The sequence below is a fragment of the Neltuma alba genome, unplaced genomic scaffold (genome assembly GCF_004799145.2).
Source record: "Neltuma alba isolate B1F8T4 unplaced genomic scaffold, ASM479914v2 tig00003263_pilon, whole genome shotgun sequence".
NCBI lineage: Eukaryota > Viridiplantae > Streptophyta > Magnoliopsida > Fabales > Fabaceae > Neltuma > Neltuma alba.
Window position 1 is genome coordinate 1 of NW_021633212.1, and position 58,346 is coordinate 58,346.

The 58,346-nt window shown below is 32.9% G+C and overlaps 4 protein-coding genes and 2 pseudogenes across 4 annotated transcripts; 4 read left to right on the forward strand and 2 right to left on the reverse strand.

The window, feature by feature from the left end:
* Nucleotides 1-11: 11 nt before the first annotated feature.
* LOC114741074 (flavonoid 3'-monooxygenase-like) lies at nucleotides 12-1,578 on the reverse strand (annotated as a pseudogene).
* A 19,757-nt stretch (nucleotides 1,579-21,335) lies between these two features.
* LOC114741075 (RING-box protein 1a-like) lies at nucleotides 21,336-23,728 on the forward strand. The gene is made up of 5 exons (XM_028929336.1): nucleotides 21,336-21,602; nucleotides 21,738-21,788; nucleotides 21,867-21,926; nucleotides 23,091-23,162; nucleotides 23,260-23,728. The coding sequence occupies exons 1-5, from the start codon at nucleotides 21,482-21,484 to the stop codon at nucleotides 23,295-23,297; spliced, it is 342 nt and encodes a 113-aa protein (XP_028785169.1). The 5' UTR covers nucleotides 21,336-21,481; the 3' UTR covers nucleotides 23,298-23,728.
* A 3,384-nt stretch (nucleotides 23,729-27,112) lies between these two features.
* On the forward strand, nucleotides 27,113-29,185 carry LOC114741077 (RING-box protein 1a-like). The gene is made up of 5 exons (XM_028929339.1): nucleotides 27,113-27,240; nucleotides 27,382-27,432; nucleotides 27,511-27,570; nucleotides 28,782-28,853; nucleotides 28,950-29,185. Exons 1-5 carry the CDS (start codon nucleotides 27,120-27,122, stop codon nucleotides 28,985-28,987), a joined length of 342 nt encoding a protein of 113 aa, XP_028785172.1. The 5' UTR covers nucleotides 27,113-27,119; the 3' UTR covers nucleotides 28,988-29,185.
* A 5,672-nt stretch (nucleotides 29,186-34,857) lies between these two features.
* Nucleotides 34,858-37,333, forward strand: LOC114741076 (RING-box protein 1a-like). The gene is made up of 5 exons (XM_028929337.1): nucleotides 34,858-35,038; nucleotides 35,182-35,232; nucleotides 35,311-35,370; nucleotides 36,991-37,062; nucleotides 37,152-37,333. The coding sequence occupies exons 1-5, from the start codon at nucleotides 34,918-34,920 to the stop codon at nucleotides 37,187-37,189; spliced, it is 342 nt and encodes a 113-aa protein (XP_028785170.1). The 5' UTR covers nucleotides 34,858-34,917; the 3' UTR covers nucleotides 37,190-37,333.
* A 1,804-nt stretch (nucleotides 37,334-39,137) lies between these two features.
* Nucleotides 39,138-41,226, forward strand: LOC114741078 (40S ribosomal protein S3a-like; annotated as a pseudogene).
* Nucleotides 41,227-42,256: 1,030 nt separating this feature from the next.
* Nucleotides 42,257-50,468, reverse strand: LOC114741073 (protein NETWORKED 1A). The gene is made up of 6 exons (XM_028929334.1): nucleotides 50,215-50,468; nucleotides 50,044-50,094; nucleotides 49,151-49,229; nucleotides 48,807-49,034; nucleotides 43,705-47,879; nucleotides 42,257-43,580 (listed from the first exon to the last, which is right to left on the reverse strand). Exons 4-6 carry the CDS (start codon nucleotides 48,907-48,909, stop codon nucleotides 42,402-42,404), a joined length of 5,457 nt encoding a protein of 1,818 aa, XP_028785167.1. The 5' UTR covers nucleotides 48,910-49,034; nucleotides 49,151-49,229; nucleotides 50,044-50,094; nucleotides 50,215-50,468; the 3' UTR covers nucleotides 42,257-42,401.
* Nucleotides 50,469-58,346: the final 7,878 nt, after the last annotated feature.

Sequence of the window (58,346 nt, forward strand, 5' to 3'; positions counted from 1 at the left end):
AAGCTTATAACCCGGACACATCCTTCTCCGGATCCAAAGGGCAGGAACTCAAAGTTCTGTCCCTTGAAATCAATCTCCTTCTTCTCCCCTAAGAATCTCTCTGGACAGAACTCTGCTGGACACTCCCATATTGAAGGGTCTCTGCTAATACTCCAAGCATTCACATACATACATTGTTCCTTTCTTGATGTCATAGCCTTCAACCTTGCAGTCCTCAAGAGCCATGTGTGTGCAAGAAGCACAGCCACAGGATGAAGCCTCAGTGTTTCTTTAATGATTGCGTTTAAGTATGGAAGGTTTGGGATATCACTCTCTCTCAACCCATCTTCCCCTTCCCACCACTCTGTCAATTTCTTCGTTTGCCTTCTTTAATATATTGGGATTCTTCATTAACTCTGACATTGCCCATTCCACTGTCGTTGCTGCTGTATCTGTCCCTCCAGCCATCTGGTCCTGATCATTATTATCAGTAAATCAAGCACACAAAACTATTATTTTCAAGCCAAATTATATGAACGCAGAAGATCATATTTAGGAGTAAGAGAAAAGAACACTAATACCAGAGCGAAGGCTTTGACACCGTTAAGAGTGAAATCAACTTCAAGAGAAGGATCCTTAACCAAACCCAGTAAGAAATCCAAGAAATCATTGGGCACAAAGCCGATCTGGGTTCTTCTAGCCATATGATCATCAATAACATGCTTATAAAATCTATCAAATCTCTTCCTCAGATCCTTCATTCTCTTGACATAGCCTTGCAAATCCAAGAATCCCAACCAAGGAATCCAGTCCCCAATATTGAACACCCCATTAAGCAAAAACAACTCCTCCAACATCTCTTGAAACCCCTCACGTGACACCACAAACTCCTCATCATCCTCCACCTTCGACTCACTAAAATACTTTTTCCCCATCACTATCCTACTAATTACACTCAGAGTAAAATGGAAGAGATGGTCTTTCAGAACAACGGGCTTCCCCGAAACAGCAAACAATCGAGACATAAACGCGTGTCTCTCTTGTGCGCGTATCTCATGATAAGACTCAAGTCCCTTTGAACTGAACAACTTTGTGAGATAAATCTTACGACCTAGACGCCACTGTGGCCCGTAAGGAGCCCAAGTGACGTTGGAATGGTCGTAACAAGTGTGTTTGCCCGAAGCAGTTTGGGGTCTGGTGGCAAAGACGTGATCGTGGGTTTTCAGAAACTGCTCCGCCATTTCACTGGAAGAAGCAACAACAACATGAAAGGATCCAAACTTGAGGCGCATGATGGGACCATATTTTTTGGACAAGTTGTGAAGGGACTGGTGAGGAAGCTCGCTGATTAGGTTTAGGTTTCCGATAATCGGCCAAGGTTTTGGACCTGGAGGAAGGTTAGGGTTTGGTCTCCGGAAGTGAAGTTTTGTGATGATGGCTAAGGAAATAAGAACAAGACATGACACTGCTATGGAAAACCAAGAAGAAAACTCCATGAAAATACTGAGCGTTTTATTAGGCAAGAGCTAGTCAGCCATGTTTATCGGCCTGGTCTTTCGAAATCTGCCCTTATATAATTGTGAGCTCATCATTAGTTGTTGACCTCTCTCTGTCTTCTCCAGTAGAGAACGGTAATGAGAAGCCGAAGGGCCGGGTCGGAGGAAAGTGTTCTGTGCTGCTCGTCATCTTCTCTTTTTCTCTTTTCTTTTCATTGTGACTTTTAAGGCTTCACTTTAATTATCATTATTGTCTGATCTTCATCAATTATTAGTGCCATGTGCTGCTTTTTGAAGTGGGGGCCCTAACAATATATTGATATCTTTTCACCAAATCTTATCTTGTCCGTAGCGGTTATCTTTTTGTGGCTTCTAGGCAGTAAAAGGGGATGTATTTCTATTACTAGCTCAAGAAAACTCGTATGGAGCCAATGAATATCGTAGCCAAGCGAAAAACCATCAATAGCGCTAAAAATGAAATGAAGAACAAATGAAACTAAACTAAACCCAGAAAATCAAAAACAAAACTCTGAATCGGGAAAAAAAAAAAAAATCTTTCTAGCCTTTAGTCACATCGACCGCCAGGATCTTAATAGAGAAGAGACTGTGACCTGCACCGGTTTGGATTCTCTCCTCACCTGGTTTCTTTTTTTCTTTCTCCTCATCCCATCCCTGACATTATTGAATTATATCGTACCAAATGAATAGTTGAGTTTTAAAAATTTATAAAGTTGTAATATTACATAAAAATAAATAAATTTAATTTGAACCTGAAAATAAAAGTATAATTGTTTTATGAAATATTGAATCTTAACCAGTCGTTTTTTGGGTGTTTATTTTGGGTTCGACCCCGCCTTTGATTGGTTTAGCCATTTTAATTAAGATATCCACCTAATTAACATATAAAATTTAAATTAGAATTTAATTTATTGTTGGATAAAGCATTTATTGCTAGATTGTTAATTTATAGGAAAGAAAATAATACTCTTCTAGTCCTTTTCCAACATATTTTATCCATGTTGAGAAAAGTTTAAAACTTAACTTTTTTAATTTAAAATATAATAATTTTTTAACTTTACTCTTATTTAATATATATATTTTTTAAAAATAACTATTTATACTGAAGAATAAATAATACATTTATACTAAAAATTTAATGATATGACTTATAAATAAGATTAAAAAAGCCTTTTCTCTCTAACTTATAAATAAAATCAGTTAAGTATTTCTTGACATTTAGGGAGTGTTTAGCAAGATGAAAAAGTGCTTTTCAAAAACACTTTTTTCACGAAACGAGACAGAGTTCTTCACATATTTACTTCGTATACTGTAAAAATACTTTTAAAACTATAGTTTAGCTTCCATTCAAACACGCTCTTAAAATATGCCAATGAAAAGCTTCCTAAAAGCCAGAATATGGGAGTAAATTATTACACCTTCCTAATACTATTTCATTATTTCTCTCTCTTTCTCTTTATAGGTGCATCTGCTTGTCTGAACATCAGTTATTCGACTTGTAGAGGTCGGAGGCTTTAACTAATATCCGAGCATGATCCAGACGGGGTGCGCTTTCCTTCTCTTCCTGATTTATTTTCTGGTATTTGGAATCCACTCAAAACGACACCAGGCAAGATCGAGCTTGCGAAGATGGTAGAATTAATACGTGTTTTCTTCTTTCTTGAAAGATAAGAAATGTAATAGAGAGGCTGATAATATAATCAATGAAGGCGCACTGTTCAAGGCCCTTTGTTATTCTATATATAGACAGGGTAAAAACCCTAGATTACAGGAGGAGCTTACACGTGTATTGTACAATGGGTCAGTAATATATTAAATCAAACAACTATAAGTTGGGCTTTATACATCTGGGCTTATATACTGGATCCAAAGCATTCTTAACATTCCCCGTCAAGCTGGGCCTTGGTGAATCTATAAGGCCCAGTTTGTCTCTAAATGCTCGAAACTTGGAATGGGATAGGGCCTTGGTGAAGACGTCGGCTAATTGCTCGGAAGAGGGAATGTACTGAACTGTGAGCTTCCGGTCTAACACTCTGTCCCTCAGATAATGAACATCAAGCTCAATGTGTTTCGATCGAGCGTGATAAACTGGGTTAGATGCTAAGGCAGCTGCACTCAAGTTGTCGCACCAGGCAATGGGAGGATGTTTTAGGTAGACCCCAAGCTCGCCGAACAGAGATTGAAACCATGCGAGTTCTGTAGCTAGATTTGCGAGAGCACGGTATTCTGACTCGGCTGAGGATCGTGCTACCACTTGCTGCTTTTTGGCTGACCAAGAAATTAACGAATCTCCCAGAAAAAACAGTAGCCGCCAATCGAACGCCGGTCATCAGGGCACACAGCCCAGTCGGCGTCGGAGAAGCCCTGCAAGCTGAGGTGAGTACTCGGTTTAATATGTAGAGCCAGATTTGTGGTCCCCTTTAGATATCTGAGAATCCGCTTGAGTGCTTGCCAATGTTGATCAGTTGGTGAGGAAAGAAATTGACTTAACTTATTGACGGCAAAAGTAATGTCAGGCCGAGTATTAATCAAATATTGTAGAGCTCCAATTGCTTGTCTGAATTCAGTTGGATTATTGAGAGGTGACCCTTCATTTTTGGCGTAGTGTCTATTTGTTACCATGGGTGTAGGTACTGATGAGCAATTTGTCATATTGAACCTGTCAAGAATAGCTGAAATATATTTGCTCTGCTTTAAATATAAGCCTGTATCATCTCTAAAGGCCTCAATGCCCAGAAAGTGATGAAGTCTACCTAGATCCTTTAAGGCAAACCGTGAATTGAGTTGTTTGATAAACAACTCAAGTACTTCAGATGAATTTCCTGTAATAACAATATCATCCACATATACTAGAACAAACAGGACAAACTCCTTGTGTTTGAGAAAGAACAAAGAAGTATCGCATTTAGAATGACAGAATCCCCAGTTCAACAAGGTAGACCTTAATTTTTCAAACCAGGCTCTAGGTGCTTGTCTTAAGCCATAGAGTGCTTTCTTTAGTAAACAGACATGATTAGGAAACTTAGATGATACGAAGCCTTCAGGTTGCTTCATTAAGACTTGCTCTTGCAGGTCACCATTTAAGAAAGCATTGTTGATATCAAGTTGTCTAATTTTCCACCCAAAAGTAACTGCCAGTGATAGTACAAACCTCAAGGTAGAAGTTTTCAGCACAGGACTAAAGGTTTCATCAAAATCTTCTCCAAACCTTTGTTGAAAGCCTTTGGCAACTAGTCTTGCTTTAGGTTTGTAACCAGATCCATCAGGTAGTTGTTTGGCCTTGAAAACCCATTTGCAATCGACAAGTTTCTTCTGTCCAGTATAAGGAATCAGATCCCATGTATGATTCTTCATAAGAGCTTTGTATTCATTTATCATTGCTTGCTGCCACTGTGAAGAATTGAGTGCTTCTCGTACAGTTGTAGGCTCCTTTAGAATAATTGTCTCTGCTGTTACAGTTCCAATGTAGGGAAACTTGGGTTTGTAAATCCCTGCTTTACTTCGAGTCACCATTTGATGTCTGATTGGGGAATTATGTTGTGAGGATGATTCTATTGCCTGAATGTTCTCTTCGGCCTGTGTGCAGGAATTTTCTGGTGATCCATCGCCAGTTGATCCTGAAAGTTGATTAGTAGAGGCTTGCTCATATTCTACTTCATGTCCTGTTTGTGCAGAGTCACGTTCCATCATTGGGAGATAAGGGGTATGATCTGAAGGATCTGGAGGATCATTGAGACTGCTACATTGAGTGTTGTTATCAACACCATCAGCTGGACAGTATCTCGGCAGAGAGCATAGAGCAGATTGGAAGAAGGATTTCGGATGCACTTCTTCAACAGGTACCTCTTTCTTGTTCAGAAAACCTGTAGAAAAAGGAAAATCATGTTCATTAAAAGCTACATGGCGAGAAATGTAGATTCTTCCAGTAGGACTCAGGCACTTATATCCTTTATGATTGTTGCTGTAACCAATGAAGACACACTTAGTTGTTCTGAACTGTAGTTTGTGATCATTATAGGGTCTAAGGCATGGATAGCATGCTGTTCCAAATATTTTGAGATGTTCATAATCTGGAAGCTTGCCAGTAAGTCTGAAGAAAGGTGATATCCCTCCTAGAATCAGTGATGGTAATCGATTGATTAGTTCAGTTGCTGTATGAAAAGCTTCCCACCAATAGAATAAGGGCATCTTGGCTTGAGCTAGGAGAGTCAAACCCATTTCTACTATGTGCCTATGTTTCCTTTCTGCTCTCCCATTTTGTGGAGATGTGTGAGGGCAGGAATGCCTAAAATGTATGCCTGATTCTTGTAAAACCTTGGTAAACTTTCTATATTCACCTCCCCAGTCACTTTGAACAATTTTGATCTTACTTTCAAACTGTTTTTCAGCAAAATTCTTAAACTGGACAAACATGTGAAGAGCCTCATCCTTGGTTTTTAAAGGAAAAATCCAAGAATATCTGCTGTAATCATCAACAAAGAGAATATAATATCTGAAACCATTCATAGATTGAAGTGGTGAGGGTCCCCAAAGATCAGTGTGTATTAACTCAAGTGGTTTAGAAGCATGTGAGGTCGATACTTTGAAAGGTAAAGAATGCATTTTCCCATACTTGCAAGATTCACAAAAACTAGGCTCACTTTCATTAGACAATATTTTCAGATTACATTCTGCTATAATTCTGTTTAGAATCTTGTCACTAGGGTGACCAAGTCTACAATGCCAAAAAGTTTTACTAAATGCTTTAAAACTAGATGCTGTGTTAACAGCTTCTTCAGCAACTAAAACCAGATCTTCTTGTCTTCCTTTCCTCTTCAAGTCTAGAACTCGAAACATGCCTCCACTATTTGGCTTGCCCTGTAGTATTAACTGCCCTGTTACCTGATCCTTCACAGAAACACCATTTGTGTTAAAAATCACATTAGCCTTATTGTCATGAGCCACCTGATACACACTGAGTAAATTCCTTTTGATTTCAGGAGTATAAAGTATTCTGTTCAGCTTAACTTCTCTGTTATTGACATTTTTAATAGTTGAGGAACCCACTTTTTCAACACCAAGTCTAAAACCATCTCCTACTACAATATTCATCTTACCATTGGTTTCAGCAGCATTGTCAATTTTGTTGATATCGTTGGTCACATGACTTGTTGCTCCACTGTCCAGGTACCAAGCATCATCATTCACCACCTCTGGAGTTGCCCAATAAGCACTATCCAGATTGGTGTAGGTAGTTCTCTGTTGCTTCCGACCACCAGGAGGAACAAAGGATCGATCAAAGCGATAGAAGCAATTCTCAACCACATGACCGACCCTGCTGCAGAGCTGGCATTTTGGCGGACCATCATCATAGTTGTTGTTTCTTCCAGAACTTCCACGTTCATTTCGACCCCTGCCACGTCTTCCTCTATTTCCACGGCCACCACGCCAGTTGTTTCTAAAAGAAGAGTTGCTGTTTGACCGTGGAACAAAGGAGTCATCAAGCCGAACAGTGTTTGCAAAATGAGTTGAAGTTTCAGAAATAAGTTGAAGCTGCTCCAGTCTACTCTCAAAAGTGAAGAGCTGAGACTGCATCTCAATCCAACTTAACTCATCATCACGGTTGGAGAGTTGAACCACAATAGGGTTGTAGTTGCCGTCCAGTCCAGCTAAAGCCTGAATGATGAGATCTGGCAATGGTATTGGGCTACCAGCGAGTGAGAGCTGTTCTGCCAGATTCTTCATTTTTGCCAGGTATTCAGACATCTTCATGGAGCCTTTTCTTGTCCTCTGAAGTTCAGAACGGAGAAGAAGGAGACGTGATTTTGTTTGAGCACCAGCAATCTCCTTTGCAGCACGCCAGAGACCAGCAGAGGTGGAGACGGAGGTCATTTCAGCAGAGATTTCTATGGTCATGGTATTAAGAAGCCATCCAAAAAGGAGCTGGTCGGTTGCTACCCAGTCTTCAAAGGCTGGGTTGATCTTCGTTTCAGTTCCTTCTGTGATGAACTGAGTTGGGCACCGCTTCGTTCCATTGATAAATCCTTCTAGCTTATGGCCTTTAATGACAGGCAAAACATGTGTGAGCCACAATGAGTAATTAAGTCTGTCCAGCTTGACAGAACAGGATTGAGACAATGGGCTGTTTTTTTCTGTTAGTTTGGCTAAAAGGGAAGCAGTGACAATGGAGCTGTCATTCATACTGGACGTTTCAGATGATGTCCTAGGGTTGTTTTGGGAGTCGAGTGATTCATTGGGATTCGACATTGGTGACTAACCAGCTGGCTCTGGATACCAAGATAAGAAATGTAATAGAGAGGCTGATAATATAATCAATGAAGGCGCACTGTTCAAGGCCCTTTGTTATTCTATATATAGACAGGGTAAAAACCCTAGATTACAGGAGGAGCTTACACGTGTATTGTACAATGGGTCAGTAATATATTAAATCAAACAACTATAAGTTGGGCTTTATACATCTGGGCTTATATACTGGATCCAAAGCATTCTTAACATTGAAAGTTGAGTTTTCTTTTCAATATGCTTTATTAAGTATCCACGTACCATATTCTTTGTCAGTATATAACAGTGTGAAGAAATCTTAGATTAAGGGTCTATTTGGATTTTAAATAGGATGTCACCCAAACAGTATCAATTTTAGAGAAATAATTTGTAATCATGGTTTGGGTTTTGAAATCCAAAACCATAGTTTCAGGAGAAGTAAATCCATTCTACTTCTGGCTCAAATTGGAGAGTATGATTGTGCCTGTCAGAGTAGATCTCAAAAATAATATGAATTTAACATCCCTCAATTATTTTTTTTATAAACATATTTAACCTTATATCTTATAAATATATATACATACATATTAATTATTTATTAATTATATTATCTTATGCATTATTAATTATGTTGGTTAAAAAATATATTATTAACAATTTTATTCTTTCAAATTAAAATATATCATAAAATCTATCTTTTATATAATTATCATATTAACTTATGATTTTTTAATAATTTGTATATATAAAAAGTGCTTCTGATAACAATTATTCAAACACTCTCACTTCTCAAAATCACCTTTTCACAAAATCTATTCGCTTCAAAATCTATTCTCTAGAAACTATTCTCCAAATCATGGTTTGGTTTTATCTAAACACCCTCTAAAATAAATCGACTCAACCGATCAAGTAGTGAAATAAAAAGAATTTGATGTTGTTTGAAAAAAAGAACAAGATTGTGAGTTCAAAACTTGGTGAAAATAAAAAATTAACAAGCTATATGAGTTGTTTGATACACACTTCGCAATGAAAAATCATATTTGTTAGCATTCAACGTATAAGTTCGCATAGCGAAAACGTAACAATAATTAAGCCAATAAAATGCAGATCAATCTAGAGAATTATTATTTTGAATAACAATTGATGCAACGAACATGATGGACTAAAAGTTTTTTTTATAAAAAAGAACAAAAACATTACACGACGGTGTAAGTCTCAAAACCTATCGGACAAGAAAAGGTGTTCCCCCATGAATAGTATTTTGTTCGCTTGTATATAATGATGATTTGTGCGCAAAACAAGAAAAGGTCCACATCAACGAGCAAGAAGTCTGTCGATGCGCGCGAATCAAAGATATTTTTTAAATTACTAATATAAATAATTTTCTAATTTCTTCTTTACTCCTCTAATCTTATTTATAATGTATTTTGAACATATTTCATGCAGATTAAAAAAATTATAAACGGCTTTTTTAAAATATATATTTTTATTTTATTTATAAATCACTTTCAAATATTTCATAGATCAAGAAAAATCGTAAATTTTATTAACTTTTATTTAAAATTTAACTTTTCAACTTTATCTCTATTCAATATACATTATACTCTGTTAGAACAAAGTCAACATAATATTAAATAAAAAATAAAATTGTACATTTATATGAAAATTTTTTCTCTCTACTCTATAAATATGACTAAAAAATTGCTTTTCTCTCTATCATATAAATAAGACTAGAGGAGTACTATCCTACTCTTATTTATATGGTAGAAAGAAAAAATATTTTTTGGCCATATTTATAGGGCACTGAAAGAAATTTTTCATATGGATGTTCAATTTTACCTAATTTATTATTGTATTTATTTTGTTTACACGAAGTATAATACATATTAAATAGAGATAAAATTAAAAAGTTATTGAATTTTAAATTAGAATTAATGAAATTTAGGGTTTGTTTGTGTGAAACATGTCAAAAGAAACTTACAAATGAGATTAGAGGAGTAACAACTTTCTAACTTTACTCCTATTTCATATATAAACCTTTTAAAAAAATAACAATATATACTATAATAAATGAATGACAAAATGATATATTCATGCTAAAATTTTAACGAGATACTTCCTCCAATACTATTTATAGCTTCAAATCTAGAAAAAGATGTAATCCATTTTATAAGTTTCAATTTGACGTTTCTCTTAACATTTAATGATTTTTTTTTCAACTTTTGTCCTTAATTATTTATTCTCTTTTCTTTACCATAAGGTTTCTTATCCCATTTCCCCACATAATTTTTTTATCCTTTTTCTTATTCATTACAAGTGCATATTTAAACAAAAACATATTTCTACTTTATTTATTACGTTTAACTAATTATTTATTATATATAAATTAATTATTTAAAGTTTATAATAAAAGTATAAAAGAGCATTTTATAAATAGGAAAAAAAAAAGACCATCTATTTTCACTTTATAAATGCGATCAAAGGAGTATAATAACACACAAGAGTTAAAATACTTTATCAAAAACTAAAGGATGGCCCTGAGCACAAGCATGACAGCAGCAGGTCTCCTCGGCGGCCCTTTTCTCAGTGACTCTCAGTATCTTTAAATCATGTCCGTTCAATTAATCTGAGCATTCAGAATGAGACGCATCATGCAGCTTTAAAAGTGCATCTCCACCCTCCCTTTTGTTATAATCTCGACCGTTCATTTAATACCCCATTTATGCGCCATTGCTGGCGAATTGAGAACGCTCGATGATGAAATGCTGAGCGCTGACCATTATCACAGTCGGACACTGTTGACTGTTGTAGAGGGACGCCATTAGACCAGCAAATGGTGGTGAAGCGCCACCTTCTACCAGTAGGGTCGCTGTATTTTTCAAATCTGAATTTTGCCAGTCATTCAAATTCAATCTAATTTTTAATATTGGAAAAAATTGTTGTCCTGCAATCTTCTGGCTATAAGGAAATTAGAGAAGGTGTTTATATAGAGGGATATAATAGGCAGGTGATTTGACGAAAAATTTGATTTGGTTCCAACTATGACTATTAGAGAGTGTTTAGATAAGATTAAAATTATAATTTCAGGAGTACTTTTACAGTATACGAAGTAAATATATAAAGAAGTTTTTCTCGATTTGCGAAAAAAGTATTTGAAGTGATTTTGAGACTAGGGTGAGTTCGTTGAACGCAAATGCTGGTATTTTTTGCTTCCATTTGATGTTTTCCAGGGAAGCCCATTGCATAAGGTTGATTGTATAATCTGATTCTTAAATTTTTGTTTGAGTATGAATCTCATTCTTGTTTTGAATTTACAGGCACACAAGAGCCTACTGTGGAATTGTATAATAAACATGGCCACTGGAATTATATAATAAACACAGCCTCTCTTCCCCCTCCCTGCCTCATATACTTTCATTTTTCCTTAATAGCCTTCATTCTAAGCTCTCGCTCTCGCTCCCTCTTCCTCTTTCCTCGCAGTCTGAGAATCAATGGCTTCCAACACATTGATGAGCTATGGCATTGACATCGCCTCCTCATTCCCTTCCCTGCTTGCTTCTTCTAAGTCCAAATTCGCCGCCGCAAGCCCACTCCCCAGCGGAGCCTCCCTCCTCTTCCCTCCTCTTCTTGCTTCCTGTTAAGGGATATGGTAACTGTGTGGTCTATGAAGAACACATCCAAGGGAAGATAAAAAACAGAGGAGTAGAGAGAGAATTTCCCGACCAAACCAAACCGAAGCTTCATTCTCCTATGGATAAGGATTTGCGAGAATGAGGGGATGAACGAACGGTTATGATTATAACAAAATGGATGATGGAGATATAATTTTAAAAGCTATGTGTTGTGTCTCTTTTTGAGCCCTCAGATAGGCTGGGCGGGCAGGATTCAACGCTTCCGAGAGATTGAGGAAAAAGATGCCAAGAGAAACCAAACTACCAAGTGATGACATGTACGCATAAATCGAGAAAGGACTAACAACTTCACACAGATTCACAACATCGACGTAAGATACAAAGTATATTAGAGTCTTATATTTAGAATCAAAATAAAATCAAATAAGATCTTATATTAAGGACCAAAAGTATTATTAATGTGAAGGGTTGTAGACGAGTATGAAAACTCCTAATAAATTGGAGATCACGAATGTAATGACATGAAAAAATTAATTTTTTAGTGATTGCCTTTTTAATTCAACTGTAACTCAATCCTTAAATTTGACCTGTTATAACTCAATTTCTATAATTTTTAGTTTCATATAACTCAATCCTTAAAATATCTAAAAGCGGGCGCGTGCTTGAAAACTCAGCCGTATGGCAAAAAAGAAAGCTGACTAATAAGAGAAGCTGAGATGACATGTTCACAATCTACACATCAAATTCTTAACTGACAAGGGAGGGGAGAGAGAGAGAGCATGGGGAAGGAAGAGGGAGAGGCGCTTTGAAGAGGAGGCCGTCTTCTTCCTCTCCAACCAAGTTGCGACACCGTGAGGAGGGGAGGCCACGCATACCTCACAATTCAAATCTTGCTAGTTGCTACAATGTAAGAATCGTATTACTGATTTGTTTTTTAAGTATTCTTCGGCCGTACGACTTGCTCTAATTTTGATGAGTCCATGTAAAACCCAATTCGTCTAACGGGTTTTTTTAAAACAAAAACGATATATTGATTTTGAACCCAAAAAAAAAACATTTTATGCTGAATGCACATACGGGTTTCGGATATCTCTCTAACCTTGGAATATTCGAACTCAGGAAGCCCAATATATGGGCCTGTTTCCTGTTGGTTATTAAAAGGCCCAAGTTTGTAGCTGGGTAGCCCAGTTTGTCCTTATATCCCACGCAAAAGTACGTTATCTCCGGATATTGAATATACTGTATACACACTTTTTATTTCGCATGAATACTACACACGCGCACACGTACGTTATCCCCAAGGTTTCAGCACCTTGTTAACCCTATTGATTTTAATATTCTATTTCTCCTTTTCTTCTAACGTCAGAGTCCTTATTCTTTTCTCCAATTTTAATTAGGTTTTTATACTTTTTATTCATTTTATCAGGTCTTTGTTGCTTCAAACTGCAAAGCTAAACTCTTTGGGTCAACCCACAGATTGCAGGTTGACTAGTGACGAGTTAGGGTTAGATAGTAAGAGTTAAAAATACCTTTATGTAATGGTAAGTTAGTTTTTAACCAATCTTAATTTGTTATGGTGGGTTAATAGGTTGGCTTATCAACTTTTTTTTTTTGTAATTTTTAAAATATTTTTTCTTATACAATATAAACAAAAATTTCTTTCCTTTGAATTCTTAATTGAAAATACCAAATAAATTATATGGATATTTTTGCTAATTTTTTAGATAGGATATAAAAGATAATAATATAATTATAATATCTAAAATTAAAAAATAAATGCGAACTGGTTTGCCGATTGTCAGGCTAACTTGCAACCAGTTGTGGGTTTTAACGGTGTAAGTTAAAAACTTTTGTTTGCTAGCAACCAGCTATTTTTGGTGGGCTGGTAAGTTGAATCAGCAGGTCGAACCCATATTATCAGCTCCATCCTTAGCCACAATGACCTCTCTCATGAGCTCCCGATAAAAAAAGTAAGGATAACATAGGTCTCTCTTATAAGTATTTTGGGACTTCGGTGAAAATTTTGGATGACTTAAAAGGGTTCACTGTGTATTTGTTGTGACTAATGATGCTTCATTGTCTATTCTTTAACCTGTCAACAGATGTTCATGCATGATACCTTCATGGAGTAAATTTTGAGCTGAATAATGGTCTTGCAGTTGTCAACAAGGCAATATATGGTCATAAATAATGGAAACAATTGAATATTGCTCTGTTTACCTCTGATTCAAACCCAAAAAAAAAAAACTACAGGCTAACAGAATAACGTGGTAGTTACTTGATACGTGTGTTTACATAGTATATCAGCAATAACCCTCACAATTCTACAAAACGGCTCACCTAAATATTTTTCCTTTTAAAAAAAAAATCTCTTATTCGTGGTAAGAGAATGTTATACTATTTACATAAAATCATGCAGACAAAACAAACAAAACTAATATTTTTTAAGTACAGTGTATGGCCTAAACCAATAGCCATATAACCACCAAAAAATGTAATTATATATTATATCATATCTAACTTGTGATGTGAAATCTGAATTTTTCAAGTCCAACTCAACCAATTGACGCGTTGGCCCAAAGTTGAAGTTGCACGCAAGAATTCAAAGCATGGCTTAACGTCTGATTGCTGTCATTCTATTTCGCGACTTAATTTATGTTGATTCAAAATGATTATCACTAATTCAAAGGCTAGGATTAATGTCCTCCTAATATACATATATTTCCAATCTTATTTATAAGCCACTTCTAATATGCTTAATTTATACATATTAAAAAAAATCTTAAATTTTATTAACTCAACTTTCCAGTTCTATCTCTATTTAGGTGGTGTGTTTGGTTTCCTTTAAAAGCACTTTTAAAAAAGTTACTTTTATGCAAATCTAGATAAAATTTTTCTAACATATTTATTTCGTATATAATAAAATCACTTTTAAAATTATAGTTTGGTTTTCACCTAAACACTCTATTAATATACATTACTCTGTTGTAAATAAAGTGAAAAATTATATATTCATGTGAAAAATTTCTTTTCCTGTTGTATAAATAAGATCAGAAGAGTATCTTATCACAAAGACACAAATCTTAAACCATAATTATTGATCACTTTCTTCGGAACACACCTCACAAACTCTAATGAAGCGCTAATTCTTCTTCTTCTTCTTGGTTTTTTCCCAAACCGTGAAGTTTTGACCATGCAAATAAATGTAAAGAATAATGCATTAATAATACTCGCAACTCCAGCTAAATTCTTACTCTTTTTTTTTTTTTTGGCCGAAAACCTAAATTCTTACTTATAACGGGACGGACCTATTATTATAGAAGGTTAGCCGGGGGCAATAATTAGGTAAATTCCAACAAAATACTTTTAAAATTTTAAAATCCCAAATCAAAAATAACTACAAAAATGTATTATCAGCTACTTTTCAAATATTGTTAATTATTTTTAAAATATAGTCATTAAAACTGATTTGTAATTTTGAAATTCAAAGGTATTTTTTTAAAATTCTCTTGCAATAGTTTTACCTTTTCATTTTTGTATATTGTTTCCCATGTGTGTTAGCTGATCTTAATATTTGATGATATTAATTCAAATCTCACTCAATTTTTTATTTTCTTCTGTATTTCTACATATTATTTATAGATATATATTTCAAATCCTAACTTAGTTAATGAACATCTCATTTTCTCTGATCTATATAACATCGCCCTTCATCTAATCAAATAAGAAAATTTTCATTCATTTACTTTTATTTTCTTTATTTGTTATACTTAGAAGTTAGTCCTAACACATATAACAAGAAATTAAATAACTTTCTAACTTTATTCCTATTTAATTTCCCATTTAAGAAAAAGTAAAATTGTAGATTAATATGAAAAACTTCTTTCTACCGTATTTTTTTTCTGTCTTACATAAATAACATCAGAGAAGCACAATATCTGATATTTACTTACCCCACAATTTAAAGCGTTTGAACTGGCTGCTGCTCCATCAATCCGAGATCCACATCAGGTCGAAGACCAGTCGGTGGTCCAAGTCTAAAAGCAAAATTGGACTTAATTATTTGCTCGCCTAATTTAAAAATAAACGTAGAACATGTATATTAAGACAAAAATTTGTAAAAGAGTGTAAGTGTAAAAATGTTAAGCACAGTTGTATTACCCTTTCGATTGAAAATATAAAAGCTAATTGATAAATTTATTTTCATTCCCTATGTTTATTATTTTTTTAAACAACCATCATTAATTACACACATTATTCTGTACGATTTTTAATGGAGTAAATGATTAAAAGAGAGGGTATCTTAAGAAAATTAAATACACGTTTTCTGCATGAATAACTAAACTAATTAATTTTCTAAATTTATACGAATTAATTACAAATTTGTAAAATTAGAGGGAGTATTTTTTTTCCTATATAGTTAATATCGGGTCAAATTCGATTCCAACAATGTCAAATTTGATTAATTAATGGTAGTTTTTTAACATGATCTTTTATGCATAAAATTTGAACCTTTTAATTTAACTTGGATTTGCTGGTAAAAAAAAAAAAACTTGGCTTAAAGAGAATCACACTTGACATTGACGTTGCTAAGGCAGGCATAAAACATAGTATTGAATCAGCATATACCATCCTTTTTCCCCCAGAAAAAAAATGTGAAGGCAGGGCTTGATGACTTGGCAGTTCGAAAGTCTTTTGTTTTCTTGTTAGAAGCTGAATTTTGTTTCCTGGAACTTGCCTCTGCAATTACCAGGTAAAAACCTGTATTCGCTGCATTTATATAAAAATTTCACAAGGCCTCTTCCCTTCCCAATATGCTCGTACACTATCCCGATCCCTCTTCTTCTTCTTCTACATCAAAGTCTAACCCTAGCTACGCCATTTCCTCTTTTATCTTCGTCTGATATTATTTCTCTCTTTCCTTTTCTGGGGGGAAGAAAGTGAGTAATAATGAGCCGTGACAAATCGATAGATAAACTAAGGATTGAGAAACCCCGCCGGCCCCGTCCTCGCAGAAACAGTGCCAATTATCATGGAGGCGGCGGCGGCGGTCAGTTTCTGCTGATCCGCTTCTGTTGGTTCCTTCTGGGGGTCATCCTTTTAGCTTTATTCTTGTTCTTCTTCTTCTACGTCGTTCTGGGTATTTGAGAAACAGAAAAATCAATCATGTTCATTCACTCTGGTGGATCAATTTCCATGCACCTATCAGTTTCGAAACACTCGGGAAAGAGGCAAACTAGGGTTTTCAGCAACAAGGGAAGCGGAGATGATCAGATGATGGTGGATGGACATTGATCCATCGGATCTGTCTATAAATATATATATATATATATATATATTTATATATATAGCTGTAAGTCATAATAAGTTTGGATTTCCCAAGGGTGGTGATTTATATACTTTACTGAATTGAACTATACAAGGTTCTTTGGGTTTAAGAGTTAAATCTGATTAAAAAATCACCATCAGTTTAAAATTATTACCGCTTCATTTGTTTTTTTTCTTTTTGGTTGATGTTGAGGTGAATTTTTTTTTATTCCATTAGATCGGGGGCCTTCTGTTCATGACAGAAATAGTTTCTTGTAAGTTTATTTCTTAATATAATAGAATTCAGTTTATAGGGTAGTTTTCACGCCATTAAAATTAAGTTTTATTGTTTATGTTATACAAACAAGCTGATACAATATTTTGTTAATTAAGATGATAAAATTCGAACAAGACAAATAAATAAAGCCAAAGTCAACGACGACTTACTCTCACAACGTTATTCCGAAAAGGAAAAAAAAAAAACAATGTTTCGAGAAGGAAATTAGCTGATGAAGAAGAGGTGACAGAAGAAATCAAGGATCACGATGAGGATCCATTCACCATGAAATATGAAATGCTTGCTTCCATTCAAAATACTCCTCCGGTCCTTAATATAAGATTTAATTATTAAGTTAGTTTTGGTTCTAGATATAAGACCCATGTCTTATATTTATTAATTTTTTCTAAATTATCCTTATAGATACTCCCTTAACTATAATCAAGTAGAAGAGAAAGATGGGGTATTAAGAAATATGATTATGATATTTTAGAAAAAACATGTCACATTTCTTATAATTAACCAACTCACCTAACTTCCTTAATCTAATCAAATTAGTTAAACGGATCTCATATTAATGATCAGAGGAGTATAAGATAAATTTTATTGAAAAGATTTGGTTTTTTTCATAAGATAATATTTATTTTTGTCTAAATATTTAATAAGCTCTTTTCAATTTTACTACCCCTAACGTATATTTTCTTTTCTTTTTTATTGATTTATTACATCTCTTACTTATTCTCTTTTTTAACAAAGACATATTTGATGAAAAAAATACACGCTTTACATATTTATCATTTTAAAATAATTTTAATTAATTTCTTAATAAATGTTTATTTTATATTTTGAACAGAAGGAGTACAGTAACTATCATCACTTTCTTGAGAACCCTTTAATAATTTGGGGATAAGAGATGTGGGGTCATTGAAAGGTATGCCTTCTATAATAAGACACAATTCAGAAATAAAAATAACCCTTAGAATTGGACACCATTATTAACGAGAGTGAAAGATAGATACTCCTTTCATCCTATTTATAAATTAGAAAGAGAAGTAATTTTTTGATGCTATTTATAAGATAAAGAGAGAAAATTTTTATGTGAATGTACAATTTTACTTTTTATTTAATATTGTATTAACTTTATGCTAATAAAATATTACCTCTAGTCCTTAATATAAAAGTAATTTACTAATTTAAGTAAATAAATAAAATTAGTTATGTTAGTTATTTGTAATAAATAGATGTTATTTTTCTAAAAATATATTTGCTAATCGAGTGTATTGGTTAGGACTATCATTATTACAAGAACTATCTCAGGAAAAAAATAGATAAATATGAAAGACAAAGTGAATTGAGGTGTTATATTTAAGACCAAAGTAAAAGTCAAACGAGGTTTTATATTTAGGACCAAATAAAAGTCAAACGAGCTTTTATATTAAGAATCGGAGGTAGTATAATGTATATTAAATATAAATAAAGTTAAAAACTTATTAAAATTTAAATGAGAGTTAATAAATTTTAAAATTTTTCTTAGTATGTGTGAAACATGTTAGAAGTGACTTATGAACAGGATTAAATTAGTATTTAATATTAATATATAAAAGGAATACTAAAAATATAAACATAAAAACCAAAAAAAAAGGAAAAAGAAAAAGGAGAGAGACAGTATGGTAGGTATTTCTTCCACGTGGAAATTATATATATATATATATATATATATAACTTTTGACATTTTTTTTTTGGCAAAAAGGGGAAAAAGAAGGAAAGAGCTTGCTAATTACATCAAAGGTACGGTGACCACTACTATCTTATCTTACAATTTTTTTATTCAAAAAAGGCGCGATTAGAGTAAGTTTTTCTATGCATGTTCTAGAAAGTAATCCTATGTTTATTTAACAAATGTTTAAAAGTCAAGCGGTCTTGATTAGTTGTAATTTTAATTTTAAAACTATTTAACAAAGAAGAATAAATAGAATGACTATTTAAACCCGAATCATTATTGGCACTTAGTTTCTGGTCAAAAAGAAAAATCATTAGCACTAAGTTTGAGACGTACAATTCTCATCTCACCGAAAAATTCTCATCTCACCTTTTTAAAATTAAAAGAAAATATAGGATAAGAAAATGGTAGAGGTCATGATTTGATGTAATTAATTGGTTCTTTTTTTTTTTTTCAAGCGGCATACAATACATTTAACAAATTAAAAGAAGGGAATCTGATTTCTAGGTTTTAAATCCTTTTTTCCTTTGCGGTTCTTAAACTTATAAGTCAACCTCAACGCTTATTATTAAATGTTAGTGATTTTTTTTTTTTTTTTAGATTAATGAATCAGTTACACAAATTTGGCACTTAGTACATAAATTTGTTGGGCTGACAATATGCTCCTGTTATCATTAGGCAACAAAATTTAGTCATTAGATCAAGGGTGTGTTTGGATGAAACCAAACCATGGTTTGAAGAATAGCTTTTGGAGAATAGATTCTGAAAAGAATAGATTTTGTAAAAAGGTGATTCTGAGAAGTGAGAGTGTTTGGATAGTTGTTATCAGAAGTACTTTTTATATATACAAATTACTAAAAAAACATAAGTTAATATGATAATTATAAAAAAGATAAATTTTATAATATATTTTAATTTGAAAGAATAAAATTGTTAATAATATATTTTTTACCAACATAATTAATAATACATAAGATAATGTAATTAATAAATAATTAATATGTGTATATATGTTTATAAGATATAATGTTAAATATGTTTATAAAAAAATAATTGAGAAATGTTAAAGTCATATTATTGTTGAGATCTACTCTGACAGGCACAATCATCTCTTCAATTTGAGCCAAAAGTAGAATGAATTCACTTCTCCTTAAACCATGGTTTCAGATTATTGGCCCAAAATTGATGCTGTTTGGGTGACATCTTACCAAAACCATGGTTTTGCCTCCCAAACCATGGTTTTGAGGGTCACCTAAACAGGCCCTAAGCTGGGCTCACAAAATCTATTAAATAAAACGCATTATGATCTTATAATGAATATTGATAAATTTTATATTCATTGTTAAATTAGATTTTTATAGAAATACTGTTAATTATAGTTCATCCTTCTTCTGGTTCTTTTTCGGCATATTATAGTTCATTCTTCAAATTCTATATATGATAAAGTTTTTAGTTTATTGGCCGGGGCCAAGAAATTTATTTTTGTGCCTATACAGGTAATAGGTTGGACACACTAATAAAAGAAACCCTCCTCACTAATGGGAGTTGGGTCTAGTAGAAGGAAATAGTCATTCGCAACATGGCGAATTAATGTTCGAATATTTATTAGGAGAGGTGTCCATATTTAATGTCTGACAGTGTCTTGAATAGAATTGCTTCCAATAAGAAGATATCTATGCTTTAACAAAAAATAAAAAATAAAAAATCCCCTCCTCCTCAAAATAATAATAATAATGATAATGATAATAATATACTTTCCGGTATGCTTGGCTTGGGCAACCTTGTGGAACATAAACCCTGTTGGGCTAGCGGTCTGTCAATCTATATTGTAATTTTTGAGATAAAATAAAAAAATAATTTTAAAATTTTAAAATCTCAAATCAAGTATTGCTACAAAAATGTTGTTACTTACTTTTTAACATAGTCAATTACTATTAAGGTGTAGTAAATAAAAATGATTTGAAATTTTAAAATGTAAGAGATTTTTTTTTGGAGATTTTCCCGATGAAGTATTTTAGTTAAAAAATGCATGTCACTCTTGAGACATCTGCCTTTTTATTTTTAATTTTAATAGAACTATATATACACATATTTAAAATGTAAAATTGTGTTATAATATTTAATAATATATCAAAACCATTCTCGTTGGCGAAAAATTTATCATATATGATATGTTCGTGTTGAAATCTCGTATAAATCACACTATTACTGTAGGGGACAACCTCTAAAAATAGCCTTTTAAGTTATCCAAACTGTATTTCTAGATCGATGCCTAAAGTTGTGTGTTTTTTGCCCCCAACGACTAAAGTTATGTCAACAGTACTTGTACTGGGTTTTATATGTTTTTCACTGCGTATTTATCCTTTTTAATTTTCAATTTTTATTATAAATCTTTCAGATAAAATTCTGTTTAAGTTAATATATCCTTTAATTTTAAAAATTTCTGTAAGAGAATCATTTTAAATCAATCAACTAATTGATTAATTGATATGTGATCAATGAATTGAATTTAAAACCATTAATATTTCTGTTTAAATTAATACAGTCTTGAAAATGATATCATTATCATTATTAATATTAATTTATCGTTCCCCATCGCCTATGTATACGATCCGCTGGGAAATTCAAATTACTTGCCCTCCTTCCGAAGTTTCTGGGATGGATGGGGAGTAGAGTTAGGGCCTTTTTTGTGTTTTGCGTGGGATTTTTGTAATCTTTACCTGTTGTCCTCTTTTTCATTAAAAAAAAAAAAATCAAATTACCAAACCCGAAACTGGAATCGGTGAATCCTATGGGTAATCTTGATTCCGACGTTCCTATGGTGCCCGCCGGCGACGCTGCCGGTTCTTCTTCCAAAAAGCCTAAGCGATTCGAGATTAAGAAGTGGAACGCCGTCGCTCTCTGGGCTTGGGGTACTATTGTTTTGCCCTAACTTTTCCCCCCTCCTAATTCTCTTCTCCGATTTTCTTGTTTTGTGTCTTAGATTATTGTGCTTGGTATCGTGTGTTTGTTTGTGATTTGGTGCTCATCGAACTGTGATTGCGCAGATATTGTTGTTGATAATTGTGCTATCTGCCGGAACCACATCATGGATCTCTGTAAGTATATCTGGTTTGAAGTTTCAATTGATGGATGCTTCATGCGCCTGAACTAATTCTTTTCTATGACTGCTTCAGGCATTGAATGCCAGGCCAACCAGGCTAGTGCCACCAGTGAGGAATGTACCGTAGCCTGGGGTATGTTCTAAAACCCTGTAACACATTTCTTTAGTTTCTTATTAATGGGACTTTGTCGTGATCATGTCTTTGACATATTGATTGGAGTCAGAATAATTGCATGGTGGTTCTCTTTGATGAGTCAGTCACTTCACGTTCACTGACTTTATGATTTATATTTCTCTTCTTGAGTGAGTTTTGTGATGAAACTAAGGGTATCCTACGTCGTTATCCTACTTCCAAGTCCTTTTTAGTCTGGGAAGCATGGAATCTATCATGGGCATGTTGATACAAGGCATGATTTGGTGCATATATATATTTACAAAGTCTTGGAATGATTAATAATTAATAATAATGATGTCACTTTTCAAGACCACAGGAAGAATTTACCTTAAGGTTTGGAGTTACAGCGCATAGAAATAAATATCACTCTGAACTCCTAAATTTTTAAGTGCCCCCCTTTGCTGTGCCCCCCTCATTATCTTGGCACCACACTAAGCACCTTGCAGTATTTTTTTCTATAAAGATTACTTGATAAAAAGTTTGTTATACCATGCGATTGAAACTATACATGAAGGAATTTTGATGATTGCATCTAAATGGGATTTCCACACTCTTACTCCAGCATTATGTTGGTCTTCGTTCCCTCACACTCTTCTTTTATAACAACCTCGTTCTCTCACACTTCTCGTTCATAACAACCTCGTCTAAATTTTGATGTATGTGACACCGGACGAGTTCCGTTAGTTTGGGGTGATAGTGTTGTTTCCTAAACTCCTTCCTTGTGATATTTTTTTTTATGCTTCATGGTTCAAGATACACTCATGTATCACTTTGTTTGTGACATTTAACTGTGCTGGAGAGGGATGAAACCAGAATAAAATTTAAAAAGGGGGTGGAATGATGGAAATTTATAGCTAAAATAAGCGTTAAAGGATGCGAGTAAGCAATTTTAAGGGGGCAGATTTAGCAATTTCCTCAAAAATAATATAAATTCATTCACAATGCATATGAGACTCTCCCTCTGGGCCAGGGGGATTGCCCCTATAATGCTAAATGTAGGTCTGTTATTGGTGCTGGTGTAGTTGCATCTCTGCGTTGTTCTAACTTTAGCGGTGCTACTTTAGCAAATGCAGGATGACTTTAAACTATTGCTTTGGCTTATTTATTTATTGTTCCATTCAGGGGTATGCAATCATGCTTTCCACTTCCATTGCATCAGCCGATGGCTCAAGACCCGTCAAGTTTGTCCTTTAGGTATGCAATCATGCTTTTGTCTCCTATATTCACTGATATGTATTTATGGTTTTCCCCCCAACTTATTTGGTGTTTCTCTGTTGCTGACTTGCTGCAGATAACAGCGAATGGGAGTTTCAGAAGTACGGTCACTAGAGCTTTTATCAGGCTTCTTGAACCCTTGGAGCAGCTGCCTTACTTTTACTATAGTTGTCTGGGAATGATTTTCGTTTTGCAGCTCTAAATTTTTCACTCTTTTACTACTGTAAGGGAAGCTTTTGTCTACGTATTTGACAATTTACAAATCTATGTAGATAACAGAGTACACTAAAATTTTGATTTAGGTGGTGTTTGGGAATTTGAAAGAAGTGCCTTTTCACCCCCAAACTATGGTTTGGGCCAGATAATTTTTTAAGAAATCATGGTTTGATCCAAAACTATGGATTGCGAGGGGTAAACTATGGTTTGAGGAAAAGCCAAAAAAGTTTTCTTTTTGAAGGAACCGTGTGTCAGGTGAAATTGTTGTGTCAGATGAATATTGGTTATTATATACATGGACAAGGCTAGCAATCATGCCCTCTTATTTCCCTTTTTTCCCGTACAAGTAATATGCTGTTAAAAAAAATTAGTTGCACAAATGCTACACATACATCGATACAACCTCATAATTGTTATGCCACTTGATTATTAAAAAAAAAATGTGATCTATTTTATAAGTTTTAATTTGGTTTATCTTAATATTTAATATATTTTTTCTAATTTTATTTTAATTATTTATTCTTTTTTTTTGTCATATCTTTTTTGATTGCATTTTCTTACACATTTTCTTTCATTCTTTTTTTTTTCATTTATTATAAGAATATATTTGTAAACAAGATTATATTTCTCACCCATTTATTACTTTTAATTAATTTTAACTAATTATTTATTATTTATAAATTGGTTATTCAAAGTTTATATATAAGACTAGGGTAATTTCTTTTGTTGCAAAAAAATAATCATTTTTCAAAAACATATAAAATCTTATATTTTATAAATATATATATATACACATATTAATTATTAATCAATTGTATTTTTATATATTATTATTATGTTGTAAAAATATATATTATTAACAAATTTATTACTTCAAATAAAATATAAATTAAAATCTATTTTTTTACGTGATTATCATATTAAGAAAGTGTTTGTGATAATAACTACCTAAAAATCTTACTTTATTAAAAAATTTTTTTACAAAATTTATTTTTTAAAATCTATTCTCAAAATAACTTTTTTCTCAAAAGTCATCCTTTAAATCATGGTTTGTTTTTATCCAAATAGCTTTTTAGTTGGCAAAGAATGGCTTCAATTTGATTCTATGCCGAGCATTGATATTCCAAGTTCAGGGATGGATGTAGAATTCAACCATTTTTCCACTAAAGAACATGTTTTTAAAATTCTTAAGTTATATTACTTCCGATCCTTAATATAAGATTTCGTTTGATTTTTATTTTGATTCTAAATATAAGATTCTAATCCATTTTATTTCTCAATTTGTATATTTTTTTTCTTAAGGTAGTCCTTCTTATAATAGTAGTTTTGGCCAATACACTTGATTAGCAAGAATATTTTAGAAAAGGTAATACCTATTTATTATAAATAACTAACTTAACTTATTTTCTTAATTTTTTTAAATTAGTCAACTAGCTCTTATATTTAGCACAGGAGATAGTAATACATAAATGGAACGAAATAATTTTTTTTAATACTTTCATTTTATAATTTATGCAATTAAAAATATTAATAATCAAATTGTAATTTAATAATGTTAAGTGGAGTATCAAAAAAGGGTACAGAAGTTGTCGTGTGGTTTAATATTAATTTGTAATTAAATAATAATATTTTAAAAATATGATACATAATCATCTGTAATTAGAAAATTAAACATAATAAATATAAATAACTTGACGTAAACATTATCGTTTAATATTAAGAGATGTGGAATCATTGAAAGGTATGTGCTCTGCTCTCTACAAGAACGCAAGTCAGAAATAGAAACCTTTTTTTTTTTGTGTGTGACAGAAATAGAAACCATATTAATGAAAGTAAAAGATAGATATTTAATAGTAATGCACAGAAGGAATAATAAAGATAAACATCAAAATAAAAATTAAAAAAAAAAAAAACAGAGAAAGGCATATGGATTAGTATTAAAACATTATATGCAATTAATATTCGTATTACACAATACAACCACATGTATATATTTAGCACAAGTGTTAAATACTCTAGACCAAAAAAAAAGAAAAAGCATCGAGAGACTATAAAGACCTTGAAAATTTCAAAAGTTGAAGAGCCTCTACTGGAAAACATCTCAAGAGAAAAAATAAGTTGACCCAGATGGTCAGATGTCTGAAGCGGCTTCCACTGAGCTTCCAATTATCACACCACCGCTTGGAAAAAGAAAGAACTAATCGATCACGTCAAATGGTGACCTCCACTATTTTCTTATCCTACATTTTTTTTTAATTTTAAAAAGGAGGGATGAGAATTTTTTTATGTGCATGTTTAAAAAAGAAATACAACACTATGTTTAAGGCAAAAAAAAAATGTGTAAAGTCAAGCCATCTCAAATTCTCGATTAGTTATAGAGAATATTTAGATCGAAAACAAATTATAATTTTAAAAGTGATTTTATAATATAAAAAAACACTTTAAAAAAACACTTTTAAAATGAAAACACCCTTCTTAAACGACTTCCTGGGCCCAACAGAGTTTGTCTTCCACAAGGTAGCCCAAACCAAAATTACAAGAGGCTTTTTTAATGGGGCAGTCTGTCACGGTGCGCCCAGGAAATCTATATTGTTATTTTTGAGATAAAATAGCTAATATTACAACAATTTTTCAACATACATATTCAACAAAGTATTTTAATTAAATACTACCTCCAGTTTTTAATATAAAACCTTATTTACTTTTTTTTATCCTAAATATAAGACTTTAATTTACTTTGTTTCTCATATTTATATATTTTTTTTTCAAAGTAATTCTTTTAACAATAGTAGTTTTAGTCAATACACTTGATTAATAAGGATATTTTAGGAAAAACAACACATATTTGTTATAAATAATTAACTTAAATTTTTTTCTTAATCTCTTTAAATTAGTCAACTAGTTTTTATAATTAGAATCGGGGATAGTAATTAATATCATTCTAAATAAGTTTTTATTTTTTTAATTTTAATGAAATCAGATATATTTAAAAATATAAAATTGTGTTATAATTTTTAATAATATATCAAAATTATGATCATATATAGCTTGTTATGTTGAAAACTCATATAAATCATATTATTATTACTAAAGTACTCTTTAGTAATTTATTAGCTACAAGCAATATGCTGGAAGAATTACGGGAGAACCTCCAGAAAACCCAAAAAAACACTTCTTGTATTGTTTTTTTGGACCTTGGTTATCCAAAGTATATTTCTAGATGGATGACCAAAGTGATGTGAATAGTTTTTTTTTTTTGGCCAGAAGATGGGAATAGTTAATATTACAGCTTGTACCGGGTTTTATAATTTTTTGTATGGTTTATTGATTCCTTTTAATTTTCGATTTTGATACCTTTTTATAATATAAAATCAAGTTTAAATCTTTCAGATAAAATTCTTTTTGAATTAATATATCCTTTAATTTTAAAATTTCTGTAAGAGAATCAGTTTTTTGGCCAACGTAAGAGAATCAATTTAAATCATAATTGATTTAAAATTCTGTTTCATTTAATTTAAATCATCATTGAATTGAATCAATTAGCAAAACAATTAATTGAATTTAAAACAATTAATATTTCTGTTTAAATTAATACATCCTTGAACTTATTTCTGATATTATTAATTTTTTATTATTATTCCCTGTTGCCTATATAAACTCGCCACCGGGTAATTCTAACTGTCAAACTAGAATACTCGCCATTGCAAATTGGTAAATCCAATGGCCACTCTTGATTCCGACGTGCTGATGGAGCCCGCCGGCGACGCTGCCGGTCCTTCTTCCAAGAAGCCTAAGCGATTCGAGATTAAAAAGTGGAATGCCGTCGCTCTCTGGGCTTGGGGTACTCTTCTCTTGAACCTTAACCCTAACCACCCCCCCCCCAACTGGCTCCTCTGATTTTCTTGTTTTGTGTTTTAGATTATCGTGCTTGGTGCCGTGTGTTTGTTTGTGATTTGGTGCTCATCGAATTGTGATTGCGCAGATATTGTTGTTGACAATTGTGCTATCTGCAGGAACCACATCATGGATCTGTGTAAGTATATCTCGTTTGAGTTTTCAATCGATCGATGCTTCATTCGCCTGAACTAATTCTTTTTTATGACTGCTTCAGGCATTGAATGCCAGGCCAACCAGGCTAGTGCCACCAGTGAGGAATGTACCGTAGCCTGGGGTATGTTCTAAAACCCTGTAACACTTTTCTTTGGTCTTAAATTAAAGATGGAACTTTGTTCTCTTAGGATTTTGATATTAATGGGACTTTGTTGTGATCATGCCTTTGACATATTGATTGGAGTCAGAATAATTGCATGGTGGTTCTCTTTGATGTGAAATTTAAGAAAACGTGCACAGAATATGTTGTTGTTAGATCAGTCACTTCACATTCACTGACTTTATATTTCTCTTCTTGAGTGACTTTTGTGATGGAATTAAGGGTAATCTTCTTCTAAGTCCTTTTTAGTTATGAAGCATGGAATCTGTCATGGCCATGTTGACATTTTAAATTTAAGATGATGCAAGACATGACTTGGTGCATATATTTGCAAAGTCTTGGAATGATTAATATTTGATGATAATGATATCATTTTTCAAGACCACCGAAAGAATTTACCTTAAGGTTTGGGTTTACAGCGCATAGGAATAAATATCACTCTGAACTCCTAAAATTCTAAGCTCCCCATTTGCTGTGCATAGGACCTTGCAGTATTTTTTTCCCCCTACAAAGATTACTTGATAAAAAGGCTATTATACAATACGATTGAAACTCTACGTGAAGGAATTTTGATTATTGCATCTAAATGGGACTTCTACACACTTGTTCTGGCATTATGTTGGTCCTCGTTCCCCCACACTCCTCTTTTATAACAACCTCGTGTAAATTTTGATGCATGTGACACCGGACGAGTTCCATTTGTTCGGGGTGATAGTGTTGTTTCCTAAACACCTTCCTTGTGATTTTTTTTTTTTTTTTATGCTTCATGGTTCAAGATACACTCATGCATTATTTTGGTTGTGACATTTAAATGTGCCGGAGAGGGATGAAACCGGAATAAAATTTAAAAAGGGGGTGGAGTAATGGAAATTTGTAGCAAAGATAAGCAGTAAAGGATGCGAGTAAGCAATTTCAAGGGGCGGATTTAGCAATTTTCTAAAAAATATAAATACATACACAATACATAGAAGACTCTCCCTCCGCCTCCCTCCTTCCCTCCCTCTGGGGCAGGGGGATTGCCCCTATAGTGCAAAATGTAGATCTATCTCTGGTGCTGGTGTAGTTGCATCTCCTGCGTTTTTCTAACTTTAGCAGTGGTGCTTTAGCAACTGCAGGATGACTTTAAACTGTTGCTTTGGCTTATTTATTTATTTATTTATTTTTCCATTCAGGGGTATGCAATCATGCTTTTCACTTCCATTGCATTAGCCGATGGCTTAAGACCCGTCAAGTTTGCCCTTTAGGTATGCAATCATGCTTTTCTCCCCTGTATTCACTAACATGTATTTATGGTTTCCCCCCCACTTATTTGGTGTTTCTCCGTTGCTGACTTGCTGCAGATAACAGCGAATGGGAGTTTCAGAAATATGGTCACTAGAACTTTATCAGGCTCCTTGGACCCCTGGATCAGCTGCCTTACTTTTACTATAGTTGTTTAGGAAAGATTTTCGTTTTGTAGCTCTCAATTGTTTTCTCTTTGCTTTACTTTTGTCTACGTATATTACAATTTACAAATCTGTGTGGATAAAAGAGTTCACTAAAATTTTGATTTAGTTGACAAAGAATGGCTTCAATTTGATTCCGCGCCAAGCATTGATATTCCGAGTTCAGGGATGGATGTAGAATTGAACCATTTTTCCACTACAGATTATACCAAATATATTTTTAAATGAATTAATCAATCCATAAATCACATGGAATATACAAAACGTCTTTCTATTATTCTAGTGAAATTACAACACGGTTTTCAAATTCTCAAGTTATAATACACAAATGGAACGAAATATAATAAAAAAAGAATGTTACTCAGATTTTCTTATAATGTTTTACAAATAAGATAGAATCGTAGTAACAAAAATATGGCAATAACAAAAATGCATAATAAAAATAAAAAATATAACTAATACTTTCTTTTTATAATTTATAAAGTAGACTATAATTCATTTTTCTGATATTAAAACTGTTGTTTGACGTATAGAAAACATATTTAAGAGAGAGAAAAACTATTTCTGTAGTTTTCGTAATAAGAATAAAGTCATTTTCAATTAAGCTTTAATAAAAAATTTTAATCAGCAAATTGCAATTTAATAATGTTGATTGGAGTATAAAAAAAGTTACGAAGAGTGGTTAGAAATAGAGTTGGTTGTAGCGTGGTTCAACATAAATTTATTATTAAGTGATAATATTTTAAAATACAAGACATGTTCATGTGTTATTAGAAAACTTAATCTAATGAATATGAGAAACTTGATGCAAACATTACTTTTTAATGATTTAGGGTTAAGAGACATGGAATCATTAAAAGATATGCGCTCTGTATAAGACACAAGACAGAAATAGAAATAATTCCAGGAGTTGGACACTATTATTAGTGAAAGTGAAAGATAGATATTTAACAGTAATATACAAAAGGAATACTAGAAACCCAAACATAAAAAAAGAAAGAAAGAAAGACACGTAGATTATTATAAAAATTTAAAATATGGACAATATTTATATCAAGTTTCTTATATCCATTATGTTAAGTTTTCCAATTAAACATGGTTATATGTCCCATTTTTAAAATATTAACATTTAATAGTATTTAATTATAAATTATATGAAACCAAAAAGAATATATAATCATGTTTGATTAGATAGCTTGGCATAATGAATATAAAAACTTCAACATAACTTTTTTTAAAAAAATATTATATGTAATTAGTATTCATATTACACAATATATTTAACTCAAAGTCTCAAACTCTTGACAAAAACGAAAAAAACAAACCCGTTTGAGAGGCTATAAAGGCCTCGAAATTTTCAAAAGATGAAGAGCCAGTTACTGAGAAAGATCTCGAGTAAATAAGCTGACGCAGAGGTCTGAAGGCGTTGGCATTAAGCTTCCAGTTACAACTGCGCCACTTGGAAAAAGAAAGAACCAGTTAATCACATCAAATGGTGACCGATACTATTTTCTTATCCTACAATTTTTTTTAAAAAAATGACAAAAAAAAGTTGAAAATTTATAAATGTCATAAAAAATTTATTGTCATTTACAAATTCAGTATTTTTAATACCAAATAAAATGTTATTATCAAACTTGATTTAAAATTTAGTATTTCCACCTTTTTTTTTGTCATTCTCCCTTTTTTTTTTTTAACAAATGTGATATGAGAATAATTTTTTTATATGAATGTTTGAAAAGATAACACTATATGATGTCCTAATTAATAAGATAATACTGTATGTCCAATTATTTATTTTTGATAAGTAAAAGTTAATTGCTTATAATTCATCAGTTAAAATAGGGAGATGTTAAGTGTATTATAAATTTAAAAATTCTAAAATATCATATTTTAAAATAAAGATAAAATTTTATATACCCTTATAATTACAGTTTAATATTCACAAGCACAGTTGACAAATTACAAGAAGCAATCCACGAATCTGATTTCTAAGTTTTGAATATACGCATATATATATATATATATATTCCATCGATAATTAAATATTTTTAAGCAGACGAAATGAAATTTCTTCTTGATTTTAAACTTTAATATTATGAATATTGCATGAGTGGATGTCCATAACCCCTAACTTTTAGAATTCTCATAGGATTCCTTACCTTTAAGTGTCATAAACTACATAACCTCCCTAATGCATGACTTGGGAAGAATTTTTTATTGTTAATTCCATTATGATATTCTTTATTTCTTTGTAACCTTAGTATAAGACTCCAGTGCTTAGAGGTCTATAAATAGAGGACATGCATATAAGGCATCTATATCAAGAAACAAAGTGAATGAAAAAAAGGCCATCTTATCTATTTCTTGCTTTCTTTTCTACCTCTAGTTTATTTATTTCTTATAGCTTTACAATACGTTATCAGCACGACCTTGTTTTAAAAATTTGAGATATACACCCCTTGTAAAATGATGTATTCCAATCATCATCATATATATAATTTATACTGTTCTATGTTGTTTTATCCATGTTATACTAACTCTCATATACATATATAAATATATATAATTTATATTGTTTATATTTTCTTTTCTCTCATTATATTTGTTTGTATTTATTTATGTTGTTTATATAATTTATTTATAATAATGCATAATAATATTATATGTGATTATATAATGTGATTTATATAATTATAGCTTTATCTATTATTTATAAATTTATATTTATTTTGTTTATTTTATTGTAGCATTATCTTTGTTTTTAATTTAAATTGTTATTTTATATTAGTTAGTCTATTGTAATATTTATATATTTATTTACACCATTGCTTTCCCCCCCTCTATATATACTTGTATATATTGTCTCTATATTATATATTGTAACTAATTATTTGTGTTGTTTATCTTTTTCATTCTCATATATGTTTATTTGTTATTATTTATTTATTCATTTATTTTTGTTTATAATTTTAAAGGAATAAATTATTTATGGGTGATTTTTGAATCCTAATATTTTATTTATTATGATTCAGTGTGCATCAATTTTATTACAATTCTAATTTTTGTTATTATCATTTTAGTTTGATTCATGGACAATTTTACCAAACTTGAATTTATGGCTCTTGACATCACCGGAAAAAAATTATTTGTCTTGGGTTTTAGATGCTGATATCCATCTAGATGCTAAAGGTCTAAGAAATACTATTTTACCTAAAAATGAAGCGACTAGCCAAGATAAGGCTAATACCGCGATTTTCCTATGCCACCATTTGCATGAAATGTTGAAAGCTGAATACCTAACTGTGAAAGACCAGTTAGAATTGTGGAATAATTTAAAAGAAAAGTATGATCATCAAAAAATGGTAATTTTGCCTAAAGCTCGTTATGAATAAATGCATTTGAGGCTCTAAGATATTAACAAGTGAATATGTTGTTCATGACAAGTGATTTTATGACTTCATATCAGTGATGATTAACTTTTAATAACTATTCTCTATCACGTTATAAAAAATGGATTAGTTTTGAGGAATTAGTGATATTGTATGACGCTGTATAACATTATGTAACAAAAATCATATTTTTTTAAAATTTATATCAGCAAATTAATTGACAACTGATGGCGCAGTAAGTGACAAGGGACGAAGCATATATTGACAATGAATGGTGCGGATAATGACAACTAACTATGCATCAGAATGTAATACACAACTAATTTTCATTTATAACTTCATATACATATAACTACTGATTTTATAACCCATTAAAAAAACATATAGTTGTATGTATCCAGTATCAAACTAATTATTTGTGTGTATTGTGACATCTACAAAAAAAATTTATGTCACTTCTATTTACGAAAAAATTCTGTTGCCATCATTTGTCTAGAATCAAAGTGGCCTTTTTTTTTCTCATTTTTTTTCTTTTTGCCTCATGTAATTACTCACCCTTCTTTGTTGCCTCTTCTTCCTCTTTTTGTGACCTCCACTAACGTGTCAAGAGTACAAAAGGTAATAGCTTTTGTGTAAAAAATTTAAAAAATCAGTTAATATAAATCTGTGCAATGTTGTTACTATTGACAAGTCAAGGAGCTATATTGACAACTGTCGCGGCCCATATTGACAACATATTTTCCTATCTCATAGTAAGGGTTTCTAACTACACCAACCTTCATCTTTCTCATCAATTCCCCCTGAACCATGCCCAAACAGAGCAAGCCCACTTTCAACCCACCTATAATATACCCAGAAACAGAACACCCATAATCACCCTACCCACCTATAATAAAACCCCACCTTGAATGACCAAACACACACCAAACCAAAAATACAAGCAATTTTTTGCCAATGATTGACATTAATCGAGTGGATGAGATTTTCAGATGGGAATGGGGGAAAAAACAGAATGAAATTTGGGGTTTTTTCCCTCTTGCTTATTGTATATGGGGTGTTGATTTTCAGACTGAAAAATAGGGCAGCTTTTAGTTAGTGTGGGTGCATCTCACCAGGGACAGATGTGTCTTTTTACAATTTACCAAATTACACTCAAGTCCCTTTAGAACTTTAGAATCATTATCAAATTTCTTGGGACTCTTTTATAGTATTTTGTGTTGTACGGGGACTTCAATATTATTTTTCTAAAGAATAATCACATCAATGTTAATGCCAACGTATCAACATAAAGTATAAAATTTATATTCACATCATTTACAAATCATGAATATTATTGTCCATTCTTCAAATTCTATATATGACACAGCTATTTCAGTTTACCGTCCTGGGGAACAGCACACCAATGAAAGAATCTCACCGGTCATCGGCTCTCTGATTAAACAAAAAGGAAAAAAAAATCTCACCTCCTCCTTAAAAAAAGAAAATCACCTTTCTGTAATTTGGTCTGGGCTACAAACTCTGCGGGCCGAGCAGTCTCTCACGGTGGGCCCAGGAAATTTATATTACTTTCAAAATATAAAATCTATTTGGCAGTATAAATTATATTAAAAAATAAGTTTTTTATTTATGACCGAAGAAGTATTATTTTTGAGATAAAATAGCTAATATTACAGCATTTTCTAAAGAATTTTTTGTTTTTATTTTTATTTTTAATGAAGCTATATATATTTAAAATATAAAGTTGTGTTATAATTTTTAAGAATATATCATAACTGTTGTCATACATAATATGTCTATGTTGAAGTCTCATATGAATGATACTATTATTGCTAAAGTACTCTAGTAATTTATTAGCTACAAGCAATATAGTGGGAAATTTAGGGGAGCACCTCCAAAAAACAGGAATGAAACTTTTTTTTCCCCCTCGGCTATCCAAAATACTTCTCCGGTTCTAAATATAATACCTTTATACACACTGTATAAGGGTCTTATATTTAAAACCGAAGAAGTATATTTCTAGATGTATGAGCAATAGTACGGCTTGTACTGGGTTATATATATATATATATATATATATGTTTCATGGTGTATTTCAATTTTGGATTCCTTTTTATAATATAAAATTAGCTTTAAATCATTCAGATAAAATTCTGTTTAAATTAATATATCCTTTAATTTTAAATTTTCTGTACGAGACTCAATTTAAATCATAATTGATTTAAAATTCTGTTTCAATTAATTTAAACCATAATTGAATTAAATCAATTAATTTAATTCAATATTTCTATTTAAATTAATACATCCTTGAACTTATTTTTGTTATGCTATTTTTATCGTATTATCATTATTATTAATTTATTATTCCTATTGCCTATATATACTTTCCACTGGGTGACTGCAGACCTCGAACGTTCAAACCGCGAAGTCCCAAACTAGAATACTCTACTTGCCATCGTAAATCGGTAAATCCAATGGCCACTCTTGACTCCGACGTTCCGATGGTGCCTGCCGGCGACGCAGCCGGTCCTTCTTGCAAAAAGCCTAAGCGATTCGAGATTAAGAAGTGGAACGCAGTCGCTCTCTGGGCTTGGGGTACGCTTGTCTTGAATCTTAACCCTAACTTTTTTCCCCTCCCTATTGTCTTATCCGATTCTCTTGTTTTATGTTTTAGATTATTGTGTTTGGTATCATGTGTTTGTTTGTGATTTGGTGCTCATCGAATTGTGATTGCGCAGATATTGTTGTTGATAATTGTGCTATCTGCCGGAACCACATCATGGATCTCTGTAAGTATATCTCGTTTAAATTTTCAGTCGGTGGATGCTTCATTCGCTTGAGCTAATTCTGTTCTATGACTGCTTCAGGTATTGAATGCCAGGCCAACCAGGCTAGTGCCACCAGTGAGGAATGTACCGTGGCCTGGGGTGTGTTCTAAAAACCTGTAACACCTTTCTTTATTCTTCAATTAAAAATTGAACTTTGTTCTCTTAGGATTCTGATATTAATAGAACTTTTATTGTGCTCGTCCGTTTTACATATTGATTGGAGTCAGAATAATTGCATTGTGGTTCTCTTTGATGTGAAATTTAAGAAAACATGCACAGAATTTGTTGTTGTTAGATCAGTCACTTCACATTCACTGACTTTATATTTCTCTTCTTGTGTGACTTTTGTGATGAAACTAAGGGCGTCCTACTTCTTAGTTATATCTTGACATAGTTTTTCTCTATGACTAGCTGTACGTATTTGCTAGTGGGATGGCCTATCCTGTACTTCCGGAAGTCTTGTGCTGTGTTGAGAATTTGTGTGTAATGAAGGATAAGATATGCTGAAGGGCCATCATCTTTTAAATGAAGTGTACTGCATAATTGTAAAGAAAAGCGGTAATTGTTTCTGTTTTATGTTTTAGGGGGTGCTTGGGTGATAACCCAAACCATGGTTTGGGAAAAAATCATCCAAACACCCTTAAAAAAACCAAAACCATGGTTTTGAGTCAAAACCATGGATTTGGAAAAAATAAAATTTTTTTGCTTTTGGAAAAAAAAGGAGAGTGTGAGAACCTATAGGATATGTATCTTTTTTTTTTTTTTATAAACATATTTTTTTATAAATATATTTAATCTTATATCTTATAAATATATATACATATTAATTATATTATCTTATGTATTATTAATTATGTTAATAAAAAATATATTATTAACAATTTTATTCCTTCAAATTAAAATATATCATAAAATATTTTTTTTTTGTAATTATCATATTAACTTATGTCTTTTTTAGTAATTTTTACATGTAAAAAGTGCTTCTGGTAACAACTATCCAAACACTCTAACTTCTCATAATCACTTTTTGACAAAATCTATTCTTCAAAAAATCTATTCTCTCTAGAATCTATTCTCCAGAAGCTATTCTCCAAACCACCCGTTAATGTATTTGTATTTAGCTTTTCAATGGACTATGGTTTATTTTTTGTTTTCATTTAGGTCAGCAATATTATGCCTTGCATATTTGAGGATTATACTAGTATCTATATTACGGAATATTTTAATTGGTACGAGATGACTGCTTTCAATGTATCATCTTTTGGCATAACGTGATCAACTGTTTGTGCAAGTGATTAGGGACTTATTGCCTTTAACCAGGGATCTGTGGTTGAGAGCTTGCTGTCAACTATCAAGGACGCTTTCAATTTTGTCAAACGTCATTTTACACTATATTTCAGTTTTGATAATTCATAATTTTAAGCAAGACTTTTCCCCCCCCCCCTGGTTTGCGGGTAGAGCTATTTAATTAATTACACTAAAGCCCCCTAATTTGTTCTCTTAGCTTGTCATTTAAGGGGGGAGATATATCACTTTGCGCAAAAATAATTTAAGATACATACATAATACGGATAAGACTCTCCCTCCCTATAATGCGAAATGCCGACATGTATGTCTGTCTCTTGCGTTGCATTTCACTCTAGCAGTGTTGCTTTAGCAAATGCAGGATGACTTTAAAGTGTTGCTTTGGCTTACTTATGTAATTTTTCTTCCATTCAGGGGTATGCAATCATGCTTTTCACTTCCATTGCATCAGCAGATGGCTTAAGACCCGTCAAGTTTGTCCTTTAGGTGTGTGCCCGGTACTTCTCTTCTGTATTGACTAATATTAATTTATGGGTGGTTGTTTTGACTTATTTGGTGTTTCTTTGTTGCTGCAGATAACAGCGAGTGGGAGTTTCAGAAATACGGTCACTAGAACATACATTTTCCATGTTGATGCAAAGTTTGCTTTGTCATAAGAAATTATTGTACTTTCTGATTTTTCTTGAAAGTTGAAATTGTCTTTTAACTCTGTGATTTAGTCATCAGTTTATCAATATTATCATGTACTCCTTCTATTTTAAATATAGATATTAACTAACTAATTCATATAGCTTTAAAAAATTTAGATAAGTTAATTATTTTTAAAAAAATGTGTGGTGGTTTTTTTCCCTCTAAAATAATTTTCTTTTTAATAATTTACATTAGAGTTATACATTTTGGGAAATTTTAACTATAGGGATGGTTTTGCAAAACAATAAATCTAAGGCAAAAGAGAATGAAATTTTACATTTACAATCAAATAATAACACGCCAATATTTAATTTTATAGTATCATGGTAAGTTGTATTTACCAGGAACTACCGTGTGGCTGGAAAATTTGGGTGCGTTACTTATGGAGGTTCTTGGTTAACTTGCCATAAAATAGGTTTCTTTTTTTTTTCCTTTTCAAGTAAGGTAAACATTTGTTTATCAAAGAGTACGCTAAATATGTCACGATAAAATTTTTGAATTAGTTAACAAAAATTGGCTTCAATTGATTCAGTGCCAGACATTAATATTTCCCAGTTGAACCATTTTTCCACCAAGGTTGTACTAAATATATTTCTAAATCTGTAGCAAAAAATTTTTTTTTAAATGAATCAAGCCATAAATTACTCGGAAAAGTTTACCCGCCCAACATTCAGAATGCAGGATACCTTTTTTTTTCTTTTTCTTTTGCCAACAAAATACTTATTTCCGGTTAAATTAAAACATGTTTTCAAGTTCTTAAGTTATACAGTAATACCCAGATGGAATGCAATATAATAAAAAATAATGTTAACAATATTTTTTTTTATTTTTTTAAAAATAGAAAAGAATCGGAGTTGAGTAATGATACAATACCCAAAAATATTACTCTTCCGGTTCTTAATGTAAGATCTCATTAACTAATTTGAATAAATTAAGAATGTTAATTAAATTAGTTAATATGATATGTTTTTTTAAAAATATTCTAAGCATCTTTTTTAATTTCCTTACTTGCTCTTCTATTTGATTATTATTGAAAAAATATCAATGAGGTTAATTTTTAAAAAAATTGATAAACATGTGAAATATATCTTATATATTGGACTAATATTAACGCCTCAATTAGGTTCTATGTTAAGCATATGAAGAGTACAAATAACAAAAAAAAAAACCATAACTAATACTTTCATTTTATATTTTATGAAGAATGGAGGGTTTTTTTTCTGGTAAAAGAAGTAAATAACTTATTTTCTGATATTAAAACTCTGTTGTTTGACACATAGAAAACGGATTTAGTGGGAAAAAGAAAAAGGAAAACAAATTTAAAGGGAGAGAAACTATTTCTATAATGTTCGTAACAAAAATTAAGCCACTTTTGATTAAGGCTTAACTAAGAAATACTAACTTGAATCTTTACTATAAAATCAGTTGACTAATTTAAAAAGATATAGAAAATCAGTTAAATTAATCACAAATAAATATTTTTTTCCTAAAATAATCATATAGATTAGAATAGAAAACTTTTAACTACTCTAAAAATAAATAAATAAATAAATGAGATAAAATTAATTAAAATTTTATATTTAGAACTAAATTAAATTTTTAATTAGCTCTCATATTTAGAATTGGAGGAGGTAGTATTAATTCTGGCAGTAAAAAAATATTAATAATCAAATTGTAATTTTTTTTTGGGTAAACAATCAAATTGTAATTTAATAATGTGAAATGGAGTGTAGTTCGCCAAACATGCCTCCACGATTTTTTTTCGTTTTTTAAAATACGTGACACAGCGCGGTCACTGCATAAACAAGGTTCATTGTTGTGTGGTTTAGTAGCGTAGCCGTTAGCTGCAGAGGAGTTCGTTTGTGTGTGTAACTTCCGTCATGGCAGTAGGGAAAAACAAGCGAATTTCGAAGGGGAAGACAGGAGGCAAGAAGAAGGCGTGAGCACCTTTTCAAATTTTTTTTTATTTTCTGTCTTCTTTATCTTTGATTCAACCTATCTCTGCTTCCTTGGCTTTCAGAGCCGATCCCTTCGCCAAGAAGGATTGGTTTGATATTAAGGCCCCTTCTGTGTTCCAAGTCAAAAATGTCGGCAAGACTCTCGTCACTCGCACTCAGGGGGCCAAGGTAATTTGTTTCTTGCTTTTTTTAAATTTGAATTTAGAACTCAGGTTTCATTAGCTGATTTACAAGCTGATGAGGGTCATGCGTACAGGAAGATTCGGTTGAGAGCAGAGGATGTTCAAGGGAAGAACGTTCTTACTAATTTCTGGGTATGATGGATTGCTGGAATTTATCTTGCTCGTTCGAGGATTGAATTCCTCTGTAGAACTAAATGAACTACTCTTCCGGTCCTAATTATAAGACCCAATTGACTTATTTGAGGAGATTAAGGAAGTAAGTTAAGTTGGTTATTTATAATAAATAAGTGTTGTTATTCCTAAAATATCCTTGCTAATTAAGTATATTGGCTAAAACTATCATTATTAGAAGGATTATCTTGGAAAAAAATGCATAAATATAAAAGAAAAAATGGATTGGGTCTTATAATTAGGACCAAATAAAAAGTCAAATTGGGTCTTATAATAAGGACCGGAGGAGTATTATATCTAATCAAATATTGTCATCATTAGGGAATGGATTTTACTACAGACAAGTTGAGGTCATTGGTTCGGAAGTGGCAAATTTGATAGAAGCTCATGTGGATGTGAAGACCACTGATAATTACACATTGAGAATGTTCTGCATTGGATTTACCAAGAGACGTGCAAACCAGGTGAAGAGAACTTGCTATGCAAAGTCAAGCCAGATCTGACAGGTAAAATTACTGAATTGTTTGTAAGATGCAACACCTTCAACTTTCATGAAAACATCAGAGCATCATATTACTGGCATTTTGCTTTAAAGTATTTAACAAGTAATTATTGAAATTTAATGGGTGTGGATCATTTGCGTTCCTTGTGACTTTGCTTCTGAATTTGACTATTTGAAGATTGCATATCTAGAAAGATTACTTGACTATTCAAGTAATTATTTGAAGACAGCATCATATTGCTTGCATCATTATATTTTTTATATTTTCAGATCCGCAGGAAGATGAGGGAAATCATGACAAATCAGGCTACCTCCTGTGATTTGAAAGAGTTGGTCCGCAAGTTCATTCCAGAAATGATTGGCAAAGAGATTGAGAAGGCAACATCCAGCATTTCCCCTCTACAAAACGTATTCATCAGAAAAATCAAGATTTTGAAAGCTACCAAGTTTGATCTTGGAAAACTGATGGAGGTATCTCTACTTGGTTAAATTTCCTTTTGATGTGTTTAATTAAGGGTCCAATAAACTTAAATAGAAACCAGCTAACCTGAATAGTTACAGTTACCCCTTCCTTCTTCACATTTGATTCCAATACTTGGCATGGTCCTCTATTTCGTGATTTCTTAATCAATCTTTCTCAATTTTATATCCCGTTGTAATAGAAGCTGTAATTCTTCAATAAAAATGTCCAAGGGGTGAAAATTCTCTATCATGTGATCATTAGTAAATGGATGGAAACATTTTGGTCAAATAGAAAAGGATGGAAACTTGAACCGTGGCCTGATCTCTTCTGATGCCTTTGCTGTCTTCTACCTGTAGGTTCATGGTGATTACTCCGAAGACGTTGGTGTGAAGGTAGATATACCTTCAGATGAAACAATGGCCGAGGCAACAACCGAAGTTGTTGGAGCTTGATTGACAATGCTTGCTTAGTTTTAGTTTAGAAGTTGTACTACATTAGCTTCACTGAAGTTTAGTTTTACAAAGTCCACCCTTTGTTATTTACTCTGGTGGAGCAGTTTCGTAGTGAGATTGAATAAAATACAGTTGGGAACATTCAATATATGTGTACAAACAATTTGAACATTCAATATATGTTTACAAACAATTTGTTTTTTAACAAATAATTTGTTCTTTCTGTTACCAAGCTTGGGTAGAGATTTCTTTAATTTAATTATGCCCTTGAAAATGGTTTTCCTGGATATTGTTGATTTTAAGTTCTTACAAAAATTTGACAAATGAATATTTTTAGCAACTTAATTATAAAGTAAGAAAACAATTCACTGTGGTTTTATTGGGATCCATACTTGACTATATGAGAAGAATTTTGTCTTGATATGCGTGAAAATGCTTTTTTAATTGCTTTTGAGGGTTTTCGAACACCCCTTAATGGGGCTTGGTATGTTGGGTTAATGGGGCTTGGCATGTTGGGCAAATAATTAATATCCTCTTTTAATTTTTTGTTTGTTTGAAAGAAAACAATAAATGGAAGATAATTTAATAATTATAATACCTTTAGTCTATTAAAATATTTGTTGTTAATCTTAGTAATAACGGAAAAGATTTACGTATCTTAAATAAAAAATCTTAAATTTATATTCATATCATTCTTTTTGTTAAATTATTTTTCAATTACCAATAGTGAATTTACAATTTTATTTATTTAAGAACCTTGATTCAATAAAATTACATTGGCTCATCATACACACAAGTGAAGGACATTTCAGTCAATTGATAAATATTCCCAGCATTTAAACCAATTTTCAGTTTATATTGGATGGAATCATGATTTATTCAAATTTAATGATGGCAACAAAAAGGAATAACTGAAAAAAAGAAAAGAAAGGAAAAACAAACCAATAAGTGTCAGTGTAATCTTATTTCCCTTCCATTATCTACTGGCGGGACACTTTGACTGTTACCAGGGCCTCGTCTAAAGCTTGAACTCTGAACTGTCTCTACGCAGTCCCTACTTCAAGGCCCTGTCCAGATTCCTCGGATAACAAACCTGATCTCTTGGACTCTTACAATATGTTATGGTCCAAGATCAGTTCGATAATTCAAAAATTGTTTCGCTGTCAGTACAGCCATAATAGTGCAATTCCATCACTTTATTATGTCACACAGTATAACTTTTTTCACAAGTTAAAATATTATCAGAATAAAGAAGTTAGGCATTAGCAGAACAAACTTCATCCCTTATTGTTTGTGATAAAGCTTCATTTCACTGGCTAAAATAAGAATTCATATGCTAGTTTTACTATCAGAAACATTCCAAGATCAAGAAAATAGTTACAACAATCTGCCTCTAGTTTGTCTACCTTAGTCCTCTTTAGTTGAAGTCCTGGAACATCCACAAAAACGCCATTTGAGGCGCCTTTTGCCACTTTTCTTGCGAAGGTGAATAAAGTCCCCCAGCAGAACATCTGTTCGTCCAGAAAACCTGCCTTTCTCTTTGCTTGTCTTTTCATCAGCCAATTTCAGCAAAACATATTGGATGTTCTGCACCTCAAACTGCAATCTCCCTATCTGTTCAGAACCTCTTCGTGCCTGCTCGGTTATTCTTTTTCTGTTTGTGTGTGCACCATTTTCCAACTCCACTGAAGTCTCCCTGACTAAAGATGACGAACTCGCTTGGATATCTCTACTCAACCGATCATTGAGGTCCACTAATTGTGCCACAGCTTCGTCTACTTCTTCTACTTGTCTTTTGACTGTCTCAGATTTAACATCATTGCCCTTCTTGCTTCTCTTTCCTGTTTCCACCTTCTTTTTTAAGTCTTGCACAGTTAGCTTCAGCATGTTTAATTTCTGAGCATCAGAGGCAAGTCTGGCCAAGATCTTTCTGCCCTTGAAATCTTGACCTCTCTCTCTTGTAGTTTTTGATAACTCGAGTTTGTCAACACCCAATTCCTTCTCAACCTCCAGTTCTGAAGATGAATTTTGGTATCTACCTGAACCGTTTGACTCATGGCATGTGATTACATCGTCCACTGGAGCAACATCCTGTCTCTTTGCTTCACTGCGCTGCTCAGCGGCTTCCCATAACTCAAGCATCTGGTCATCAGTCCCTCGACTCCTACTACCATTTCCTCTCTTGCACTTCTTAGAGATCGGACTATCTGAGACTTGATCAAGCGGAATGTCTTTCATCAAAGAACCATTTTCATATTTCGGCTTCTGTGACTTGAGATCATCTACAGAGTCATCCTTAAGTTCCATCTCAACTTTTCTGATGTCATTTTCTGGATATGGGGCAGCTTTTGACTCTGAGTCTCTGGTCATTTGCGTTGGAGCTTCTGCTTCAACATTGGACACGGTAGTCAGGCTTTTCTCAAATTGTCTTTCAAATTCTTCCCCCATTACCTTTTCAACCTCCCTAATTCTTGCCTGTATTTTCAGCAAATCAGAAACCCCATCTGGTAATGGCGTCAAAGTCTTTTCATTCTCTTCTGATCCTTGACAGCTGTGCTGTTGAGGACAAATTTCAACCTCTTCATCCTGTATAAGCATTCATGAAAAACAAAGGTAAGTAGAATATACATCTATTAACTGCATGAGCTCAAGCTTTTGACAAGAAAAAAAGAAGAGGGTAAACACATTGATGAGGTCAAAAGAGTATTACCTGCTGTTTTCCCTGGCCTTCAACAGAAGATCTCCCGGTCCGATGAAGAGCAGTGTATTCTAAAGATTCAAAGTCCCCCTTCAAAGAAGTAATAACTGGAGTATATGCAGATAACTGGCCCTTCAGCCCTTGAACTTCACTTTCCAGCAGACCAATATTATCTCTCATGCGTTCAATCTCCAGGCTTTTTGCCGTGCTTTCATCTTGAAGTCTGGTGCAAACTCCAGAGAGTTCATTTACTTTATTTTCAAATAATGCTTCATTGATGGATGAAATCTGAAGATCGAAATAGAATGTTGCAGCTTCAGCCTCCCAAAGTTCAGATTCATTTATTTTCTCAAGCAGCTCTGAATTCAAAGATTCTTCCCTGGCTCTCTGTTGCTCAACTTGCTGTCGTAATAATCCAATCTCAGACAGGATATTTCTGTTTGCCACATTAAGGTGCTCAGACTCCTTTCTCTGATTCAAGCATTCTTCTGATATTTCAAGAACCTGACTCTCTAGATTTTCCTTGATCAGTCTTGATTCGTGGCATTCCATCTTCAGTTCTTCAACACATCTGCAAAGCTCTGCATTCACTGTCTCCGCCGCCTTCAGCTTTTGTTCCATTTCTAATATCTCTGCTTCTTTCTTTTTGAGAAGTTCCTCAGCCTTTTCAATTTGATGACATAAATGATTATTTACGTTTTTGGCTTCCTGAAGTTCTTCGTCCATCCTCTCAATTGTGTCATTCAGGTACTCATTATCTACACCTTTTAGCACCAATTTTTCATGCATCACTCCTACCTGCTGCTTGAGGTCACTGCTTAGATGATGAAGAATGTTCAGATGTTCACCAAGTGCTTCATTTTCCAAGAGCTTCTCAGCAGCAAAGCTCTGATAAACCACATTGAGGTTGCTTAGAGTCAGTGCCTCATGGAGGATTTCACAGCAATCATTGTCAGAAATGGAAATTGCATCTTTGAGATCCAAAACACTCTTAACCAATGAACTATTCTCCTCAAGTGCCTTGCCATTTTCCTCCTGCAGAACCAAATTTGTTCCTTGCAAGTCCAGTAGCTCCACGTGCAGATCTTCCAAATTGGACTTCAACATATTCTCCTTTTCCTCTCCCTTGATTACTTCATCCCTTAAATTACTGTTCATCTCCAAAAGTTCAAGCTTATCCTTCTGCAACATTTCATGCTGCTCTATCAGGATGTTGAGCTCCTGCTTCATGGTCTTTGTCTTGGACTCCAGTTCTGCTCCCTCAGATTGCAATTGACAAAGTAGAGTTAAGAGGACAGAGTTCTCTACCAGCATCTGCTGCTTCTCATCCTGGCTTCTCACAAAAGAACCTTTCAACCCCTCAATATTATCCAAGATATGAAGTATATGCTTTTCCTCTAGCTTCAAAAGTTTGCCATTCCCATCATCATGATCAATTCGAAGAGCCCCACATACTTGATGAATCCCCATTCTCAACTTTCTAATTTCTTCTAACAAAAACTCTATTTCCATCTGTTGCTCAAGATTTTCACATTCCAACTCAGAGACGACTTTATCAGAAAACTTTGATGCCTCAACATGTTTTTCACACTCAACTAATAAGGCCAAGTTCTTCTGCTCCAAGTCTTCCACAAACCTCTGCAAAATGAATATCTCAACCTGAGCATTTACAGCCTTGTCAAGTTCTTCCTCAAATTCTTTCTTCCCCAACCTACGTTCCTCTTGTAGCAGATGGACAAGGTTCTCCAAATTAGTCAGTCGAGCCTCACTTGAATGTTTATGGCTAACATGCTCATCTTTTTCCACCAAAAATGAAGCACGAAGTTCTTCTACCTGATTAATTGTGCAATCTTTTTCCCTCTCCACATCAGTGTATTTTTCTTCTAGTGTTGCAAACCTCTTTTCCAAATTACAGAGTCTTGCTTCTACACTTTCCAATTGAGATACCAGAGTTCTTCTTTCATTTAGAAGATTAGACTTCTCATCATTCAGCAACTTGCAGAATTCGTCTAAGCTATTTGATTTAGCCCTCAAACCTTCAAGCTCAATGCTGGCATCAGACAGGGACTTCTCCAGTAAAATATTCTTTTCCAACAACTTGTGCATACTTTCAGTGATTATTTGTAACTGTGAAAACAGGGTTGATTTTTCAGCAATAATGGCTGATTTTTCTTCCTGAAGAACTTGGCAGCTCTCCTTAAACTTCTTCACTTCACTTCTCAAGCCATCCAACTCATCATTCAAATTTGACAGGGAACTTGCCATATCGGCATTTTCACTTGAAAGTTTATCTATCTCCTTTGACTTTTCATAAAGGGCTTCTTTCTCAAGTCGCTCCATTTTGCAGACATCCTTTAGGTTTGAGTTTTCATTTTGTAAATCTTTCACAGTTGCTACAAAACATTCAGGATCCAAACCAACAGTCTTCAGTTGTTCTAGCATAGCCTGATATCTCTTATTCAAGGCCTGGATTTCGTTCTTCATTTCATGAATTTCCTGCTGGAGAGCATTGCTTTCTTCATATTTAGCAGAAAACTCCTGTTCAAGTTTCTCTTTAATCTCCTTCAATTTAGAGATTTCCATTTCCTGATTTTGTAATGACCTAGTAGAAGAAATATTAAGTTCATGAAGAGTCCTGTTCTCTGCAACAATCTTTTGCACTTCTTCCTTAAATCCTTCTTTGGAAAGTTCTAACTCCTTCAGTAGCTGAAGCCCATGATTAAGCTCCAAAGAAAGAGATTTTTGCTCCTCTTGTGATTGGGAGTACAACTTCTGCAAGGTCTGCAAAGTGGCTTCGATTTGAAGAAAGTTAGAATGTTCTTCCTGTAGCAGAGTCTGAAGCCTCTCCAACTCAGCATGCTTCTCTAAGAGCTCTTTATCTTTTATAGCAATCTTCTGCACTAGATCATCAGCCTCCAGACGAAGAGATTGATTTGATCTCTCCAACATATCACGATGCTTTTCAGAATTCCTTAATTCCTCAGCTCCAGTCTCAATCTCTTTACTCAATCGGTCAGAATTTTTTTGCGCCTGCAAAATTTCACTCTCCATTTTGGTTATTGTCTCCATACACTGCTCGTACAGGATAGCTACAGCTTCCTTCTCAGTATGCAGTTCAGCAAGCTGTTTCCTGAGTGCTTTAATTTCAAATTCTGCCTTTTCGATTTGCCCATTTAGCATTCTGGATTTCTCCTCAGCATGAAATACATTAGTTTCTAAAACAGATATTTTATCAAGGCATTGTTTATACTGAAGAAGAACAGCATCCTTCTCAGCCTCCAATCTGGCAATTTCTTCCTTGAGATTTTTTGCTTCAGTTTCTGCATTAGCAGCCCTCTCATCAAGACCCTTAGCATGCTGCTGCACCATAGATAACATTGCCTCCAGGCTAGCTATCTTCTGTAAACACTGATTGTACTGAGCTAGACCAGCATCCCTCTCAGCTTTCAGCTCTGCAAGAGCCTCCCTCAATATTTTGATTTCAATTTCAGCTTTACTAGCTCGTTCATCAAGGCCTCCAGCATCCTTTTGAGTCTTATTAAGCTCTCTTTCCATTTCAGATAACTTCTCCAAACTCCTCTGATACTGAAGAAGGATATCGTCCTTGTCAGACTGTAATCTGGCCAGGGCTTCCTTCAAGTTTTGAACTTCGCCTTCTGCTCTCCCTGTATGCTCAGAATCATAATTGATCTGATTCTTAACCTTCTGTTTTCCAGCTGGTGACCGAGAAGACCCATAAATTTCATTCAGCTGCTTCAGACCCTTTTTGCTTATGCCATAGTCTGTTTCCTCTGCGTTCCCTCCATTCTTTTTCAAATTATTGCGGATTGACGAAAGTGCAAGTGCATCACTCTGTAGGTTATCTGGCTCCATGAATGCACGAATTGGATGAGGAACTTCTGGCGTGTGTGGCTCGGCCCCAGGGCCACAAGAACCAGATGGCGAATTATCATTCAACATATGTTGAGCTTCGTTGGGAAATGCTTCTGCCATGGTTTTGTGGGCCTGGCGTAATTCTACTGTTGCATGATCATACCTTTCTGCTAGAGCTCGGTATGCTCGGTAGAACTCCTCAACTAATTTCATGAGTTCAGGGCGCTTCTTATAGTACATTTCTGCCCTCCTTGCAAATGAATCAGCATCCTCTTCAATCAGCTTGATCATTGATTTTACTTTGACATCCATGTCTGTAAAAATTTTAATTAAGTCAACCACAAGTTTCTGAACTAAACAACTCAAGCACAAACTCTATTTGCTTCTTTTTCCTTATCTAATCACATTAAAGGCCCACGTTTCACAAATTATAACAACCGTATTTTTTTCCCTTCTCTTTGATCAACCTCTTTCCTGAGTCACATAGAATCTATTAACGTCAAAATTGTCCTCTGACAAACAGATTATATTTAGCTTCTAGCTGTGAGTTTTTTTTTTTTGGGTGGGGGGGGGGGGGGGATCCACTGCAAGAGGAGTTATTCAATGTAACATTCAAATGTCATTTCCCCTGCGTGTGTTTCATGATAACAACTTGCTTCGATTCATTTTGTGTTCTTATTTTATTTTATTTTTGCAAAGCAAGTTTAAGAAGTAGCAGACCAATCTAGCACTGCAGGTCCATATTTCCACTTCTATACTTGAAAAAAACAAAAATTATTTAAGACAACAAAGTTAAAATCAAACTACAATAAAAATATTCATTAATAATGGATCAGTTGGTATAAAAGCTAACTTGACTGCTAGAGACTTAATCTACTTTATCGAGAACATTCAAAACAATATATATATATATATATATATATATTTCCAAGTTCATGACGTTTTATTGGCATCAGTCACAGCTAACCAATAACATAGTGATCCATAAAACGCAGCAGACAGGCAAGTAGTATGGAGTATTATATTTCCATGTTGATCCCTTCCCACATTTCCCCTTTCTCGACAAAATGGAAATTTGCAGGGATGAAAATATAAAACAATTAATATGGCATATTCTCAACCGACACGCCTAATAGGTTCTGCTGAAATAAATAGCATCACCTTTACGACACAAAAACTGCTGAAAACCGGACTTTGTGTGACAATGGTAGAGAGTTCAGACGTAGTGGAAAATGTCAAACCTGTAAGGTTCTCCTGAAGCCATTTTGAGTTCTTTGGGCTGATGTGGCTATCCCACCACCAAGAATATAAGCGCCTGGACTCAGAATGTAACAAAGTTGCCATGACTCCAGCTAATAACAACAGCGCAGCTGGTTTTGTTACGGCAAAGGCCTGGGAATGGTTCCAAGCCAGACTATTATTCTATGGATTCCGACCACCTGTCTTGTTCTACTTTGAGACTTTTGTACCTAATATCAAATGATTATATACTCAATATAGTTAGAAAAGATAGATAGAGATATGAGAGAAATCCAGTCGTACTGCTTCGAAGATGGAAATTGCTCCAACATCAATGCTGTATTACCTTCCCAATTGGACCTAGCTCCAAAATCTGAGAGCATAGCCTTGTATCAACAGCTTCTAAAGTTCAAAATCAGAATTAACTGTGAAGAAAAGAGGAATTAGAAAATGTGAGACTAAAATACATCTTTAAGCTGCCAGGCAATGAGGGCCGGGGACAATCAAAAGATACTTGTCAACAAGCCAGATAAAATACCCTCTATGACGCGCAATTTCTGGACTTAAAAAATTTAAACAGTAGATCCTGAGGGTGAGAAACCAAAATTAAAAAAAACTACACACCCCTAATGATCAACTGTGGCATCTAGAGCTTGAAGGGGAAAAGAAGAAGAGACAAGAAAGAGGAAACCGTGATTGGAACTAAAATTCAAGGAACAGCAGCTTCAACAGGGATTGAAGAATGTGGGTAAAACCGATCTGTTGACGAGATTAAAAGCCTACCAAGAGGTTGGATGGTAAATGTGATCAGCAATCGCCAGTTACCACTCAGAGCAACATCATTCTGTCAAACTTGGTGCCGAGAAAATCGAAAAAAGAATCGTGCTTTACTCCAAATTTGCTAAAGCACGCCCCAAAAGTATGAAATCTTAGCAACGGGATCTCATCTTCCCTTTCATCTATCCTACAAGCTCTCCATCTCTCCGACGAACCTGCCTCCCTTCTCTCTCCTCTAACCTTGTGATGGGTCACATACTGTGTTCTCAGACGCTAGCTCTGACACTCTAGGAAACCATGGCATTCAGACCACGAAGGGATCAATAAAAAACAAGGAGGACACGGAAACGGAAACGGCGACGGTCACGACGGCGACACCAAGGGGAACAGAAAGCATATCACAGAGGGATTGAAGAGTTCTGCAGAAACTGATCTGTTGAGTGTTAAGGATCAAAAACTTACCAAGTAAACTAAATGGCAGGCACTGATCAGCAACCCAACAAGCGGCTACCACTGAAACAGATATCATTACCTCAAATTCAGAAATGGACATCAAGATTCAAGAATATCGCAAACAGAGTCAAAGTTTATTCCAAACTGCATCAAGTACAACAAAGGGGCAAGAAATCTCACAATGGGATTCCCTTTAGCAGCAGCTTATCTTCCATTTCACCCCATTTTTTTGCTTCAATCTCAGCGACGACGCAAGGACCAGCCCACTTCCCTTCCCAGTTCTCTCTCCTTGAGATGCGTTCTACTTCACGTTATATTCTAAAGATGCTGGCTGTCTGACACTCCCATGACTCATCAACTGTGAAAAGGACGACGCAGAGTGGGCAGAAAAGTACGGGATTTTGTTGCTTTTGATAATATTCTCTTATTTTGGTGACTATCGAATGGGAAATCATTATTGCCTTCTACTGTGCTTAAGGAAAGGTAAATGCGTGTAAGTGAATATCTTGAACCCCCAGCAGCAAAATTTGGGAACAGCGCACGGAAGAAAATTTATGGTTATGCCTTTAATCTCATTGATTAATTTGTTAAACTGATTAATTAAATTTGATTTTCCAGTAAACGGTCATATTCTTCAGGTTTAATCCGCCTTTCATCGTTACCGTCAAAACAGACGGGTGAGATTAGATAGAGATATTAGGAAGGTGCCGTAGTTACTATTCTGTCCTTTCTCGTGTTTCTCACTTTTTACCTTGCTTTCATAAATTACTCTTTTTACACAGTCGCACTTCGAAGTTAATGAAGTCATATCACTTGCACCTTGCACGTGATTTATAAATACTCTAGCAAAGTATTAAATATTGCTTGTTCTAAATTTAAAAATTACAGTACTTTTTTTATTTTAAATATAAAATTTTTATACTAATATATAAAGGTTTTATATTTAAGATTTGAAGAGTAATTGATTATTACATCCTTCTTTGTTGCTTGAAAATTGTAAAATATTGTTAATATCATTCTTAGAATTTCTTTTTAATTTTATTAAATATTTATTTAAAACTAAATTTTTTTATATTATTATTTATTCTTCAAATGTCATGACATTATTTCATCATAACATTACTTAATATATCATTAGTAATCCATAAAATTTGATCTCTTTTAAATTTCAGTTCTAAAATTCGAAATTAATGTTAACAAAAAATACTAATTTCAAATTTCAGATATTAAAATCAAAATGATAACAAATTTCAGGAACAAAATTAATATTCACGTTATATGATTATTGGACAATGATTGAAGTTTTGTGATCTTGAAAGTGGAATATAGAAACAATGATTGAGTGCAATTTCGTGTATGTTCATATTTTCCCCTCCTTGACAAACACCTCTCTCTCTCTCTCTCTCTCTATTTTTTTTTTTTTGGGAAGCCGACAGTACGTAGGTGGGAAGAAAGCAAAGAAGAGGGAGTTGCGTAAAAATCATATAAATTTTGTATTTAATTGTAAAGTTTGTTTGTTGTTATTTTATACTATTAATTATTGAAGTGAGTTTACAATATAAACAATTATTGGGATAATTAGGTGAGATGCTATAAAGCCAAAAGAAGAGTCCATGGCAGAGTTGGCTTCCAGAAGAATTTGCACCCAAAAAAAAAAGTTCAGATTCTAAGATTTGTTTTCATATTTATATAATATAATATAATACTTTTGATTTAAGATTCTATCATAAATTTATATTCCTGAAACCTATCGTTCTTGATTATGCATTGCATGGTGATGATCAAGGTGTTGGCTTCAAATTATGATTAGTGCTACTTTTAGATTTTGTGGGGTTTAGTTTATGAAAGAATGATATTAGGCTTTAAAATAATATTCTATTTAATAATTATTTCAAATGTTTTTTCAATAATTAATAACTAAAAATAATTACTCGTACTTTGATGTTCGCCAGGTTATATTGATAAACGTTATAATAATAACAAAAAATATTGTTATGTATGAAGAATATAGCATAGGATATGATCATTCTTGGACTTAAGAGATAGTAATATTTTTCTTCTAATTTTTTAAGTTGTGCGAGTTGATTTGATATTTAGTCATTAGATCCTTATGCAAATAAGATTTTAATCCACAAATGAAGAGATACTGTGAATTTTAAATTTTATTTTCCGAATATCTTCTCAAGAAAAATAAACTCACATGTTTACCAAATGAGTTTTAAATTAATTCTTCCACACATAGACATATATGAAAAATAATATACAAAAATATTTTAACCTCTGTGGGTGGCGTGTTGAGGATAGAACTTTTCTAATAAGTGCATTTTTTAGAATTCAAACTTATATTTTTTAACCTTTATCGGGCTGTAAGTGTTAAAGTTAAAGCCTTTCTAATAAGTATGATTCTTAAAATTTAAACTTATGTTCTATTTTTTAGAAAGATAAAACTGCTTATTATCTTAATTAATAATTTGTTAGTACATATAAAAATATTTTTATTCACGAAAGAGTAGGCATACCAAACAGGCTACCCCAGCAAGTTTTCTTGTGGAGGTGCCTCAACGGGCGGTCATAGCCCACCACGCCGACACCCTCTATATAAATACATATATATATATATATTCAATTATTTCTTACATTGAAGCGTGACATTTAAATTTGATGAGCATAATATTTGTTATATTAAATATTTTTTTGGCGAAAAGTTATGTTAAATATCTATCCTGCAGTAAATTTAATAAAAATAATCCATCAAAGATAATGTTTAATATTATCTCCAATTTTTAATATATATAAGAATTAGTTTAACTTTTAATTTAGTTCTAAATATAAGAACTTAATCCATTTTGTTTATCATATTTATCTATTTTTTTTCCGAGTAGTCCTTGGGTAATAGTTGCACATATTAAAAAATTATATGAAATAGTAGTTCTAGCTAATACACATAATTAGTAAGGATATTCTAGAAAAAATAATACCTATTTATTACAAACAATTAATTTAACGAATTTTTTAAATTTATTCAAATTAATCAATTATTTTTTTATATTAAGGATCGAAAGTAGTATGATAAGACTGATTTCAATTGATATATAAACAGAGAAGATGCTATTTTTTGGGGGAAGAAAATATCATGAGGAATGGATTTTAAAAAAAAACAAAAAAGATAAAACGAGGGAGAAGGGGGAAAGAGAAATGTGAAAGAGACAATCATTTAATATTTTCGTTTTGCTGCCTAGGCAAATTTTGTCAACACGGCACTGTCAACAAACACGGACTTTTCAATTTTCATCCTCACTCCGGTCACCGTCCAATAATTCCCTCAATTCAACATTACTCTCCTATTTATATGACGTTTTTGAGGTTTTTTTTAGCCCTGAACCAAAAACCAAAATTCAAAACTAACATATGGTTAAATTTCAGGAATAAAAACTATTTATTTTAAATTTCAGAGACTAAATCAAAAATAAAATCAAATTTCAGGAATAAAATCAATGATCCCAAATTTTAAGAAATAAAATCAAAATAAGATCAAATTTTAAAAACTGAAAGTAGTATAGTATTAAACCAACAATCAAAAATTAGAGTTGGAGCTTTTAACGCGGGCGGAGAAACCGGGGTCGGCAGGAGAGGTATGCACTTGGATTGGGAGCGTGGGCAAAAATGTGGGGCCAACCTCCATGTGACTTCTCCCTCTTGGTCGATAAGCTTTCAAAGAGAGTAGCTTTGAAAGATGAATCCATTAATAATATATTTATCTTATATTTAATATAAAACTTATTTAACTAATTTGATTAGATTAAAAAAGTTAGGTAAATTAGTTAATTATAAGAAATATAACAAGTTTTTTCTAAAATATTATAATCATCTTTCTTAATACCCTATCTTCCTCTTCTATTTGATTATGGTTGAGGCAGTATCTATAGGGGTAATTTAAAAAAATTTTATAAATATGTAAATGGGTCTTGTATTTAAGACCAAAACTAATTCAACAATTAGGTTGGAATATCACCTTTATATGACCACATGTGTGTATACGTATTTTTAGGTATTGCTCAAATATAATTTTATTATCTTTAACTTCATTCATAATTTCCAACTACTTCTCAAAAGTTGGCCAAAAAAAACAATACTTTTTAAAAATCCTCGGGCTTTGTAGATAGTAAGCATTTCCTTTCAGATTTTGAAGTTATGAGTACAAACTCTTTATGCAATGGATGTATGAGTGATAAAAAAAATAATTTTTTAAAACCCACAACGCATTAAAATAATACTCTCTCTAGGAACTCGAAGTAGTATAATTTTTTTGAGACTTTGCCTATTTACTAATTAAATTAATAAAGTAGTTTTCAATACAAATGATTAAATTAAAATATGTACTTTACGCAACACGCATTTTTTTCAAATAATTAATTTAATTATTTTTTATTATTTATAAATTAGTTATATATTTGGTTCTTATTTTTAGTACTAGAGGAAGTGTTTTTTGTTGTTGTGTAAACATGAGTTTGAGTTTATATTATTATTCTTTAGTAAAATCATACTACCTCCAGTCCTAATTATAAATGAGATCTTATAATTAGAACTTAAAGTAATATTCTTTTAATTTGCATCATCATTAATGCTAATGATTTTGTAGTCCAATACTTTTTTATGCCGTTGGGAATATTACGAGTTTAATCCTGTTAGCTTTCAACTCATTTTAAAGAAAGATTATTGTTGGTAATATCTTTATCATTCATTTCATATGCCCATAAATTAAAATCCAAAAGTTATATATATATATATATATATATATAAAACTCTGATCTGTTGAGTTAATTAACCAATGAATGACCCACCATCTCTAGAAACTCTGAGACGAGATGGAATCCACTTTGCTTGCATATCAACTCATGATTGGTCATTCTCACCCAAGGAGCCATCTATTCAAATAACATGCGTACATCAACAACTATATATATATATATGTGTGTGTATAATAACTATCAATTAAGACATATGAAAAACATGTAATTGTCTATTATATTAAAGAAATTGATGGTGTATTTTTTTTTTCTGATTTTATACAATTAAATACATTAAACACACTTGCATATACAAATATGGTAACACCAGAATTAAGTTTGAGACCTCATTGAAGCATGATAAGTGCCGTTGTTATTAGGATAACTTACTATCCACATATTTAATAAATTGATGGTTTATAAAAGGAAAAATTATGGGTGTGACATTAAAAATTGGAAATGTTCAAATAGAAACATACATGATATATATATATATATTTTATAATAGAGAAGCTCACAAGCTACTATTTGCTTTCAAAAAAAGACAGCGTTGGCACGGTACCATCATCATCATCGCATTGTTGGAACTTCCACACATTCCATTAAATGTTGGTTTTGAAAGCCACCAAATAATCAAGTCAAATGGACTTATTTTTTCATACAATCAAATCAAAACAATATATACATTCATTCATTATTGTCTACTGATTCAAATTAAGGGATTAACTCTCCCGACGAGATTCTACTCCCACCCACAACATTAAAAACCCACAATTTCATCTCAAAATAACCATGTCAATTCCATTCAATCTAACTATATATTAGTTACTCCTTCCGTTCCTTATTATAAGAGACATTTGATGTTTATGGCATGTTCCCATATATAAGAGACACTTAAAAGTTGTCTCTATTTTTTTGTATTGATTTCCTATTTTACCCCTATTTATTTTGTCTCCAACCCATACTCTTTCTCCATCTCACTTCTCTTTCTTTTAATAATTTAATTGTTCTCTCTCATACTCTCTCCTTATTAATGGGGACATTGTTGGAAAAAAACATTATATTTTTTATATATTAATTGTCCTCAACTAATTTTAACTGTTTTTTTATCAACGTAATTTGGTTATTTGTCTCTTATAATAAGAGACGGGGAGAGTAATACTTAATACATACTGATGGAGCGTGGATGAGTGAGTGGGGCTATTTATTTTATTTATGTTACATATGGATGGATCACGAGGCCTACATTACTTAAATAGGAGAAAGAATATTAAAATGAGTGTGGCTGGGGAGGATGATGTGAACAGCACAACAAAAGCGATGCTTTGAAGACAGAAAGAAATAAAAGGAATATATAGGTGAGAGGCTCCAAACTCACCCACCTTCTTGATTGTGATCTCTTCTCTTCCATTTTTTTCTTCTACTCATCAACTTTCTTCCCCACTCTTCCTCTCTCTCTCTCTCCCCCCATCAACCCCTTTACTTGTGTATGTGTAGAGAGAGAGAGAGAGATAAGTCGTCTACGTAAGACGCGTGCTAGGGAGGACACCCACCAAAGAGAAGAACGCAATAATAGTTTTTTGAAATATTGAAGAAAGCCCAAGTTGTAGAATGCAGAATGTGATCATTACTAATATTATTATTAATATGGTCCCCATTCAATTCTAAAAAAGATGACATCTTTGAGATTGTGTTTTCGTTTCTTTGTGGCCTATTATTTTCCCCACTCAAAGATTCTCAAAAGTTCGTGTAACCTGAACCAAAAAAATAAAACTATTCTCACTTTTCATCCCAAAGTTCACGGCCTAAAGGCCGACAAAATTTTGAACAAAACAACATAATAACTTGGTTCCCACATCGGAAAAGGCAAAGGTACATAGTGCAACTCATATGCCTTTCTATTCGATGATCATTGTACCATCCACGTCCCACGTGCACACCTGTGACTCAGCACCATGACATGTGTGAAAGAAAAGCCTTTTACAATCATAAAATTATGTGTTGCTCGTGATTCTATTTATGACTGCACCACTTGTTCATTTTTTTCTTGCTTTTTTTTTTTTTAACAATGGATATTAATTTTCCTGGTTTGGTGTTGTACTGTTGTTAAATAGTTCAGGAAAATAAGTGGAAACTGTTTAGGAAAAGATTACCGCTTGAAGGTGATAATTTGGTCCTTCTTTTCTGCGTCAAACCTTGGGCTTAGTTTTGGGCCTGGCCTGTCATAACAAGCGCAACCAATGCAGCCCAGTTTGTGTGTGCGCCCATTCAACTGCCAGATGTAACTTTACGTTTGAAAAAAAAATTGCCTCATATAATTTATTGGGATGATAAATTCCCTTACGTGTGACTCTATTTGGTTCCCTCCCTCAATTTTTATTTTTATCAATTCAGTCCTTTATGTTTCATGAAGTTATTATGTTAGTCCTCGTGAGGGACTGTTGTTGATAAATTCTGAAATGTCAACAACCAGTTGCTAAGTTATAACAAAATTGCCAACAAAGTCTCTGAAATGTCGATAATTTGTTCCTCTAGTTGATAATACGTTAACTTCATGAATCTTAAAGGACTAAATTAATAAAAATAAAACTCTGAGGGAACATATCGATATTTGAGCCTAAACAAAACAATGAAAAAAAAAATATGGATCTTATTGAGGACAAGAATAATTTATTCTATCAGAAATTCAAACATAGATATTATTGTCCAAAATCAAAAACAGTGATCTCAAGGCATAACCCGTAGTCACCTGAGACCAATTCATCACGACAAAATGAAAAAAATACAGAAATGGTCGGGGCTAAAAATGGCAATATCAACCGCCTAAAACATTATTTCCAGTGGCAGTAAAAAACTAAAAATTGCCTCGTGTGGTAAGGGTGGCCTAAGGTGTGGAAAACAAACTATGGCGAGGGTTGAAAGAAGTAAATGGAGGGCTATTAGAAGTGTTGTTCATGCATGGGACAGGAGAGCCATCACCAACTTGGAGAATCTCTGGAATTTCCAGTTCTGGATTGCTTTGGAGATTATATTCAAAGTTTAACAGGCTCGCATGAAATCTAGAAGCAGCTGGAGTGATCAAATTACTAGGTTGTCTTCTCCTTGATGAACCACGCAATGGAGCCCTTGATCTGCCACACATAAAAGTCAACCATAAACAAACAAGAAACTTTGATTCTACAATTCAGAACTCGAATCGAATGGAATTGTTTATAAGCCTGCTTTTAGCAAACCTGCGAGACCCTGCAGATGTTGGGGAAGGAGCAGCAGAATTTGGATTTCCTTTTAGAGTTTCATTTATCTGTGAAGCTTTTTCTGCCATAACCATTTCACAGGATTCATTTGTTCCGGTTTCAGTTTCTATTCTTAATTCAGAAGAACCTGAATAAGAGAGATGACATCAAACTCTGAAGGAATAATCTCATGCAAAAGGATTTAGAGCTATTGAAGATCAAAAGAGATGGTTCAAATTGAAAATCTATAACAGACTTGCCATAATTTCTCCCATATTCGTTCATGCATCCT

Excerpts from the sequence above, each read along its gene's own strand:
- LOC114741075 (XM_028929336.1), top strand. The coding sequence starts at position 21,482 with ATGGGTAATCTTGATTCCGACGTTCCTATGGTGCCCGCCGGCGACGCT. Across the intron at positions 21,603-21,737 it reads CGTCGCTCTCTGGGCTTGGG|ATATTGTTGTTGATAATTGT; the intron begins GTACTATTGTTT and ends GTGATTGCGCAG. Across the intron at positions 21,789-21,866 it reads GAACCACATCATGGATCTCT|GCATTGAATGCCAGGCCAAC; the intron begins GTAAGTATATCT and ends TGACTGCTTCAG.
- LOC114741073 (XM_028929334.1), bottom strand. The coding sequence starts at position 48,909 with ATGGCAACTTTGTTACATTCTGAGTCCAGGCGCTTATATTCTTGGTGG. Across the intron at positions 47,880-48,806 it reads GCTTCAGGAGAACCTTACAG|ACATGGATGTCAAAGTAAAA; the intron begins GTTTGACATTTT and ends AAATTTTTACAG. Across the intron at positions 43,581-43,704 it reads AAGGCCAGGGAAAACAGCAG|GATGAAGAGGTTGAAATTTG; the intron begins GTAATACTCTTT and ends ATGCTTATACAG.
- LOC114741076 (XM_028929337.1), top strand. The coding sequence starts at position 34,918 with ATGGCCACTCTTGACTCCGACGTTCCGATGGTGCCTGCCGGCGACGCA. Across the intron at positions 35,233-35,310 it reads GAACCACATCATGGATCTCT|GTATTGAATGCCAGGCCAAC; the intron begins GTAAGTATATCT and ends TGACTGCTTCAG. Across the intron at positions 35,371-36,990 it reads GGAATGTACCGTGGCCTGGG|GGGTATGCAATCATGCTTTT; the intron begins GTGTGTTCTAAA and ends TCTTCCATTCAG.
- LOC114741077 (XM_028929339.1), top strand. The coding sequence starts at position 27,120 with ATGGCCACTCTTGATTCCGACGTGCTGATGGAGCCCGCCGGCGACGCT. Across the intron at positions 27,241-27,381 it reads CGTCGCTCTCTGGGCTTGGG|ATATTGTTGTTGACAATTGT; the intron begins GTACTCTTCTCT and ends GTGATTGCGCAG. Across the intron at positions 28,854-28,949 it reads CCGTCAAGTTTGCCCTTTAG|ATAACAGCGAATGGGAGTTT; the intron begins GTATGCAATCAT and ends GACTTGCTGCAG.